This window comes from Terrapene carolina, unplaced genomic scaffold, assembly GCF_002925995.2.
Source record: "Terrapene carolina triunguis isolate 2854851 unplaced genomic scaffold, T_m_triunguis-2.0 Scaffold95, whole genome shotgun sequence".
Lineage (NCBI taxonomy): Eukaryota > Metazoa > Chordata > Testudines > Emydidae > Terrapene > Terrapene triunguis.
This window is the reverse complement of record NW_020664446.1, coordinates 31,228,923-31,301,011: the sequence shown is the minus strand read 5'-3', so window position 1 is coordinate 31,301,011 and position 72,089 is coordinate 31,228,923. Positions and strand designations below refer to the sequence as shown.

The following is a 72,089-nucleotide window of genomic DNA, read 5'->3' as shown; positions in this document are numbered from 1 at the left end:
CTGGCAACATTTCAGCCCCCACAACACGTCCCACCACAAACCCATGAACCCCTGCAGTGACCCTCATTAGCAGCCAGTTTGGCTGTGTCCGCCAGCCACCCACGCGTGCTAACTAGGGCTCCGTCGGCTTGAGGAACCAGCAGGATGCCCAGTCCTTAGCAACCCTTCTTCACAAACCTGTTTCCACGAGTTCTTTTGGATCCTCCTGCTCAGGGTCACTTGCTGAGGAGAAACCCCCGAGGCCTGACCCAGGGGCTTACCGCAGACTTTTGTCTGTAGAGCAGGGGTAGAGATCGATCCTACTCCAGATCCTCGGAATAGAATGGAGATAATAATAGGAGCAATAACACATCACTTAATATAGAGGAGGCACAAAGCTGTAGAGTTTGGTGTAAGAAAGACACCGGCTGGGGAATGCGTGACTCTCTCAAATGTGGCAGGCATTATTATATTATATTGACGATTATCATTATTGTCCTTGAGCCTAACCCTCTCCCATCCTCGTTTCCTCCCGGCAGCTTACTGTCTTCTCTCCCCTTTATTCCCTGGGGCTCCTGTTCCCAGAAGACTCTGATTTCGGAGAATGGCGGCTAGGATAAATAACCATTATTGACTCAGGCAGGTCAACGGCAGCCAGAGCTGGGCAGCGCCAGGGAAATCAATACCCCCGTCCCCAGGGAGCCACAAAGGTTTTCATTTTTAATCCACCCCACGTCCACTTTGATTTAAGTTTCCCTTTTTCTTTCTCTCTCCAAATACTTGGATCACTTAAGAGCTCCCTGTAAAACTTTACAACAGGACTGACACTTCAAAACCGCCCCCTTCTCTCGGTGGCTAATATTCCACCTCGCTCTGTATTCCGATGGGCAGGGGGCATGGTATTTTTTACAGACTGTATCAAACACGAGGGCGGAGCTGCAGGCTGTAAGAGAAAAGCAATCCCAAATTCAACCGAGAAGTTCTGAGCATGGAGCTGCTCAGAATCCTCTAAAGCCATGAAGTCAGTTTCACGACCCATCCCACCAATAAACTCAGAAGGAAACTTGCTCCCCCCCCCCCCCAGTTGTATGATAGGCTGGAAATGGAGTTGGTTAAAGGCTTTTTGGAAAAGACATAAATTCTATTGCAAACATGCATGTTTCAAAGAAGTGACTGTCCAATATCTCGGGTGGTCCAGAGTTCAGTTTTATTTCACAGACAAGTTCTTCAACAAAAATTTAAATACCAGTTTGGGGCTTTTTTTTAAACAATAAACAAATATGTACAAAATACGAACAATTTGAGGTATAAAACCGCAAGATTTGTAAAGCAAAGGAATATATACAGAGACAGATATGTATACAATAGGCATTAACTTCTCATGCCTACCTTACCATCCAGCAGCTGGTGTCAGTTTTTCTCCTGCAGTAGGGCCCTATCATTTGTCACATTTTCTTGTGAAACAGAGGAAGTAAACTATAAATCAGGCAAAACCAGCTTGATAGATTTTAATCAAAAATATTTCTCCTACAAATAGAATCAGACAGATTGCAAGGCAACATCTCCAGGGACCCCGCATTCAAAAGGGCACTGTATATGAATTGTGTGTAATATAAAAGTAAAAATCAGCTTTTACAAATGACCTGTAGCATAAATAGAATAATGTCTTGAAGAAAAGCACCATATGCGTCATGAGAGGGAAGGTATAAGGCACTTGATGAGAATTATCAAATCCCTCTCCATTTCATTAAATATATTCCTTTGATAGGAATGGAGACTTTTGAAAGACAGTCTATTCTTTTAAGCTACATTTTGTATATACATAAAAGGTCATAGCCCTGCAGTTCACTCTCACTTCCCAGTTGAAGTTGAAATAAATGGGAGTTCTGCCTGACTGCAAAAAGATGGCTGGATCAGACCCAAGTCAGTAAAGACAGGACATAGTATTATTATATTTCAGTTAGAACATTAATCAATGTACAAGTATATCTTACAAATTAAATACAAAACATGGACCTGTTCCTTTATCCAAAATAAAGATCTGCCCATGAATCAACTGTCTGCACAAAATAGTTTGGTTTTAGATTTACAAAACTAGGTGAAGTGGTTGTCTCTGACAAATGGTGGAAGTTTTCTTCTGTAGCAAAACATTCTTTACAAGCCAGCTCCTATTAAAGTGCAAGCTGAATTAGGGTCCATTCTTAAAAGTGGATCCATTAGTGGGTAGAATTATAATAGCCTTTATCACCTTCAATGTCCACTTCTTGATCGGAATCATCTGAGATTTCTGACTCAAGGTCCTCCTGAGAGACTGGTGAGGGGGTGTACTGAGACCCATCCAGAGAGACTTCTTTATTCTTCTGCTCAGGGGTCAGACAGCTCTCTTGCCTTTTATCACAGTGGCTATCCACACTTTCAGTTTCTTCTTTTTTGCTGCCTTGAGGGTTCTCCTAAAATTAATCAGTAAACAACTAGCTTGACACTGAAATATAGCCAACACAATCAGAACACCCGTGAGTCAAGGCAATGTTGTGAGGCAAAGTGAATTGTTTGAGGGGGTTAGTTCTAAGCCTACGATTCTGGGGCATTTTCAGGCGGTCTGGGCTGTTTCATTCAATGCGCTGCTCTGCTTGTTAAATGCTTATGGAAATGGATGTGTACAGCTGTGAGCACTTCTTCCTTATAAAAGTGTCCCACTGAGCAGATGGGATTAAAGAACCATTAAGAAAGGAGGAACTGTGCTTGCACCAAAATGAGACGGGACAGGACAGCTAAGAGGCATCACAAACATAAGGGATCCATATGGGCTTGTTCCCGCTCCCACTGAAGTCACTGGCAGTTTTGTCATGGGCTCAGTAGCACCAGGCTCCCAGGCAATATCATCATCATCTCAAATACCTCCCAGCAAGAACCTTGATCCAAGAGCATTTTGAAAGTGATTTTGTTCTCAGAAAATAAACCGCAAAAACTGACCAGCTGCTTCTTTCTGGACCGGATCATCCTTTCATTGAAACCAATGCCAAAACTGCCTTTGGCTTCAATGGGAGGCAGAACCAAGGCCCTTCATGTCATAGGAAAGAAATGAGAAAATTACCAACCATCAAGTTGTCCTAAGCCTAAAACCAGACATTAAAAATGCTAATTTCGAAATGATTCAGGAGGCATGAAGCTTTCTAGAGCAAAGAGAAGGCATAGGTGGAAATGTACCTGGGATATGGACCTGACTGACTAAAAAGGAGGCAGTGACTTAAAATGTCCCAGATTCCAAGCCATGTCTCAGGATATTTTAGAGCAGGAATCAGCCCATTGTATGTTTCTCAGGGGAAACGACTCCCTTGAAAGTAATTATTTCTATAGCAATAAGTACAGCTCTACATAAACCTAGAGTTATTAATAAAAGTAGACTGAGGAACAGGTGAAACCGGAAAATGTTCATATAGTAAACATAGTCAACAACTTCACACTGCTGTTAATCTTTGTTTTTCATTAACATATAATCCCCCCCGCGAATTACTGATGAAAAATAGTAAGATTTAAAACAAATCTTCACTTTGTGTTTATTGGAGGATTAGACTGAACACGATGTTGGAATTTTTAATTTTTTTCATTTCTACATAATTTTTAAAGCCCTTTATCAGGTACCTCGATGGGAGCTTAACCAGATAAAAAAACCAGTACGATCAGGTAAATAATGATTTACTGATATGTATACACTTTATTTGAGGGAAAGTATTATAATTTCCAGTCTAATGGGCTGTAAGTGACTGACCCTAAACTAAATGAACTCACAAGCTAATTATTTTTCCCTAGGGCTCAAAACAATAAACAGGCTTTTGTATATTTATTTTCCAGCCTTTATATAATAAATCTGCCTGTACTTGCTATAAATGTGTAATTAAAAGGACTAGTAAATATTCTCCCAAAGACAACTGCCTAAGCAATTTACTGACAATTACTTATCTTCTCTGCGTTAATTAGATAAACAACATATGGGTTTACAAAACAATTAGTGTGGAGTTTTAATAGGCAGTGTGTGAAAACCCAGGCATAATTGATAGAGGAACTACATTAGGAGCTTTTAACATTAGTGCTGCCTGAACGAGCCATCCTGGATTCCAGCATGACTATTTGCCTTTTTAATCAAGGTGAAGAGGTTAAACAGCCTTTCAAATGACTTTTGCATACAAGCTGGAATAGGCGATCACGTTCTACGATAAGATTATTAAAATACTTATTTCTATAGAAACAGAAACATCCCAGTACCTGCTTTAGGCGCCTCCATTTAGCTCTGCGATTCTGAAACCAAGTTTTGACCTAAAAAGAACAGAAAAGGGCACAACGTTGTCCCCCATTCGGTATATCCCGGGCTCAGCTTAAAACAAAGTCCATTTGCTCGGGTGGGATGAAAAAAGAGGAAAAAGAAAAAATAAGCAGCAAAAAGCGGGCTGCTCAGCGACCCCAGTGTAAACGCGGAGAACGTCTGAGTCACTCCTGATTTCAACCCCGGCCACTGAGAGCCGAATTTAGCCCCAGGAGAAACTCAAACCCGCGGAACATGCAGGGATTTACACGCACCTGTCTGGTTGACAGAGCGGTCAAGGAGAGCGCTCGTTCGGGAGTCATGGGGAGTTATGGCCTTGGCTCCCCAAGGCGCAGGACACCCCATGTGTATCCTGTGGGGCCTACGCGCGTCAGCCCTGTACTGTGCTCCCACGTGGGCGGGGGGATTTGCTTGGCCTCACCTGCCTCTCGCTCAGCTGGAGCATCTTGGCCAGTCGCTTTCTTTCCGGCGGCGAGAGATACTTTTGGGTCTCAAACTTCTTCTCCAGCTCGATGGTCTGGTCATTGGAGAAGCGAACTTGGCCCCCTTTCCTCTTGTGCAGCGGCCGCTGGATGAAGGGACTCCAGAGCAAGGGCTTCCCTTCAAAAGAGACACAATCCCGGCACGTTAGTGGCAGACAGTAGCTGTGGCGCTGGGGCTTGTCTCTCACGCGGCTTGGGGCTGGGCTCCAGTCCCGGGGCTTACGCCCGCCCTGCAGAGAAACTTGGCCCTAGGAGCAGCTGCACCGGAGGGTCCTAGGGTAACAGAGGGGGAGGCGTTCGCTGTGGGTGCCGCACACACATTGCTGCTTCTTTGTGATACCCCGGGGCCCTTTACTGTAATAGAAACACTCGCTTCCCAAATGGGAAGTCGGTGCGTTTCCCCACTGGTCAGAACTTATTGCACAGCGTGTGTACCCTCCCTCGCCAGAAGGACCACAAGCGCTGGGCGCAGTGTGGCTCTGAGGCGCTTTGCTTTCAGTGCACGCTGACTTTTCAGCCTTAGCTTGATCTTTCGCCTCTGATTTTTACATCAGTCGAGCAGAGGAGACCAGTTAAAGCCACCCTAAGGGCTATGGCAACATTTCCGTCAATGTGTTTCCTGTTGGTCTATCTCGCAAAGAAAAGAGAGAGAGAGAAAAAAAACTTTGCTTCCTTCTGCTCTTTCACTGTAATAACCCAAAGAAACTACCTTGCCTTCTTTGTGCAAATGTTTGCCCGCATGCTGAGCGCATGCCTTACTGAAGTACTCACTATCTCGAGTCTGTCAATGGTTTGTGCTAGAAAGTACTGTCATTATCTGTGTACTTCACCTTCCACACGGGTTGGCAGCATTTCTTTGGAAATACCTAACGTGGAATCTATCACTGAATCTGTATTTTGTATATCCATATTAATCACACAGACTATGCTGTAGCTAAATACCAAATGCTAGTAGGTGAGTTGTTGGAGACCCCCAAGGGGCATAGGCAATTGGTGGTTAATTACTTAACATTAGCAATCGAAATGTAGCTATTGGGTCTGATGGTCGTATGCAATGTATATGGAAGGAGGTGCAGGAATCCACACTTAATTACATCAAACCAAATAAAACAAGTTGCAGTGGCCTCTGGTCCAGCAACTCTCCAGTTAGAGCCTTTGAGTCACTGTTTGCTTTTCTGTCTGTACCCTTTGAAATGCAGCATTGTTTTTCAAGATTTTGCTTGCGTCAGGCTTTAGTAATTCTGGTGCAAAACAGACTCAAAAAATAGGAAGCAACTGGTTATTTTAGCTGTCATAAAGTCACATCCCACACAGAGGAAATGAACAATATCAGAAAAACGGATCCCGGCTATCAGAAGTCGAGTGTTTCCTGAATTTGTCTGTATTGAGGATGTCGATAAAATAATCAGCAGTGTGCACGACTCCCGGGGAAGAGCCTGCTTCAGGCAGCCAGGAAAACACTTAACAGCTTCTGAAACCAGATTTACTCCTATCGAGAGCTCAAGATTTCCTGTATGAACGGAAAGGGTCAGCCTCCTTCACTGCACAAATTTGGTGAGTCAGGTCCAGTTTTGCAATCACTAAGAACAAGTGCTGCCGCTATCAGCGCGCTGAGCCGGCTGAGGCTGGGCTCAGCCCCCAAGGGATTGAAGATCTCAGCCTTGCTGAGCGGGGTAGAGCAGGGACCGTCCTGGGGGTTGCAATAGAAGAGTGACGGGGCCTGATTCTGATCTGACTTATTGAGGGGGTGCACTAGTGCGCCTGAGTTACTCGGGTCCCAGTGAGATCAGAATCAGCAGCCAAGCGTTTTAAGTCATCTGCAGGCAAAGACTCAGATCTGAAATACGATTTTTCACTACAATTAAAACTCTCCACTAAAACCACACGCGACATTACTAAGGACACTCAGAGTCACTTGGTTGAAGGAAAACAAATCTGAGTCACCAGCGGGCGGGCGCTGCGGTCTGGTTCCAAACGCGAGAGCTCAGCGCTTCTCAGTTTACTGTAAATCAAACTGAGGCCAGAGAGAGTTTCAATGACTTTCAATTGCAGCCCCCAGCAGCAGAAATGCAGAAGCACCGCCAGCCCTGCTGGGACCCAACCGCGCGGGGACCCAGTGCAGGGCGAGGCGAGGAGCCAGAAGGGGAGAGAAGCTGGGGGAGGAGGGAGAGGGGAGCGGCGTTGCTTACCCAGGGGGTCGTGCCGGATCAGAGCGTGCGTGTAGTCGTTCACGGTCCGGGGGAAAGGATACAGGGGGCCGGCGTAGGTGCTGCCGCCGTAGGTAGCAGCCAGGGCAGGATGGTGGGAGAAGGCCGGGTGGATCGGGGTCGGCTCGTAGATGGGGGTCCTGTAGGTGGACACCAGGCTGGTGAAGGAGGAGTTGGGAGACGGCAGAGTCGGCGGCGCCGGCGAGGGCAGGGGGTGCGGCGCGGGGGGCGCGCCAGCCCCTCTGCCCAGGATGTCCTCGATGTAGAAGGGCGTGGGGTGCACGGGCTGCAGCAGCGGGGTGGGCGCGTAGAGCGGCACGCTCACCCCCATGGCCGCGGCGGCCGGGGCAGAGGCCGGGTGCTGGTACTGCATGGCTCCGCCGCGCTCGGCGCTCCCCTCCCTTCCCCCTCAGGCTGCGCTGCCTGGCCCGGCGCAGAGACACGCGCCCCCCAGCAGCAACCCGCCCGAAAGCAGCCCCAGCCTCAGGGCTGATGCCTGCACCGCAGCAGCGAATTTCTCCGGGCTCAGATTACCCTTCAATAGGTTTCTATTGGCGCTGGGCGGGGCCGCCCGGGCTCTGTCCCCTTCCTGCCAGTGCTGTGTCTAGCCAATGAGCCTGTCCAGGGAGGGGAAAGCCAAACCCCCCATTGGCAAACACTCCCCCTGAGCAAACTCCCCACGGCGCCAATCAACAAGCGCTGGAGCCCATTGATCACTGGAGCAAGTGGGAGCAGAAAGCGGAGCGGAATCCCCACCAAAGTATAACCGGGTTTAAAAAGAATTAGCTAAAATCAGGGAGGGTAGGTCCTTCAGTGGCTATTAGCCAAGATGGGCTGGGAGGCAACCCCAGCCTCTGGGTGTCCCTAAACCTCAGGCTGCCAGAAGCTGGCACTGGGACAACGGGGCTGGATCACTCAATGATTGCCCTGTTCTGTTCATTCCCTGGGAAGCATCTGCCATTGGCACTGAGCTAGATGGGCCATTGGTCTGACCCAGTATTGCTGTTCTGGCCCTCCCTTATGGTACTGTTGGGGGGCATTTATTGCCCTGCTGCACACACATTCCCCGGGTCCTAGTGACCGACAGGCTCCTGCTCCTTTCTTTGGATGTGGATGGCGTTTTTGTCTCTGATGCAGTGACCATCCTGGCTGTGCAGGGAGCAGCTGCGAGCTATACCAGGGCAGGACACACCCCTGGCCCAGCACAGCTCCAGCCACAGCTAGGGGGAGGGAGGGCAGTCGGCTACTAGTACTAGCTCTCCAGCCCGCTCATTGTGCTCAAAGGTAGGGTTTATGCTGGGCAAACATCCCTGGTAGCAGAGTTAAGTGGGAGACATCCCTCCCTGTAGGATTTTCCAGGAGCCACGGTCACTCCCGCCACTAGTGTCCTTCGCCCTGAAGGGGTCCGGACTCACCACCTCAGTGTGGGTGTCACTGGCTGCTTGGTTAGGACAGGTGATTGGGGCCGCCTGTAGCAGGACCAGAAGGAGGTGAGCGCTGGAGGTGAGCACCCAGCGCTGACACGCCCTCTCCGTCCTCTGGGCTCGCTGTAGGGCAGAGCCGCGCCGCGCCGGTCTGGCTCTCCCGTGAGTAGTGAGAACACAGCTCAAACCTGGCTTGCTTGACACGTATTGATTGAATCGCCCAACCCGCGAGCCCACAGTGTATCCGAAGGAGCTGCTGATGTATTTAAAGAGCAGCTACGGAGACTCCTTAATCTCCTGTATCTCCGTTTATCAGGACCGCTCCCCGGGCCCTAACTGAGCTGTTGACAGTCCCTGGGCCCCCCGGCCCGGGCTGGGTCACGGGCAGGGAATTAGGTATGCAGGCATTATTTCCTGCTGCACTTCTCATCACCTCGTCAGACACGGAATCCTCAGGCACAAAGCTTCCAGCTAGCGGCGACCCCGACAGTAAACAAAGGTGATGGTTGGTGTCCAGCAGCTGGACTGAGCCGCCGAAGGCCAGGCGCCAGACGCACCGGATCTGAAGGGGATTTCAGGCGCTGGGGTCCACCTTCCTACACACTAGCAGCAGAGAACAAGCACAGCTGCCCCTGCCTTGCAGTACCGCAGCCTCCGATGGCTTTCCTCTTTAATAGCGCCACCTGGATCCCATGATCGATTTCATATTTAAAACTGTGTGCATAGTTTGCTGATCGGTCCCCAGTTTGTGTATTCACGACGTGGAGGAAAGCAATGCTCAAGCCCACGGGCTGCGCTCGCCTTCCTTACTGAAGCAGCCCAGCTGCTGAAGTAAATGACTGCTACCCCCTCTCTAGTTAGTAGTTATGTGCTAGAAGGAATACTCCTCCAAGCCCGCCTCCCCTACAGAAAACTGTTCACAAAATGTTCTCCAATGAAATGCCTTTCTTTGAAAGTGAACTTATTCCCGAGGAGTCAGTGCGGAGTTTTTTTCTATCTGAATATTTGGAAAATAGATTGATGAATGCATGTCTATATGGGAGAATTTTCCATTGATCGATTTTTCCGTGTACACTCTCTCGCTTTGTTAGTCTCAAGGTGCCACAAGTACTTCTCGTTGTTTTTGCTGATCCAGACTAACAGGGCTACCACTCTGAAACAATTCACCAGTGGTGACACCGAACACAGATGACTAAAATGGTTAAGGAATAACAGGTGCTGGTAAAGAAAAAAATGGTCTCCGGTTAAAACCTACAAAGATCTTAATAACTAAGGCTCAGAACAGGAGGAAGGGGTGTTGGTGAAATGGAAATATATTTTTTAATAATACAGGATTTTTACATTGTTAACAAATGCCAAAACTCACCTTTAAAGTGTATGCCTGTGTCTTGTAAATTTCAGGTACCCGTAAATTAAACTGACAATTCTGATTATTTTTTCTCTGTATTAAGTCTCCCAGGCATTGCTTTTTCCATGGGATTTAGCTAATATTTTCAAGTGGAAGTGTTGGATTTGCAGCGTTATTTATTTAATAAACGTACAATAAACTGATGACCCGTTGCCCTTTAGAATAACGATGTGCACGATATGAAGCAACAATATATTGGGCCCCACAATATTTTACAAGCTGTTGATTCAAAACCCTGAGAACAAGTTTAAGCCGAGAAACCTCCATGTTTTGCTGTATTATTGGAAAACAAATAGAGGAAGAGATTACTCTTTTCTGACTTTTATACAAGCAATAGGCCTTGTTAAAAGGAAGTTTTAATGGCACAGTTATTACATTCCACTACCACTGCATAATCCCTAACAAGGAAAATGAAGCACTTAATTTTGCGCTTCTACAACACCGCCCCTTTCAAATCCAATTGTTAGACCTTTGCCTTCTCTTTTCTGTCGGCTGAAAACTATTAAATCCACATTCATGAAATGTCACATTTATTGAACTACATAATTTTTTAATATCACTAGTGTAGGTTTTATAGTTGATTTTATTGTTTTTATAGCCATTCGGGGCTCTAAACCCCAGGTTTTTTCAATGTTGCCCTTATAATTTTTTTCACACAGTCAGAACTAATAAAATAGAACAGTTGTGACTTTTTAATGCAAGAGGTCTCGGAGTTTCAATATTTTCACTCTGCTGGATACTAAAACCAATAAAAATACATGAGATTTTAATTTATTTTCTGGATTAAATAAGACTTTTCCTCCTTTTCTTTTTTCTTTTGGAGCATACATTTTGTTTGCCGTTTCTGAAAGAGGTACTTCTTAACCTACACGTTTTTAATGCAGCATGAGATTTTTAAAAATTAAGGATATAGAATGTTATTACTAATACTATTGCTATAAACATGCATTCTGGTTGGAATTTACAGAGCAACACGCATTTAAAATAAGAGATTGTAACGGTATTGTAGACGCTACTAGATCAATACAAGCAATATAGCTCTTTGAAACTTGGAGCATTGTTCTATGTTCTTGCTACAATTCTCCTTATTTTATCTGAAAGAGCACGGGGGAAATTATGCTCTTTGGGTCAGTCCAAGCAAAGTTAGTTCATAGTTAACCTTTCTTATTAGCTCATAACTGATTTGACTAGCGAGCTTTGAAATATATGCAATATATTTTAAACACCTACAAGTTTACTTGCTGATCTAAAGGTTCTTATTTGTCCTTAGTTATGTATCTCTCACCTGCACCACTATAAAGTCACCCCAAAGGGCACATGATCGACTGTGGAACCCATTATTTTGTTTAATAATTTTAAGGCTGTATCCTCCCACCTAATTTTTCTAAAATTGCCCTTATCTTTGAGAAGTTCTGCATAAAAATGGGGATTATGTGCACCTTACTTTAAGGATATCAGCCATTTAGGCACTGACTGTATGATGGAGCATAAAGGACCCAGTTCTCATCCAACCCTACAGCCCCTGGGTGAAATCAGCTGTTACTCATAAGAACATAAGAACTGGCATACTGGCTCAGACCAAAGGTCCATCTAGCCCAGTAACCTGTCTTCTGACAGTGGCCAATGCCAGGTTCCCCAGAGGGAATGAACAGAACAGGTAATCATCAAGTGATCCATCCCCTGTTGCCCATTCCCAGCTTCTGGCAAACAGAGGCTAGGGACACCATCCCTGCCCATCCTGGCTAATAGCCATTGATGGACCTATCCTCCATAAACTTATCTAGTTCTTTTTTGAACCCTGTTATAGTCTTGGACTTCACAATATCCTCTGGCAAGGAGTTCCACAGGTTGACTGTGCGCTGTGTGAAAAAATACTTCCTTTTTTTTTGTTTTAAACCTGCTGCCTATTAATTTCATTTGGGGACCAATAGTTCTTCTGTTATGAGAAGGAGTAAATAACACTTCCTTATTTACTTTCTCCACACCAGTTATAATTTTATAGACCACTATCATATCCCCCCTTAGTCATCTCTTTTCCATGATGAAAAGTCCCAGTCTTATTAATCGCTCCTCATATGGAAGCTGTTCTATACCACTAATTATTTTTGTTGCCCTACTCTGAACCTTTTTCAATTCCAATATATCTTTTTTGAGATGGGGCGACCACATTTGCACACAGTATTCAAGATACAGGCGTACTATGGATTTATATAGCGGCAATAGGATATTTTCTGTCTTTTTGTCAATCCCTTTCTTAATGATTCCCAACATTCTGTTCACTTTTTTGACTGCTGCTGCACATTGAGTGGATGTTTTCAGAGAACTGTCCACAATGACTCCAAGATCTCTTTCTTGAGCGGCAACAGCTAATTTAAACCCCACCATTTTATATGTATAGTTGGGATTGTGCTTTCCAGTGTGCATTAATCAACATTGAATTTCATCTGCCATTTTGTTGCCCATTCACCCAGTTTTGTGAGATCCTTTTGTAGTTCTTCACAGTCTGCTTTGGACTTACTATCTTGAGTAATTTTGTATCATCTGCAAATTTTGCCACCTCATTGTTTAACCCTTTTCCCAGATCATTTATGAATATGTTGAATAGGACTGGTACCAGAATAGACCTCTGGGGGACACCACTATTTACCTCTCTCCATTCTGAAAACTGACCATTTATTTCTACCCTTTGGTTCCTATCCTTTAACCTTACCCCATGACTTTGCTTAAGAGCCTTTGGTGAGGGGCCTTGTCAAAGGCTTTCTGAAAATCTAAGTACACTGTATCCACTGGATCCCCCTTGTCCACATGCTTGTTGACTCGGTCATGGAATTCTAGTAGATTGGTGAGGCATGATTTCCCTTTACAAAAACCATGTTGACTGTTTCCCAACAAATCATGTTTATCTATGTGTCTGACAATTTTGTTTTTTACTACAGTTTCAATCAGTTTGCTGGGTACTGAAGTCAGGCTTACTGACCTGTAATTGCCAGGATCACCTCTGGAGCTCTTTTTTAAAATTGGTGTCACATTAGCTATCCTCCAGTCATTTGGTACAGAAACGGATTTAAATGAGAGGTTACAAACTACAGTTAGTAGTTCTGCAATTTCACATTTGAGTTCCTTCAGAACTCTTGGGTGAATACCATCTGGTCCTGCTCTTTAGTTTATCAATTTGGAATGCAACCTGCCTCCTCATATTGGCACCATTCAGAAGATAATTGGGGTGGGCAAGAGGCGTAGGATGCAGAGAAGACAAGTATTCACGCAGTGCTTTGGGGTGTACGATATGGAGAGCTGGTTTTCGATTAAAGCAGCAAAGCGGAGGTTGCATACGGTGGGGTGTCTTGAAAAGCGGTTGTGGCTTTTCAGCTGAACTCGATGTTGAAATGATGTCCCTGTAGCAGCAGGCAAACGCCACTGATGCACCCAGAAGGGGATTGAACAGCTCTGGAGGTCACATGCTGCCCGTTAGAGGATCTATCCGTGTAAGCGCTAAATTAGTGAATGTTAGCCTGGCACAAGGGAGGGCAGTTTATTAGATACGCTGAAATGGCCGGGCTTCTACAGACACTCACTCTAGTCGATCTAGCAATGAGCATCATACACCGTAAAACAACTTTTTCATGTTTTCGACCAAACTTCTGGCTTTATGCGGCTTTACTTGCATATTTGTAACGTGCCTCATTCTGGCTTTTAAAACGGAATGCACTTTCTGTGATTTTGGCAATAATCCTGGCCACAGTTTTATGATTACAGTAGCACCCAGAGGTCTCTACTGAGATTGGGCCCCACAATGCAAGGCGCTGGACAAACCGTTTGTGGGTAGTATTATTTTAAGAGCGAGCTAACTTATTTCTCCCCATACCTTACCTGTTAGGAGCCCAAAATAAACACACCGCACCTGCCCTATATTTATTGCGATAGTCTCCGTTGTCATTCTGACATGTTCTCTCACCTAGCGGGCTCGGTCATGCATTTGTCTGAAATGTTGGGGCTTACTACCATGTGCAGAGGGCAAAGATCACAACTGAAGACATGACCCTGCACCTGGGACTGGATAGATAAAATCAGATTTACAAGTAGGGACCTGGGGATGGGAGGGGCAATATAGGGCAGTGCGGAGTCTTCAGAGACCAAAGAAGATGCATATTTCCCCTGCTCATAGCGCATTTTGCATTAGTCATCGACCCTACCAGTGGCTGGGATAAAAGGAGAGCACATGAATAGGGAGAGGGCTACATTTTCCGGCTTTACCCGGGAGAAAAGGATCTTTGCCAGAAAGGGTCAGAAATTCATTTGTAATAAAATCGAATGGCATTTTTCATTCCTCTGTCTTTTCTCTAAGGTGAATCCCACCAGCATGGATTTCTTGCTTAGGATATATTTACTTCTTTAATGGAGACTCTTCTTTAATGGAGACTCTAATACAGGTTACGCAGCTAGGTGACACAAAACAGTCTTTCAAACTAACAAGTATGGAATTGTCAAGTTTCTTCCTAATCCAGATTTTATATCTTTAAAATTCAGCTTTCATGTTTATGCTGTTTCTCTTATATCTGGTGCATTTATGAGTAAGTTATATAATTTTTACACCAATAGGAGTACTGAAACCCAAGCCGTGGTAGATACATAATCATAACCATATAAAAACAGAATATCTAACCATACATTCTAAATTAAAGCAAGGTTTCTCTCTATCGCCACCTAGTGACGGTGAGAGGTACACATTGTGACTATGCTTCCAGACCTTCAACAATAACTCCTACACTAGCCTTTGATAAACATCCAATTAATTACTGTAAAGTAAGTGCATAACTGCTTGAAAGACTTAATTCAAAGAGTAGTTATCAATGGTTTGCTGTCAAACTGGGAGGGCGTATTGAGTAGGTTCCCACAGGGGTCTGTCCTGGGTCCACTACTATTCAATATTTTCATTAATTACATTGATAGTAGTGTGAAGAGTGTGCTTATACAATTTGAAGATGAAACCAAGATGGGAGGGGGGTCTAAGCACTTTGGAGAACAGGATTAGAATTAAAAAAATACTTTGACAAATTGGAGAACTGGTCTGAAATCAACAAGATGAAATTCAATGAAGACAAGTGCAAAGTATTTCATGTAGGAAGGAAAAATCAAAACCACAGATACAAAATGGGGAATAACTGGCTAGGTGGTAGCACTGCAGAAAGGGATCTGGAATTTATAGTGGATTACAAATTAAATATGAGCCTGTAATGTGATGCAGGTAGTGAAAAAGACCAATATTCTGGGGTATATTAACAGGTGTGTCCTATCTAAGATATGTCCTATCTAATTGTCTCACTCTACTAAGCTCTGGTGAGGCCTCAGCTGGAGTACTGTGTCCAGTTCTGGGCATCACACTTTAAGAAGGACAAATTGGCGAATCCAGAGGAGAGAAACAAAAATGATAAAAGGCTTAGAAAACCTGTACTACAAGGAAAGGTTTTTTTTAAAAAAAAAGGTATGTTTAGTTTTGAGAAGAAACGATTGAGAGGGGACCTGATGGCAGACTTCAAATATGTCAGGGCTATTACAAAAAGGACAGTGATCAATTATTCTTCATGTCCATGGAAGATAGGACAAGAAGTAATGGGCTTAATCTGCAGCAAGGGAAATTTAGATTAGATATTAGGAAAAGCTGCCAAACTATAAGGATAGTCTTCCAAGGAAGTTGTGGAATCCCCATCATTGGAGGTTTTTAAGAACAGATTGGACAAACATCTGTCTGGCATGGTCCAGGTATACAAGTCCTGCCTCAGTTCAGTGGGATGGAGTATGTGACTTCTCAAGGTCTCTTCCAGCCCTACATTTCTATGATTCTATGATAAGAGGACTTGAAAGAGAACTGTTCAGCAGCATATCAGAGTCACCAGAGGAGTACAACAGTTATAAATTAAATTAAAATATCTTTGTTATAAAATGGTTGAAAACTTAAAGTTGTGTTAATGTTAAAATTAAAACTCAGAAAGTTTATAGTTAAACTTCCAATAACAATCTTACCTCTGATCCAGTATTCCCACCACACATTCCCCTATTAACTGTGTGATAAATGAGTCATATAAGAAGGGTGCTAACGTGGGGTAGATATTTTGGAGTGTGGATGAGTTATATCAGGCTCTCCAATTTATTAGTGAATTTGTGGAAGAGGTGTGGGACATACACATGAAACTCCCACTGATAAATCTATCTAAGGTATTTCTAAGGTGCAAGTCATGCTAGTATCTATGCCATCCCATTGATGTAAATGGGAGTTATAAAAGCAGATCAAAGGCACTATATGACACAACTCAATGACAATATAGTTATGTGTCATCTTTGACAAGTTTGATTATGACAGAGTGACTGATTTGCTGGACTGAAAAATAATGAATAAATAATATGGCAGTTTCACAAAATACTCATATTTAATATTGGCTGATACTTTAAACCTCTAACTCCCATAGCCAAACCAATTCTCTGAACACTATGATATGTAAAAAGAACAAGAGAGTCATGTTTGAACAGATACAGACATCTTTCAGTTTTAATTACACTTTTGAAAAGACTCTCCCGTAAAACAATTTTTTAGAAACAACTATTTGCTACTAACCAACACTATGTACCTGATGTGCTAGCTCGTACATATGCATTGAAGTCAATGGGAGTTTTGAGGGCACAACAATCATAAGGCTGGACACATGTGAAGGCCTATATTTAAAAAGTTGATACTGTCCATGTATTTCTACCACATGGATGCTCTTCTGTCTGTGAGGTATTCCAGCCTCTGATCTTCCTGAACTAACAGTTGTGAACTAGCACATAGAGGTATGGGAGTTTTGAGTACAAATGGATCACAGGACCAATAGTCAATATTAATACCTGGTGTAACTCTATTAAATTCAGAAGAGCTACACCAGAAATGAGCAGCTCCTAGCTGAAATCAATGGAATTACATCAGTGGTGAACTTGGCCCTACGAGACTTACGGGAGGTGGAGTGAACTTCCATCTTGTAACACCAGGAATAGGTTAGCAGCAAAAAATATCTCTTAATTGATTCCTGAAGTGTGTGTAGCTTTCCAAGATGCTCTATAATGTGTACAGCCATTTCACTTCTTCCCACTGCAGGAAAGATCTCCAAACTCTTCCAAAAGAGGTGACCCTGCAAGCCCTGAAAACCCTCCAAGGAGGAAACAGTACAGGATGGAACATTTCATTCTCCTAACACCCCAGAAACCAAACTGTGCTGCAGTCAGTGGCATTATGTATCACAGAAAGTGATGTCACACAACACTGAGGTGTTCCAGATATCTTGGCTGTTAGGCACTTTCCTCTAAAAATCATCCTCCCCACCACTTTGATTCAATTTAAATGAACTGGAAACAGAATACACTGAAAACTTTCATTTCCATACAGTTCTAAATTGGTACATGTAATGTAACACAGAACATGGTGAATCTGTTTAGAAAAGAACTGAAATTAATTAGTTAATTAATTGTTGTTCCAGGCAGAGCTGGCAGTGACATCCATAGCTAAGGTTGCTTATCATTTTCCAACACAAGATTTTACATTCAACTGCTTTTAGTTTTACTCGACTTAAACCATTCAGCCTGAAATTTTGCATGCTAGAGGTCTGCCTCAAGCTAAATATTTTTGGAAAGTTTAAACAAAAATGGTTCAGCGGTTTCCAAGAAGGTTAGGGGAAATACATTTTTCTGCCAAGCTTGTACTCATCTTACAATCATTGTATTGAGAAGCTCTAGTGTCCCTTAAATGAGAAAACTCGTGCGAGGGAAACAGAGCCCACTGCAAAATCTGCAAAGTTCTCTTCTTGGAGTTTCCTTTGTATTCTCTCCTCCTGGGGGAGTGGTCTGCAGTCAGACAGAATAGAGACCTAGACTGTAAACTCCACAAATCCAAAGATCTGCAAGGAAAATAGAGCACAACCACACAAATCTTGGGCCATCCTTGGGGTTGGCCTGACACTCCATGATGATTAGAAAGCACCTTCTTCCATGGCACTAGGTTACCAGGCTGTAGGAACTAGGCTGCTATTGGCTGAATGCCCATTAGCTGTGTATTATCTCCAGCTCTGATAAAATAGAAGCTGCAGAGGGGAGTTAATGCTGCTGTTAGAACTGATTTTAGAAATATTATAGCAGATATTTATTAGCTTCCTAGGAGAAAACACTGTTGGGGTGCGGCTGCTTCCTGCCTCCACCTCTTCTAACTCACAAGATTCTCATAATTAACTCCCATTCTGGGGCATCATTTATCTAAAGATTCACATAATTCATTGGAGTTTCTGTCTGAAGCTCAAAGGGGGCATCTCCTAGATTATTTTGTGCTTTAATGTGTTTTAGAATATTTATCCTTTTCTATTCCTCCCATGTCTTAAATTGTTTTTTATCTGACCTCTACATTTATGAGAATATGGTGAACAATGTTACAAGAAACAAAACTAATTTAGATTTTCAGAAAAATCTATTTATGTTATTACTGCCTGTATGATATTTCCTCTCTGTCTCCTACCACATAAGGTGGGCTAATACAGATCCTTTCTTGGCTAATTTTTATTTACTTTGAGAGATTGACTGCAACATGTTCAAACTTCTCTCTATCTTTATGTAAAGGCTACATTCATAAAAGTTACCCCCAAAAAATGCTTATAAATCCCCACGGCCAGATTCTTCTTTGCCCTACATCTTGCAGAAAGCAATAGAGAATCTGGCCCCCAAACTACAGCAATGACAAAATACTTCTTTATATATAGTGTAGTCAATATTCAAAATACTATGAATTTCAAAGTGGACTTGCACAGCAAGAGTTTCATTATTAACAGTTCAGTTGGTTCCAAAGTACACAGATCTAATTTGATGTCAATAGAAATTTCACATCAGGTATGAATTGAAAGTGTAACTCAGTTATATTTTGTTAATGTTTTCAAGAGCCTTGAATGTTCCCCTTACATATCTTAACACGTTTGATCATTTTGGTATCATAAAATCAATTCCTAGGTGTGCTTATTTTTATTTTGGGTCGATATGAACATACGGTAGCTGTTAATCGTCAAATACAGAAGATTAAAGTAACAATTAAGCCAAGTACCAAAGGTATTCAACAATGGAGTCATGAGGAGAATTAGATATTAGTCCTTGTGTGAAAAATATAAGGTTAGAAATAAGGCCCAGATCCACAAAGGTATTTAGGCTCCTAACTTCCATTGATTTAGGAACCTAAATACCTTTGTAGATCTGGGCCTAAAAGACTAATTAAGGCTTCAGGAATGAATGTTTAGAAACATTTCAGAAATTGAGTAAAAGGCTGCAGTTCCAGTGATGTCAATGATTTCCTCAGAGAAAGGGAGTTTTGCTTGTGTCAGAACTGCAGATTGGGCCTTGAGTGTATGTTTTAAAATATCTTGTAAGGTAAAATTTTATGTGGCTGAAGTAAAGAAAGTATCAGTTTCCCCTAAGGCCGATACCACCTCTGTCTCTTTCTCCTGCCCACAATCACAATCCCTCCAATGGATGAGAACTGCATTTCAGGGTCTACTGTATGAAACACAGTAACATTATTAATAGCACATAACAGGAAAATACCAAATAATAGAGAGAAGAGTCATTTTTGTATTTGCTATTTTTGTATTTACATGTAATAAACAACAAAGAAATACCTTAGAAACAATGCTATTAAAGACCAATCACTGGAAGAGATTTTTCCTTTACAAAGACAACAGATTTCCTTTCAAATGGATGTGTTCAAGGAAAAGACAGTCTGACAGAGATGCTATCATTAAAGAGAAAATGGCATCTTGTCAAATGCTTCAGTTGCAGATGATTCAACATGGAGCTTTGACTCTGAACACTTGATTTTTTTGCTAAGTGGGAGTGGGAAGAAAGAGAGAGAAGAGAGGTGTTATGAGCATGTGCACAAATACACTCAGAAATAAAAAGATCACAGGATGATGAGATTAGGGAATAGAACCCATTTCTTGGTCTGAGCGCAGGCCCTATTTGTTCCACCTTTATTCAGGTTGAGCACCTTATGCCACAAATTGTACTACTCAGCCTGTGTAGGGAAGGAAAATAAGGCCTTTAATCTTGGTGTCTTTCTTATTCCTTTTGTCCACTTATTCTGTCAGTTTGTCTGTGATTATAAGAAAATGCATTGAATGATCTTATTTGCATTTCCAGTTATGTTTAAGTTTCTTTTGAAATCATCTAGAACAACAGAATCTTTCACTGTTTTGTTTGCTCTTATTATTCCTACATTACTATGGACCATGCACTAAATGCTTTATTTAATGTAGGTGAATTCATTCAGAAAGTCGTAACGAATGAGAACGGAAAGTGCTGCCTTTTTAGCGTGCAAAGAATATTGTGTGGTTTTATCTACCCTGTATTACAATACACATGGTTAAATGCCGGTGAACAATCTGTATGTTGGCAAAGGGCCCACCTCACTGGAAAGTTAAGAAATGTGATAAGAGGCTGAAAACTCAGCTTCTCAGAAGAAAGGAATGAAAAGAACTGACTAAAAAAAAAATACTGATTAAATGTTCCTGGGCAGCCAAAACCCCCAGAGAAAAGGGTATTTCCCAGAAATCCAATGACTATTAAGATCATCTAGCTGCTGTAAAGACCAGGCCTGCATTGCCTTTGCACAGGGTGGCTGTATCAGCTAGCTATCACATACGATGTGATTAGCATACTAGCCCCATCGTGCAGTACACTGGATACGGGCTCTTAAAACTAATATTATAAACATATTTTTTCTATAGTCTTGTCTTCTATGATGGTAGCCTCTGTTAGAGGAGATCCTCCATACAAATCAAGAGCAACCAGTAGCTATGGACGCAGGGGTGCATGAGAGGGTCTTGTCTCCTCCCTATTTGCAGGGGTGCATGAAAGGGTCTTGTTTCCTCCCTATTCTCCCATTTGCACACCTACATGCACACACACTGCTAGAAGAGAGAATATCTTTCCAAAGAGAAAGATCCCCAACAGTTAACACAGCAGGGTTTTATTGTCAGACAAAGGAAGGAGCGATGATGTCTTGGTGAGGTAGCATAGTCCAATGGCACTGAACTAGGAGTTCTGTTCCAAGCTTTGCCATTGACCTGTTGTGTGAGATAAGACAAGCCACTTCGTCTCTCCATGCCTCAGTTTCCCCTCGCACCTTTGTCTGTCTTGCCTATTCAGATTATAAACTCTTCAAAGCACGGACTATCTGTAGTGACCTGCACAATGGTTGGTTGAGGCCTCTAGGTGCTACCATAATATAAATAATGATGATGATGATGCAGAAGCTGTTACTCAAGCTTTCAGGTCATAGTTCCAAGTGGGGATATCTAAGGCTATGTTGATTATTTCCTTGTGCTAATTAGGAAGGGAAGTGATTTTAGGGAGCCCTATTAATAGCTGATTAGTCTTTCTCTTGAAGCTCAGTTATCAACAGATTGGCCCTCAATTTTTCCAGTGCCACTGATGCTTTTGGGTCTTTAGAATGCAGTTCACTGTGCAAAGTGTTCCCTAAAAATAATCAGCTGAAACAAAACATCCCGCCCAGACCCAGAGGCTGAAAGACTAGTCCTGGACACTGGGCAAGATAATGAGAGAATAACTAACATAGATAATCAGCAAATCATTGAAATGAATTGATTCAACTCTGGCTGGCGTCCTTATTTCTGCCTAAAAGCTTCTGTGAAATCTGAATAAGTGGCCAGTTATCTGACTGTCTCTTCCTGTTATCTGGCTCTAATGACAGAAGTGGGAGAGAGGGAAATGATGTCTTTGAACAGGATCATGGCCTTTCATTTAAAGTAAATACCAAATAAAAATGGAATAATAATATCTGAAGAAGGAGTCTGACCTGGGTTAGTCCTGAACAGATTAAGTAAGCCATTAAAGACATCAGACAATATAAGATTGTTGCAGTAGGTGCTGCACCTCTAGTCCACATACACCACAGGGAGAATCAGAAAGTGATTATTTGTAATGGTCTAAACATTCTAACAATGCAGCACAATGTTGCTGCTAAAAGAGACAAAATGCAGCCAAGACATTTCACACCTCAGGGAATATTTGTTATATGTACTTTTTTAAATGACTGAACTGCAAAGTCCAGGAGATTCAAAGTAAGGGCTTGTTCTCCATCATTAACTCACTACTGTGAGTTGTACTAACAGGAGGACGACACAAGCTCCACTCATAGACCAACAACTAGGCACAAGGAGATTTGTTAAGAATAGATTGATCATCTTGGCTCCAGATTGCCTTACTCTTCTTGCTGTAACTCAGACTATGGGCTGTTTTACGATAGATTTTCATTACTGTTACGTTACAAATACTAGTTATTCCCCATTTTGTATATGTTCATTTGATTTTTCCTTACTAGGCGTAACACTTTGCACTCATCTTCATTGAATTTTATCCTGTTTATTTCAGACCAATTCTCCAATTTGTCAAGGTCATTTTGAATTCTATTCCTCTCCTTGCAACATCTCCCAGCTTGGTGTCATCTGCAAATTTTATATTTTATAATTTTATTTACTAACATTTATTAGTTGTAATTTTCCATTCTTTCCAAAGAGCCTGTACAGTTGTACTCACAGTATTAAAGCTTTACAGGTAGACAGAGATAGAACCAGTACAACTTCCAAAAAATCTAAAACATTTCTACATGTTTCTCCCTCAAAGTAATCGGTCCCTCATTTTCACAAGCATCAAATTCACTTACTCTAAAACAAACCAACCGACACTCCAAGGCCTAGTGCATATTGTAGACTAAGTGTCCGCAAAAAATATAGTATTTTGAAAAACTAAGTTACAATACTGAGATCATAGAGAAATCTCTATTGGATAGTGCCTTTTTTAATGATTTATTTTTTATTTTACTCCTATAATTTAGAAAAACGCCCATCTGATTTTGCTTTATTAGAGAGAAAAAATCCGGAAACTAGGCTTCATTCTAAAACAAGTTTTAATAGCCTAGACATAAACTGTGCAAAACAGGGTTCAGAGTAGATATGCTCAGAAACTATTAAATGTAATGGAAAGAAAGCACCTACCAGTGACTGAATTTACACAGTTAAAGCAGTTTTATGCTTGCTATTCACAGGTACTACTCACATTTATGATAGCAACCTTTACAAAGTCAATTTAATTATCTTTATCTTATTACAAATAATAAATGTAGTTGCCCTACAATGAAAATCAATTGTCAACATAAGCTATGGATAACATCTAATAAAACTGCCCTTTGTAAATCTATGATTAATAAGACTGGTTTCTGCATTAACTAACAGACATCATAAAATTTCCTTTCTGGCATTGAAATCCATCTATGCAAGGAAATTCAATCCGACATGATGAACCTAAAACAAACTGCCAGAGCATATGAGCAAAAGTTTGGCGCCAATCGTTATTATATGGTGACCATTTGAATATGTATATCTATCTGACAGATTGGTTTTGAAATGAAGGTAGCGTGTATTGCTTTAATTAAGTCATACGAGACACTGGATATAACAAGTGATAAACGATCCACTTTTCCTTTATTTCCAGAGCACACTGATAATGCTATAGCCATGCAGCTATGTAACGTTCTATCAGTAGTAGCAGAAGTTATACGAAAGTTGAGCAATCATTTTCCCAAAACAATTTTTACACAGAACAGTGGTTATTTCAGTCATTACACAGAATGAGATTCCCCTTATGATAAAGATGTCAAGGGGTTTCCATTTATCACAATGAAAGCTATGATACTTGAGTTCAGTATGAAGTTATGTTCCTGAAGTTAGTTTGCCCAGTGCATGAATTACTGTGTGGTCTTATTGTAGACTTGAGAGTTTATTCTTTCTTTGATGCAAAAAGGATCCATGCTGATTACTCCCAAAGACACTTATTTAATTGTATTTTTGTTAAAGGCCCATTTAAGTCAATGAGAGTCTATCACATTATTTTAATGGGCCTTTAACAAAAGTACAATAAAATAATGATATTTATCTTAAAGGGTCCCAAAGGCACTTTACAAACTACAGCACAGGGATACCACTGAAAAGCAGTCACCTCTGGGGTGAAGGGTGGCAGCACAAGAGCACATTACACAGCACTGGGGAAAAAGAGAGCCAAGAACACTAAGACAAGTCCTCCTAAGTGCCGTAGGATCTTTAATGTCCATATAAAACAGACAGGATCCTAGTTTCTTTAGGTTCCTTACATTGGAATAAAACATAAGTGATAAATTTGTAAAACACTTTGAAGAAATGTGGCCTAACCTTCCAATCTATTACACTGGTATGAGTCAATTGACTTCAGTGGAGTTATTCCAGCATAAAACCAGAGTAATAACACAGTGGGGAAGTCAGCCCTATGAAGTGCTACTTCTTATTATTATTATGAGTGGAAAGTGAGGTGTCATAGTAATTTCTATAGCATACGCATTTATTTTTATTATTTGTGATAAACTCCTAGAAACATGAACAGAATATTTCCTTCCTAATTTTATTTTCTATTTTGCAAAATTGCAGATTTTTTTCTTATGTAGAATTGAGCTGAAAAACAACAGATATTTTTGTTTGAACTTAAACTACTGTAAATAAAAGTACAATTCTGACCATATAAATATGATTTTTTTTTTAATATACCAGCATCACCTATGCTACAGGGACATGGCCAGGTTAAAATTAAATAACTATTTATTTGCATGGGTTACTGAAACATCTTAAATGGTTACATCTGTAAGGATTTTAAAAATCTAATTGATATTTTTACCATGTATGATATTTAATTTTTACATTTCTCTCAGTTTGAACAATGAATTAACCACTGGAATTATTTATCAAGGGTCATGGTGGATTCACCATCACTGACAATTTTAAAATCAAGATTGGATGTATTTATAAAAGACATGATCTAAGAATTATTTTGGGGAATTTCTATGGTCTGTGTTATACAGGTCAAACTAGATGATAACAATGGTCCCTTCTGGCCTTAGAATCTATGAATCAGTGAAAAGAGACTAGACAATTTCTATTTGTTTCTAGTCAATTTCCCTTTCAGGTTCTCATGAACTAACACAATTTTGCAATGTTTGGGTTGTAAACAGGACAGGAGAATTCTTAGCTGCTTAAAAAATGTTTTCATTGAAATTAAAGAAAACAAGGAAACAAAAACTTAATTTTACAAATTACGCTGATGGTCTCCTGTTAAAGAGCTTTGGAAATCATGTTTCCTTGTTAGCATCTGCTGCCGAGCCAGCACAAGACATTTTTGTGGACCCCACCAAAAATGGCAATTTATTTCTAACTTAATCTGCTATGGCAGGGTAGTTTGTGTATTAAAGATTTTCTCCATTGTAACCGTCCTAAGTAGGGTTGGCAACTTTCTAATTCCAGAAAAACAAACACCTTTGCCCGCTCACTGCCCTGCCCTTTCCCTGAGGCCCTGTCCCGCCCCTCTCAGAGGCCCCACTCCCGCTCACTCCATCCCCTCTAGCTGCAGAACACTTCCCATCCCCACAGGCCCCTCGCCAGGGGGCTGCAGCGCTGTCGTGCCCAGTGTGAAGGTTGGGCCCCAGAGCGAAGAGGCCGGAGGCTGGCTGTCTGGCACTGAGGGGGCTCTGCTCTGCCTAGGCCCCAGGCTGCTGGCTGAGTTTTATTGTCTGGTTTTATTGCCTTTTTATTTTCTCTCTCTGATTATGATGGTGTCCAGGAGGACTCTACTCTTCCAGGGGCTGCCTAAATCACCCAGCTGGGAAGGGAGGAGGGCGGGCTGGAGGCGAAAAGATGCATTAGGGGGGTGGAGGAGAGGATGGAGAGGAAAAGAGACCAAGGCTGAGAGCAGGGTTGGGTTCAGAGGGGGCAGTGAAGGAGAGAGGAGGGAGTATGGGGGGGTATGTGGGGTGGATGGGGATGCAGGGGGAGGCAGAAGGCTACAGGTGCATGAGGAGGGGGGGCAGAGGGTGTATAGGGACATAATGGGAGTGCAGCAGTGGAGGTGAATGGGGTGCAGGACTGTGGGGGGTGAGGGACATGGGGGTGGTGGCTCTGGGAGGTGGAGAGGATGGGTGGGAGAGCACTGTAAGGGGTACAGGGCTGGGATGGGTAGGTGTGGGGGGCAGGGCGAGATGGGACAGAGGAGGGATGCAGTGAGGGGGATAGGGGAGTGTGGGGGTTGGGACAGCAGAATGCAATGAGGTGGATGGGGAGAGATGCAAGGCTGGGGGGGAGGAGTTGCCCAGAGTCCAGGGCTCCTGGAGCCAGCAGCAGACTGGCCACTCCAGACTCCCCGAGGTGGCCGGGCCATGCTGGGTTTGTCTCATTCTCCTTCCATCCCCTCCAGCAGCCCCATTCCCCGCACTCTGAGACAGGGATACATACCTCGAACTCCTGGTGCTAGTGCGACAGACTGTGGGGTTGCCGCAGGAGCAAGCGCCACAGCTCGAGCCCAGCCACAGGAGGAGCATGAGGAGAAGAGGGCCGGCAGCAGTGGGAGAGGCGTGTGCCATGACCCCTCAAAAGCCGCCTGCTGAGCATTGGCGAGTCCTGCTAGTTTGTCCCCTGCCCTGCCCTGGCCAATGAGAGCTGCGGCTGTGGGTGGGGGGCAGGGCAGCACGCAGACCCTTGTGGCTGCCCCAAAGCCTAGGAGCTGGACATGCCGGCTGTTTCCCGGGAGCTGCATGGCGCAGCAGCTAGCAGGGAGCCTGCCAGCCCCGCTGCGTGGCGCCGCCAACTGGATAGTCAACGGCCCTGTCAGCAGTGCTAACCAGAGCTGCCAGGATCCCTGTGATGGGGTGTTCCGATTGAAAACTGGACACCTGGTCACCCTAAAATGAAATTATGGGCTTCCACTGCTTGACAGGGAAATTTTAAATTATATTGTGCCCTACTTTTTGTGGCCAACCTCTTTAGCAAGACCTACTGGAATGAGGTGCATTCCAGAATTGCTAGAGATTTAAATGTTGACCTCAGCTGCAGCTGGGTGCATGCTGACCAGAGGCCTTTTGAGCCTTGTAGGATTTAGTGTATGTGGAATTTGAGCTTGAGTTTAACTAACAAGCATGTACTACTCTGCTGGCTGATCCACATCTCATTTATAATAAGGTAACATGTGTAACTGACTAATGCACACCCTAGCATGGTTGATTACTATTTAACTATAAAATAACTATGGGGATGGACAGTTCATACAACAGATCCTTCCACCATGAAAAACAGTTTCTAATAAGAGAAGAAAAAATAGTTGGAAAAAGGTTGTATGCACCTTTGTCCAACTGCTCCAAGTATATTTTTTGTTAATCTTTTCCAACCTTGTGTCTTTATTTTTATGGTGCCCTAGACCATTTGTATTCCCTTTTCCATGTCTTTTTGAGGGAAAGAGCATTTTAATGTTTTAAATTGCCACTCCTCCTCCTACATCTCTTCTCCTGCCCCAGTCGTTATAGGCTTCCTCTCATTTCCCCCTACCCATTTAACATAAAAGCGTTGGATGGCACCCAACATAACTGGGAAAGCTGGGGTTGGCAGATAATTGTCCCTGTCCCCCCCACCCCGTCATCATTTCTGATCTGTCAGATAAAATCAAACCACCAATTTAAGACTCTTTCCTTTCCCCCAATAAATAAACCTTGCTTCAATAGCTCCTCTGCTGCAACTCCCACCACTTCAAAACGTGAGCAAGTAGCCTCTCCCACCTGCTCTGCTCCCGATCTCCTCCTGGGTTAGCCCCCAATTTACACAAAACCTGCAGCTCCCATTTCACCTCATGAGGTCCCAGGTACCTATCTGTCACCTCCTTGAAATCATACACTGGCCAGATCCTTCATCCTTCCAATTTGGGTTCCTGAATGTTGCTCTTGTAGTAGGGTAGTGGAGCTCTCACTGGCAATGGGAATCTGAGGCTACTTTGATTTAGAGGACTGGAAAGAGGCTACAAACACATGCTGATCACAGCATTGCTCTATATTTTCAACAAAGAATGGTTTCTAGCCCCACACCATCCTGAGTGCACTCTATGGTGCTGCTGTGCTAGATACAACCAGCCCCCTGCAGCATTCTCCAGTGCATTGCTGGAGAAAAGTGGGGAAGTCATCTACCACAAAGGGTTTTTGTTTAAAGAAGAAAGAAAAAAAAACAGGAGAGCAGATTTAATTGGTGGAGCATGGCCCTTCTTATCCCCTCATTACCAGTCACCAGTGGGTGTAGGAATTCATTTTAATCATAGATAAGATCCCAGCTGTTGGTATATGGCCATCATTAAAGGCCAAATTGGTCAACCAGAGCATGTATTTTTAAAACATCCCCAGCTCCACTGATATTCTCTATCATGCCCAATAGGACTCCTCAAGGAAGGGTTATTAGCTTGCTGTTATTTTATTGGAAAAGACTATACTCCCCTTCTTGTTAGTCCCATCATGAAGCCAATGGCTGTTGCCTATATTTCACTTCCCATCTTGACATATTCCCCATGAAAGTAAGAGTACTCTTTCCTTTTATTGATATGTTATTACCTTGCATCATGTACAGAGAATAGCAGTGTTCATTTTTATTATTGGGAATGTACATATGGTAGGGGAAAGAGGTCAGGATTTTTTTTTTAAGTTTTCTAGTGCCACTTCAGCAGAGTCCAAGAAGATCTAGGCTTTACATAATCGGTATTGTTTTCTTGAATGGTGGGCTCTTTTAAACTACCTCTGCCCCTTACACTAGTTTGAATATGGAAATAGCCTCACTGAAGTATTGTTTTGATACTAAAGCTTTTTAAAACTACTGCAGCTATTGCTAGTGAAAAGCTATAATGCCTATTTTTTAAGTATTGTTTTCTCTCTCCTACGTTTGACCTCTGTAAAGTGTTTTATGCCTATGGTAACATAAGTCCTTGTTTGTATACCAGCAGCAATCTCAGTAAAGGCAGAAGTAGCAATCACAAGCATGTGAATGAATGTTAGTGGTGCAGCACAGGCCTGAGAAAGCAATTTGTATGTAGACCCCTACAACATTAAGTGTTGATTTTTAGGAGAATCTATAGGGTCGAGTTCCACATGATTGGTGATCAAATTCAGTCCCCAAAACTGAGTTTCTAGTTATGCAATCACTGAAAGCAGCTAGAACTGAGTCCAAATCCAGAAGTTAAATTGTAAATAGTAATTGCCACTGCATTGACATACATGATCAGAGCTATGACTGGTGCTCCATCCTAATAACTTTGCTGTAGTTAATGGAAACAGCAGCTCCATCCTCTCCTTTCCACTAGATAAGTAGTGGAAGACATCTAGTGGAAGGAGATACAATTACATAAAGATCAAAATAGCCAGGGCCCACTAGTCCATGGAATCTGCTGTAAGATCCATTCTATGCTTCCAGACCTCATAGCTGAGGAAACCTTGGAAATATGGCCTAAGTGTAAATCAGGGCAGCGACTTCCAAAGTCTGTCGATAGCTTAAAGCAATAGCTTTGAGGTGTGTACTGACTCATTCTTAATTCTGAGATTAATGTGGACTTGAAAATTATTCCTGATTTTTAAAGCAGTCACATCTGGCTAATGTGCTTATTGCAATGCACACTTCATGCCTCTCCAGGTCCCAAGAACACCAGCTATCTCCTCCACTGCCACCGGTCCTCCAGTTTCCACTCCAACTTCTATGATGCTGCTCTGCATTGTCAATACAAAAGACTGTGGCATAATGACAACTGCCAATTATGGGAACAAGTTGACTATAGGAAGGGGGACTATGGTATTGGTTTTACATTTAAGTCATTAAAATCATTTTTACATGTAAATTAAGCTACTGCATAATTTTCACTCTGTTACACCAGAGTTGTGCAGAATCCAGGGACCTTATCACAAGTTCCAGTTTGCCTCAGTACACAGCACCTTGTTTCTATAGCTTTTAGCAGATATCTTCTGACAGCCACTGTGTAGCTGTGACAGTTGGGCACAAAGACCATGTCTGCAGACAGTTCTCTCTCAGCCAAGAAGAGTGTAATGCAAAACTTTGGCAGAGAGAGGCAAATAAGTTTCAAACAGGAATCCTGGCCCCTAGAATAGATGTCAGCCTGTTACCCACTAGCTCCTAATCTAGGACACATGGATCATTCACCTCAGACTGATACTTGAGATTTGGGGGATGGGTCATGGTTTACATGGGTGAAAAGCCAAGAAGAGAGTATCCTGGAAATCAGCCTCCATTTATAAGCACCCTCCAACTGATCAGTGCAACAGAGCAGCCCACTTTCATAATTCCATTCCTCACTCCCCACCCATTCCCATACATCCTTCACTTGTCTCATGCTTAGCAGCACATGAACGTCCTCCACTAACTGGAGAACACACCAAGCCCCAAAAACATCAATGGGTCCTACTCCCAAGAGTAAAAATGTGTAACCAAAATGGTGGTCGTAACATTAGGGGGCCAGGCTGCAGCAGGAAAAGCATCTATAGCTCAGGAGAGTTTGGATATTTGATTTTGGCACAGTATTGTCTGAAACATGCATTATACCTGTCAATTAGTGTTGTTGACCATAAAAACTAATAAGCCATGCCCAGTACACTGTGCCATTTTGCTTCATATTTAAGGATGAACAATCCTGCACTGACAGAAGATCTCTTATAGTGTGTTTTCCAGTACTTTGGCTAGACCACTGTATTAGTTTTGGCTTTTTGATCTGGTAATCTTTTAAATTTTCCAAGTTTGTTAATATGGGGAATGCTTATTTGTAGCAGTGCTGCAGATTCTGATGGGCTTCTTTGAAGTAATCCACTTACATAATAAAGACAGTACTTTGACACCAGTCTACTACATAGCAACAGGAGACAGACTGAGGCAGGCATAAAAGCAGAATGCCAATATTTACAGTCAATTAAAATAAAATCAAAAATGTAGAAGTGACCTATTTAGAAAGCTTGCCCCCATCTGCCCATGCTGTTTTAAATCTGTTGGTTGTATTGGTTTATAAGAAAGGAAAAATGGCTACAGAAAGGCTAATTAGCATTATAAGCTTTAGATTTTAAAAGTCTTTATTTAACATACAGAGCCATAATTTGAAGTTTTAAAAGTCTGTAAATGCCATGTAACTAAATTACAGCATATGCTATGTAACTAAGTTACAGTGTATAAAAACAATTCAGACAAATAGGCAGGACAACTTCTTAGAAAATTTGATTTTGCAACAATATATCACTATATACAGCACCTGAAAATGGTTGAGAAAACAGACTGAACGGAAGATCAGAGGTAAGTTTTACAAATGCAGTGGTCTGCATTAAATATCTTAGTTCAGTGCTTTTAAAGGAAGCTTAGACTTGGGAAGAGATTGTTCTGTTGTATCCTCCATCTTGGACCTCTCCAAGATACTTGTAGATTTGTTCTCTTTATCCTTTTTTACACTCTTTTTGTGCTGCAGGGTTTAAAAAAGTTCCCAGTTAGTATTACACCTTTACACACAATGCTAAAGAATGCAACATTACTCTCCATTTTCTGGTTGCCACATAATTCTGCACATAATACTCAAAGCGTAAAAAATTATACAGGGCAATTTTCTGAAGACATTTGCTAAGGAGATTTATTCTTTAGGACACAAGAGTCTTATGAGCCTAAGGCATTAAGATTTTCTCCTCAAGACCAAAAATAAGATACCTCTAGGAATTCCTGTATGTGCCTAAGAACTAATTTGTTGGAAGCTATTTCTTTTAAAGATAGTTCTTGCCATAATTAATGAGAGGGCACCCTTAGCTGCAGTGAGACAAGTTTATAAACAGCACACTTTTATTGCTAATGAAAGCAAACCAACAATTATTATTCCATCAGAAAGAAGTAAGTCTGAAAGGTTGTGCAGTTAGATTGAATTCTGATTCTTGTATGCAAGTTTAGGTGTACCCTTTAGGCTTCTGATAAGTTACCAGTTATCCCTGAGGGAATTCTGTGTCACTGCGTATGCACAGAATTCATGTCCCCCGCAGATTTTTTTTCCTCTGCAGAAAATACGTTCTGCCGCAGAGGCACTGAAGTTATGCTGTTTGTCCACCAGGGGCTGCTGTGGTGCCAGAACAGCGAGCAGTCACCCATAGCAGCCAGTAGCAGATAGGGAGGAGGAGAGGCTGCATTCCTCACAGCGCCCTGCCTGTGGGGCCAGGTGAGGAGACACAGGATATGGGGGGGAGGAGGGAAGAGAGTGAAGTGGCACAGAGAGTGGGGCACACGGTGCTGCTAGGGGTCACAGACTGGGGTTCAGAAGGACTAGTGGGGGAGACAGACTGGGGTGGGGGTTGAATGGGAGGGAGGGTACAGTGCCACATGGGGATGGGGGGGGGGGAAACTGAGTGGAGATGCAAGGTCACCTGGAGATAAGGAAAGGGAGGTGCAGGGACACACGGGGACAGAGGCAGATGTGCCTGACTGAATGGGAGAGGCTAGGAGTCAGCCCAGATCTGCATTGGGAAGGCCCCCCAACTCCCTGATCCTTCCCCACAAAAAACACTTCTTCCACCCATACCCAACAACCCTCTAGGTTCACTCCCAGACTCCTTCCCACCAATTACTTCCCATCCCCTCAGCTCCTCCATTACCCCGGATTCCCCAAAGCTTTTGCACGGCTTCTGAGGGATGCGGGAAATACGTTTCTGTATTTAGTTTAAATGAATTATTCAAAAGTTCTGTATTAATATGCCCAGTAAGGAATTTGTCAAAAAAACATTTCCTGAATCTTTTTTGTTGTCTGGATTGTTACAGACATACTTGCAGACAAGTATTTTGAAATAAATTACCAAAATAATTGAAAGTAGTGATTGTTTTGTGTTATTTTGACAAAATATGCAGAATTGTAAAGTATTTTGTGCAGAATTTTTAATTTTTTGGTGCAGAATTCCCCCAGGAGTAACCAGGTTTAACCCTTTGTGTTTCATATAGGCCCAAACAAGGTGAAGTATACATGTACTATTAGGTGTTTAAGGATACACCAAACAAATCCTCAGAACATTTGATCTCCCTCATTGAAACGAATATTTATATAGTAGTCCACATGGTCAGCCTTGAAGATTGCCTGTTTAATTTCCAAGTCACATTGGGAAGGTTATGTTCAGCAGGGCAAGTATTTATTTAATCCCTGGAGTGCTGCAGTGATTCATGGCCAGATACTTCTTTTGCTAGAGACAGTTAAGAGGTTTTGCAACTCTCACCCTCACCCTCCTCCAAGGACCTCAACATCTTAAAAGAGATCCTACAACTAGACAGAACAAAGCCTTTGAAAGCAGTCCACCCCTTAGCTATCCAAAAGGGATCATGGGTGAAATTACAGCAGCTCTGAATACTTTACCAAGAAGAGCCCATAGGCTAACACTAGTCAATAAATAAAAATAAAAAACAAAACAAAGTTTACCAGTTCCTTCCCCAATGGAGTTGGGAGTACTAATCTGTTGCAAAGCCATTATGGTAGATGTTCTACATCTAAACTAATGCTGAGAAGTCTTATGTTAAAATACATGAGTTGATGTTCCCCTGTGGTAGCTGCAGTTTTAAGAAAAACTTACTTTCAGCTCAGTTTGCTGGAAAAAAACTCTCAATTTAAGGGGGGAATTTATTGGCTGCTTCTTTAAATTAAGATATATGAAGTCTCAAATTGATATTCTGAAGGACTAAGTCTGGTCACGAACCTACACTGACAATGTTACACAAATGCTGTTAAAAGGCATGTCATTTAACTACTTCTGACCCTATTATAGCAGAGGCACCACGCTTCCTGGTCAAATTCAAAACTGTCTGCAATATTTGTAGAAATTACCTGGAAAAAGGGAACACCACTATTTGTTTGACAGCACACACTTGTGTCCAGGGAAGATTTATCACTGAAGATACTTTCATTAAATTCCTGCACCACCTCTTCTTCCTCCAGCGAGTCCTAAAAATAGAAGTTTCCAGTTTACATGAATGGCTAAATTCAGAGGGGATTTACAATCATTTGATCAAGTCCCTAAAATACGTGGCACAATCTTTTGAGAGATTTATAGATCTTTACATGCACAATTATCAAGCAAAAAAGACCTTTTAAACAGAAGACTTTGTTTTATCCCATCCTGTGCATTTTCTGAGCTTTGCATGGACACTCACATTGTAACAGACGAGTGCAGAATGTAAAAGCTTCCAGAACTCTGTGTTTACAGAGTTGAACTGAAACACCTTTAAAGTGTTGCACTAACTGTTCAATCCCATATCTTCTGGATGAGTGGTTACAAAATGGAGCCTTGTATTTATACCATCTCACATTTACCTGATCCACATGCTCTACCATCTTTGCTGCACTATTTAATGTAGCCATGAGTTCTGGTTGCTGTCGTCTCAATTGCTCAAGCAGCAGGTCACGAGGTTCTGTTCTCACAAGAGTCACTGGATACAAGTAGTCTTTTCTCTGTGGAGTTGTCCCTTTAATGAAGTTGATGTAAAAATGAATGGCATTATTAAACACTTCCAGATTTTATTAAATGAAATGTAGGAATCATTCTTGGTAGACATTCTTGTCCATATTAAAAAAATTCAAGACTATCAGTCACTTCATGTTCCCATTAGTTTTAGCTTATGAACTCGGTACTCAAGTAGCTTGCTGTGAGACCATTCCCCTTGCCATCCCCCACTGTGAATACCTGTTGGGATATCCACTTTAAGTTCCTCCTGCAGGAAGGCATTAACCTGAGTCAATCCATATTGTGCTTCCTCATGGAGGATCAGTTTCTGCTCCAGGAACAACATCTTATCATTTTTAATCTGGTCCAGGAGGCTATTCAGTGACCTCTCTTCATCAGCTTTCTGTCTATTAATCTGGTCTGTGACTTCAGCAACTGATGCATTACAGCTTTCATTTGCATTCTGAAAGACAGAATACCAAATTAACAATAAAATTAAGGCTAAGGTCTCTTGCCTAACTGGTGGAGCAAGATAAGTTACATTTCAGGTTGTGTGACTAAACTTAAATGTGACCTCAATTGAAGAGTTTGGCCATGCTGATTTATATTCATTTTGAGAGCTGTATTTAGAATAATCCATTTCTTGGAACGTACATGCTATCCTTTGGGAACAGATGCCAATAGCTAGTCATAGGAACACAGACATTGCTATGCTGGATCAGAGCACTGGTTTCTCAGATTCAGTATCAAATCTCCAACAGTAAATAGCACTAAATGCTTCAAAGTAAGATGCAAATAACTGCATATTGGACAATGCTAGGATAAAACACCTGCAAGGGGCTAAGAAGAAAGTTTACATTTTAGAAAGCATTTTTAGCCCGTAAGGCTGCAAAGAAAGTATTCCAGACATGAAGACATCTGGAATGAATAGATAGTGTTTTCTTCCAGAGTCTTCAAACATTTAGCTGTGCATTTTCCTCATTGGGGTGTTAACTCTGAAGTCTAGTGACACTTTAAATGTCAGTATTAAACTAGTTCATTATTTATTCTAGCAAAGGCGTGGGAAAGGATTGGGAGTGAAATCCATGGATGGGAGAGTTGTTACAGGGAAGGGAAAAACAGACAGGGAAAAGAAGAATGTGAAAGGAAGAAAAATAAAGGACCAGAAATAGCAGTAGCACCAAAGGAGAACATTTTCCCCACTGATTGATGCCAAACCTAACAATGATAATAATTAAAAGGTTAGCTACCACTTGAAAGCCATATTCTATACTTGATCACTATGCAAACCTTCCCACTGACAAATCTACTGTAGACTATGGGGGGCATGCAAGTTTTCAAAGGGAGTGTGCTAAAGTTTTACACCAGTCTACAGGTCAGGACTATGGACCAGATAAGTTGGATAATGTTTTTATGCTATTTGCACTTCAAATTCGAACTCTGTGCTCTTAACTTCAATTTTGCCTTCTTATTAGCTTCCACTTCGATTGAATTTCCATTTTCTGAAAAATGCCTGTTTGGCTCAGAAACCTCTTCTACTTTGCCATTTAACCATACTGGTTTTCTTGCCTTTCTGCTTTCTCCTTTAATCACAACATGTGATTATTCAATACTTCAGCAGACTATATAGAGGCTAAGATTTAGTTTTCTCACTTTTGACTTTAGGGCCTTTCAGAGATGTCCCTTTTCTAAAGTTGTATGTCTGTGCTAAGTTTGATTATTCTTCTACCAGGGATACTGATTTAATCAAATTGTGGTCCTTAGTGATATAATTCTTTTTTTGTTTTTTGTTTTAAACCAACTCCTGTGTTACTTCAACAGTGCTAGCTACCACAAAAAGAGAGGCTATTCTGTAAGACGTAATTATTTAGAGGCTTAGATTACTTCTCTAAACCTAAACTCATTTTGAAATTTGACAAGTTTATATATTGGTGGTTAAGTGTTCCCTCTAATTTTTCCCACCCACGTGCAGAATGCATTTTATTATGTGCACCAATTGGAGGTGATGTGACACACATCACCTTCAATTGGTGCACATAAAATTCATGTGGCGGGGTGTGGCCAAGGGGTTCGTAGTGTGGGAGGGGGGCTCAGGCTGGGGGTGCGGGCTTGGGGTGCAGTGGGGCTCCTCAGGGCTACAGTGGGGAGAGAGGACCACCTCTCCCCCCCAGCAGCACCTGGGCTGGGGGGGGGGGGGCATCTGTCCCCCAACATGGCGGGTCTGGGACTGGGCTGGGGCGCCGCGGCAGGCCCGGTGTTTAGGGAGAAGCATCTCTCCCTATCTCTGCCCTGAGCACCGCTTAATAGGCAGCTGCACGGCTGCGCAGCTTAGATGGTTAATATCTCATATCAAAAGATGGGTACATGATGTTACAGGAAACTAGAAGCAAGCCAACCTCTGTCCTGATCAGGCCTGTAGCATAACAATAGTACTGTAGAATGATATACAGATGACTTTGGATTTGTATCTACACATTCTACTTTCTGGTCCTCTCCACTGAGAACTTCATAGTCTAATGAAAAGTTATCAGTTACCCTCTGTAAACAATGAAGTCGTTCCAGCTCACTGCGGGAGGAGGAGATCTGTTGATCAGTAAGGCAGTCAATCTTAGTATTTGCAGATTCAACCCATTCATCTGTCTCCTGACACACTGTGGTGAGATTTCTGCGAAGCTGTTCACAGCATTCAGTGGACTCCTCCAGCAACTTTTTGTCTTCCTTGTTTAGACGCCTGATCTCTCGTGAGAAGTTATCCAAAGATGCAATGTATTTGTTGTGGTGGGAAGTTGTACAACTGACTAGGTCTGTAGTTTGCCTGCATGAACAACAGATTCATAATATAGATCAGAGTATTCGGAAATGCTGATTTAAAAACATCATGCATTTCATATGATTTGACAACAGCAGCAGTGACAGTCTAATTTCAAAGTAAGCCAGATCCAATCCTATTATAATAAGATGCCATTGGAATGCTTTCTATTTAAGCTATTTATGCAGTAAAGCTTTCCCCAACCACAATCTAGTACAGTGGTCGCCAATCGGTCAATCCTAGAGGATCTCCCAGTCGATCACAATCTTTGGTGGTGCAGTGGGGCTGCCGCTAAGACAGGCTCCCTGCCTGCCCTGGCCCCACACTGCTCCCAGAAGCGGCCAGCACGGCCCCGTGGGTGCAGGGGGTCTCCCTCCATGTGCTACTCCTGCCTGCAAGCACTGCCCTTGCAGGTCCCATTGTCCAGGAACGGGGAGCTATGGCCAAAGGGAGCTGCGGGGGCAGTGCTTGCAGAGAGGTGCAGCGCACGGAGCCACGTGCCCCCCCGTCCCGTCCCAGGAGCCGCAGGGGCTCATTGACCCCTTCCGGGAGTGGCGTGGGGCCGGGTTAGGCAGGGAGCCTGCCTTAGTGGCAGCCACGTTGTGCCGCCGACCAGGAGCCGCCAGAGGTAAGAGCTGCCCGGCGGGATGCCGCACCCCATACCCCCTCCTGCACACCAAAGCCCCAGCCCTGAGCCCCCTCCTGCACCCCAACACTCTGCCCCAGCCCTGACCCCACTCCCAGAGCTTGCACCCCTCACGTCCCTCCTGCACCCAATCCCCTGCCCCAGGCTCAGCCCAGAGCCCGCACCCTCTCCCCCCCCAACCCCAGCCCGGTGAGAGTGAGTGAGGGTGGGGGAGAGCAAGCGACGGGGGGGAGGGAGAAATAGAGTGAGCGGAACGGGGCGTTGGGGAAGGGGCAGGGTAGATCCTGGGTTGCCCTTAAATTCAAAAAGTGATCCTGGGCGTAAAAAGACTGGAGACAACTGATCTAGTATTACTGCGGGATTTAATAAGTTATTACATTAATTTTGGCCAAGGTTTTCAAAAGTGACTAATGACCATGGGTGTCCACTTGACAAGTCTTATAAAGACCTCAATTTTCAGAAGGTACCAAGTACCCACCCTAGGAAAATCAGATCTCTTCCAAGGGTCTCAAGTTGGGCCCCTACAAGTCATGAGCCACTTTTGGAAATCCTGGGCTCTAATGTTTAGTTCAGTCAGTGAGCCCATTTTACAAGTGATAGATAATTTACTACTGATATCAACTAATTTGCCTACAGAACTGAGTGTAAGCATGCAGCAGTAATCAGGGAGCCATGCCCAGCCATATTTGATAACCACTCACAAATGTATAGTTCCTGAAAAAATGGAACCTCTTGCTTGCAAGACACATAAAAGTCTCAACTTTGAGCAGAAATTAGGTCCAAATATGTTGGGGAAATCTGAATCAGGATCTGAATTTTGTGGCAGGACCCACCTCTAACAGGTGGGACTTGTCCAAAAGAATGTACTGCACGGTAATCTACATTCTTGGTAATCTATGTAAGCGAATGTTATAAGTATACGAAAAACAATATATTTCTTACAGATGGACGTTTTCCTGGACAACAGCAATAGTGGTCTTCAAGTTTCCACCCTTTTTAGATACACCACTTAAATTCTGCTGGGTTTCCTGAACCAACAAATTCAACTGGCTTTGAAGAGAAGCCATGAGTTGGGTTGTGCCCTATTAAGAAAAATGCAGAGTTATACACCGGACAGGAGTGTTACCTGCCTCAAAGCCATTAGCACTTTCCACATAAATTAAATTTAATTTAATAGACTCCTCATGGAAGGTATTATATAGCACACCAAAAAGTAGAATACATTTTAAAGCCATAACCACCAGTTGTGCTCAGGAAAGATGTAAGCAATGGATTCACTTAGATTTTGGAGTGTGTTGTGAGCAACAGTTTAGCAACAGCTATAGGCCACTCCAGGAGCAGACATGTAATATTTCCATCTCCCCCACAAAGCTAGAAAAAGCATCAAAATTGAGGCTGATTAAAAGAAATAGGACAAGCAAATTAAATGAATGGGAAACTATGGTCATAGTGCTGACTGATGAAGCAAGTATGAAGATCTATTACAGATGAGTTTAAGTCAAGCCAGGTGAAAAACACTAGGTACAACATGCTTAATTCCATCTTCTTGCTCTAAGAAAAAGATGATACCTTTGTAAGTGCCAGCTTTGCCAGCTCTGCTTCTTCCTTTAAACTCTCACAGTCATTCTGAAGTTGAGCCAGAACACTAGTTACATCTTCCTGTAATTTATTTAGAGCGAGACAGTGTTCTGTAAAGAACGTGCTTGTTTCCTCTTTATGTCCTTCCATCTTTAGAGGGAAATAAATTACATGAAGGTTAGATAAGGAAGCCATGAATTATGGTAGTTAAAGTGAAGGTTTTCATAATCCTAGTGCTATAACCATACACTGGTTATACATATACAGAATCTCTACACCTTAAAAAGCTTGCAGTTTAAAGGCACTACTGAATAAAGTATGGTGGACAAACATATGGCAGTTGTTGCAGGTAGGCTTTGCAGAAGTTTGAAGTTAAAGGGAGGTTGGTATATTAGGCAAGAGGCTGTTCTAAACATAAGGGATGGTGTGAAACAGAGTACAGTAGAATGAAGACAAAAGGGGAGATGCTTGGGCAGGACAACAGCACAATGCATTAGAATACTTCAAAAGTTAGAACAAACTACACACTGAGGAAGATAGCAAGCCAGTATAGATACTCTAGACAGGAGAGATGTGGTCAGAACAAATGAAGAGCATTTTGGAGGAACTGGAGGCAAAAGAAATGGGAGGGGGAAGTTTAAGCAGTGTTCCTTTCTTTTATCTAAAACCCTGAGGAGCCAAACTTTGACATTCGGACAGTTGAGATTGCACTGATGTGGGGAAATCATGAGGACACAAAGGAAGAGGTCACTCATGGAAAAGCAGATTTGGAAGTCAGAGAGGTAACAGATAAACCCCATGGGGCAGCATATGCAGGTGGGCAAGGCCAAACCAGAGATGGAGACTGAGATGAGAACCCTGGGAAGAGTCACTGAGAAAGTGACCAGTAAGCTAAGTGAACTAGAAGAGCACAGCAAGGGAAGTCCAAGAAGAAGTCTGTGTGAAAGCAAAATATCCATGCATTTACCTTTTCTGCCACAGCTGAACAGGTCTTGATGTTATTCTGAAACTGACTGTTTACTCCCAATACAAATTCTACCACAGGTACCAGACTACTTAATGCTCTTTCCATTCCAGATTTATGCTCTTCCTAGAAAAGATGGTGGGGGGGGGGAAATTAAATACCAGACAACTCCTCAATTCAAGTCTACAAGAGATTATTCAGATTCATTTGAATATATTCAGGGCCCTGTGTATTCTGCAATTGCAAAATTTGCTCCAGAATTTCCCTTGCTGTAGAATTGTGCTCCAGAATCTTAATCATTAGGGGGGGGGGAAAAAAAAGTTTCCAGACCTTCTGTTTGGGAAGATAGCCTTGAACATGTGAACAGAGTATAAACCCATAACAACCTACTTCTAAAAAGCCTGCAACAATGGCCCAGGTGTGACTGCCCCCATCTTACTTCAAGCCCTATAGATTCAGTAACCATGCAATTGAGGGCTCTGAGACAGCTCCTGAATTGAAAGTTATTTTTATTAAATTGACAAGACCAAGTTTATGGAAGCCTTTTAAAAGTCGGAAAGATCCATATTCCCAAAATAACTCAAGAGCATCTAGATTAACTAACCATCAATCTCTTCAACTCAGCTTTATGTTTTACTGACAGAGTCTCCTGTTCTAATATTTTTTCAGAAACCCAAGAAGTTTCAGCAGACAGCATTTCCACAACAGAGGCAAAAGATGAAGATACGGCTGATGCAATAACATTAGTGGTTGAAGAGCTGGCAGACAGAAGGTCACCTACAAAGGTAAACAGAACATTACAAACTTTGTAAAGAGTTTTCCCAACAGTCCTATGGCATAAGAGGATAAGGGTTCATGTTAGGATACGCTAATAATGTGGTACTAGGACAAGAACAAACAATTTGCCATAGCCAGAAACAGTGCCTCTCATCAGTCACAAGTGTTGCCTACAACACAGCAAATTGAAGTGGATGTTTGGGCATAACCTTTACTATATGGGTATGATTACCCAACTTGGACTATCATTGGTGTGAAAAAATTCAGCTCCGGTATTTTAGGTAAAGCCTGGTCTTTATGTCATGCCATATCAATTTTAGGAAAGTCTTTGGTATTTCTGCTGCATAGAATTCATGTAAGAAGTCAGAAGATAGACTGATATAAACTTGTTACACTTACCAACTAAATTAGTGTAAGATTCTATCATTTGTTGCTGTTTCAAACTGTTCTCATTAACAGAATCTTGTATTTTGCTAAACAGAGCATTCATTTGTCCTGCAAATCTGTGCTGGGCTTCTGCATTGTGTCGATCAACTACTTTTTTACGATCTAGTTTTGCATGGAGACCAGACACATCTTTTGTTGTTTCTTCAACCGTATTAAGCAACTAAAATAAAATTTAAAAAAAGTTACATTGTCAATCTTCAGATGAACCACTTCAGCCTCAAAACATAACTGAAGGGTGTACTATAGTCTTGTTTAACTTAGATGATGAAAACTTAAACATATTGTTTAAAGTAGGAGTTGCATCCCTAGAGAAGGGAAGCCAAGAGTTTGCATTAACATGCTTAGTATATCACTACAGTTAATTTCTTAATCCTCATGTAAACTACGATCAGGTGCTCAGGCATTCAGAAAGTTGCAGACAAGACATTGTTTACTCTTACCAACTTTGAGAAGAGACACAGCAAGGCTTTCACATCCCAGTAACCATTGTCCCAAAAATAGGACAGTAGGAAGCGAAGGAGCATGGTGGCATCCCCTTTCTGAAGTGTAAATACACGCTTCACTAGGACTCTGACATTTAGGTAGTTTCCCGCTACTTTTGTAGTGAATAATATAGAATTTCACAATGTAGTTTGCCTGCCAATTACTTCTGAGGGCACTCTGTGCCAAAAACGTTAAAATTCTGCACATATTTTAAAATTCTGCAAATTTTATTTGTCAAATGTGGAGGCTTCAGCATGGCATTCGGGAGCACAGGCAAATGGCTGCACAGAGGTGGGACACGGACTCATCAGTGAGGCTGCACCAAACCCTGACACAGCGCAAGGACCAGGCATTCCCCAGAAACATCCCAGGGCCCTGCCTCTCTGTGCCAGGTGGAGCAGGTGTGGGCAGGCAGGCTCAGCAAGGCAGCATTCATGTGTGGAGGGGATCCAGGTGTGGGTTGAGAGGGTTCTGTGTGGGGAAATCTGGATGCAGGCAGCTCAGTGGGGGATCTGGATGCACAGGGGCTTGTTGGGGGGTTCTGGGTGTAACGGTAATGAGACTGCAGGGGTGGGGGGGTCCAAGTGAAGGTGGTTGGGGCTCAGCAGAGTGGGGTCTGGGGGGGGGGGATAAAGCTCAGCAGGGGGGTCTGGGTGTAGGGGACTCGGTGGGGGGGTCCAGATGCTGTGGGAGTGGGGATCCAGGTGCAGCTGGTTGGGGCTCGGTGGGGTGGGGATCCAGGTGCAGGGGGAGTGGGGCTCATCGGGGGGGGGGGGGGGGGGGATTCCTGAGTGCAGGGGGATGAGGCTCAGTGGGAGGGTCTGAGTATGTGGGTGTCTGGATGCATGGGGGTTGGGCTGATGGGGGAGCAGCTTCCTGTACAGGAATCCCTCCCCCTGCAGCTGAGGTGTGATGGGTGCAGGAAGCAGGATTGGGGAGTTTGCAGAGCTTCCTGCAGCTGGGGGAGAAATCTGGGGGTGGGTCTGACCCGGCTCCGGATGCCAGGACTAGCAGAGTCTGGCACAGGGTAGGAACCACCAGCCAGGTCTTCCCAAGTCCCACCCCCTGCCCCACAGTGATTTACTTCTCTGCCAGCTGCCCTGGGCACCCAAAACATACTGCTAGGAGGGTTGCATGACCGCTCTTGTGGCTTCCCTTTGCTTCCCCGACAGAAAGTCATTTTTCTTCAGGGAAGCAAAGAAATCTGTGTGGGACAAATTCTGCGCATGCACCGTGGCGCAGAATTCCCCAGGAGTAGCCAATGCAAATAAACCATCTCCATTTGTTACAAGAAAGAACTCAGCAGGAATATAGGTATAGAAGAGTTATGCTGGGTAAATATAAATACAGGATTTACCACTTTGAAGAAAAAGCAAACTTTTCTACAGCAAGTCACTGCTGTAAGAATTAAGAGCAGTACTAAGCATGAAGTTATCAATATGCCCCAAAGTGTAACAGTGGCACGTAACACTATTTGGTGAGCAGTTCACTCAGTTAGTACAACAGGTTATAGGACTTTACTGCAGACCTCCTCTATGAAGTGTTTGCACCCTAGTTCTCCCCCATAATTTTATGGGACAGTTTATCCCATTTAGGGCTGGAGGTCATCTCTCGAGTTGCCATGTAGAATAAGCATTTGCTGGTTCACCGCACTCTGGGGTGATGCAGACTGGAAGACACTGGAGCTCAGAGCTTTTAGGGCAGGATGACTTTGAGGAAGGCAGCATGCTGATTAGTGAATAGTCAACCATCAAACTGTCACAAACAAACTTGCCATCCCAAGTGATGTCCCCTCCCCATCACTGTGGAGTGGGTCAGTTCATAAGTCTGTTCCAGTCTTCAGTTTTAAGATCAGTTTGCAAGATACTGTACCAGTACAGTTTTCTGAAGTCATTCCCTTAAAGATTAAGCATATTATCGATAGAATTGCTTATAGAGTATGGGAAGTTACACCTGCAATTAGTTATCAGAAATGCAATAACCTCACTAGCAGTGCCATGCAGCTTTTCTTCAGTGTTCTCCAAAGCTGAAGCCACATATTCCTCCTCCACAAGTTGAATCTTGGTTTCTTGCAAGTTTTTCTGAGTGTCTTCCAGTTCTCTTGCCCTGATCTGCAGATTCGTTTTGCATTGTTCAAGTTCATTTTTATTAGCCATGAACAGCTCAGTGACCTAAAGTGCAATTGAAATAATGCAGTTAATGAGGAGATATTGCTTTTCAGAAATCTGAAGACCAACTTAGTCATACTTCCAAATCATATATTCATTAGGAAGAATATCTTCTCCCGCCAAAATGTGACTTATGCCAAATTATCAGATGACTGGTTAATTACAAATGCAGTCTCAGTTTTAAGCAGTATGTTTGATATTTGAGATCTTGTACACTAAACTTGAATATGTCTCAAAACAAGTACCAATGACACTTCTCCAAAACAAGAAAACATAATTAATCACAAGGAAAAGTTCTGCAGAATAATTACATCCACTTAAGGTTCTCCCATTAAAATCAGCCTAGCCAAATACAAGGAGGAAAAAGATTAAATTAATATTACTTAATTTAGCTAAAGGCAAGACTTGTAACATCAACATTTGATAGCTTTGTAGTTCCAAATCTTGGAGAATAATGTTTCTTATTCTCAGATTTAGTTTATTGCACATGTGCAATGAAAAGTCACCTTTTCTCACACAAACCCTGAAAAGTAAATGCTAATCCATCCAGAAAAGAACATTTTAGAGTCCAATTTTTTGTTGGAAGTCCATCAGAGCAATTTTAAGCTAAGGCAAGCTTAAGATCCAAGTGTAATATTGCATTATGCTGTTACAAGTTACCAAAGTGCAAAGCCACACTTAGTAAGAAGTTAAGCATTGGGTTTCCCTTTCAAATAATTATTTTTGATTAGGAGGTTTGAAGTTTAGCTTCAGCTTCACAAAACTGACTAAGCACACTCTGACTAAGCTTCCTAAAGTACCATTGGTATACAAACAGCCTTTGTTTAGACCTGGTCACAAAATGCCAGTTTGCTGGAACCAAAGTGTATTACAAAAGTGAGGTTAGACAGACGGACTTTTGTTGAATCTCAGACAGTGCACCATCAGAAAGAACCTTGTTGGCCAGGCAGGTTTTCCTTAGGAAACTTGTCTGGTTCCCTTCCAACTCACCTGGGCTTCAAGGGTCCACAGCTATAGGGAAGCCTCACCTTGCCAGGGCTTCCAGAATCTAGGATCCCAGCTACACACCAGGGAGCCATAAGAAATCTGACTTGACTGGGGTTCTCAGGACTTCCAGGCTACAAAACATGGAGTCAGGAGTCTGGAGGTCCTGGGACAGGCTGCCAGGATATATGCTCCAGGGCAGCTGCAAAACTGACGAGAATGTCAATTTCATTCAGCAGCTGCTAGTCCATTCTGTTTCAGAAACACCATGCATCTGCTTCTGAAATAATTCCCCCTCCCCTCCTGCCCCCAAGGATTTCTGGTTTGTCAAAAGTATAGAAAAAAACTGGTTTAGGTCCAAATTGGAAACCAAGTTTTGAAATCTCAATTTCTTGCAAACAAGAAATCCTGAGTTTCAGGCAGCTCTACCTTTGTTCTTTTCTGACTGAACATATTAAATTATGCAAGAACTACAAACATCATCAGAAAGATTTAGATTTACAAGATGTAATCTCACAGAGATCAGTTTGGAGTTTCTAAAAGTATCACAACACCAAGCTCCTCCCTTTGATCTAGTTGTCGCCCCCCCCCCCAACTTCTTGTTTGCAGACGAGTATTGTTAAAAGACTTCACTTACTCTTTTCACTTCTTCCTCCATGGCACTAATTTTCTCAACATACTCTGCAATTTGTTCCTCTTGAACTGTCACTTTTCCATTAAGAGCTCTAAAACAATAAGTGTAACATGACTGATTTAATAGTTACCTAATGGCTCTCATGCTGCATGGTTATTTTAATGGTACTTTTATCCTGGTTTCCATATAAACTTTAGAATCATAGACTCGTACCACAGGGACCTCGAGAGGGCATCTAGTCCAGTCCACTGCACTCATGGCAGGGCTAAGTATTAAGACCATCCATGACAGCTGTTTGTCTAACCTGCTTTTAAAAATCTCCAATGATGGAGATTACACAGTCTTCCTAGGCGATTTATTCCAGTGCTTAACCACCCTGATAGTTAGGAAGTTTTTCCTAATGTCCGACCTAAACTGCCTTTGCTGCAGTTTAAGCCCATTGCTTCTTGTCCTCTCCTTAGATGTTAGGGAGAATAATTTTTCTCTCCCTCCTCCTTGTATCAACCTTTTATGTACTTGAAAACTGTTATGTCCCCTCTCAGTCTTCTCTTCTCTAGACTAAACAAACCCAATTTTTTCAATCTTCTCATAGGTCATATTTTCTAGACCTTTAATAATTTTTGTTGTTCTTCTCTGGACTTTCTCCAATTTGTCCACATCTTTCCTCAAATACGGCACCCAGAACTGGACACAATACTCCAGCTGAGGCCTAATCAGCGTGGAGTAGAGCAGAATTACTTCTCATGTCTTGTTTACAACACTCCTGCTAATACATCCATAATAAGTATTATTCATTCAAATGCAACAAGGATTGATGCCAGTTTGATTTAGACAGTATAATGTAAAAGAACAACCTTGTGTTTCTTCCTTCAGATGCATTATGTATTGACCAAAGCACTCACAGGTATGCAGATAATGATGCAAATAAGAATTTAGAGCAGAGGTCCCCAAACTGTGGGACATGCCCCCCTAGGTGGGCGCAGAGGAACATTTGAGGGCCTGGATGTATATAAATCTCTGCATTAAGCATTTTCACATAACTTTCATATGACTTTGTATTATGCCTCTATTTTCATACAACTTTGTATCAGATCCTTATATAAAAAACTTTGTATTGAGCCTTGGTATAATGTTAAAAAAATGTCTTTTTGCTAGGAGTAGAATAAGATCTCTCCCCCGCTCCCTTTTAATCAATTGCCCTGTTGAACGAATGAGGTGTGAATGAGGAAGGCATGGAAGGCAAGCACCTCCAGACAGCTGCAACCTTTGGAAAGGGGATGGAAGCCAGACCCAAGAACAATAAAACGTGTCAAGTGGGCTCACTAAAGAAGAGCAGACATATTGACGGCCTTGGGGGTTAGAAGCAAGCACCTTCTTTTGAAAACACCCTCTTTGAACAGCATTGGGAGAACACCCAGAAAAAAGCAGCACAAAGGACCAACGGACACAGATACAGATTTTAAATATAGTATAGATTTGCAAGGGAGGGAAGCTGCTATAAATGTGAGGTGTCTTGCAGAGGACCCTGGTTCTCGTCTTGTCAACATGGGAGCATCAATCCAGATCGGCAGAAGCCCGGCTCCACCCCTCCCCCATCTAACTCACCTGGCCAGTGAAGTTAAGGGGAGCAACTAATTGGTAACAACAAGACGGAGTGTCCTTGTGTGTGTATTTGAATGCATGAGTGTAACATATTATATGCATATGATACAGTGTTAATACATACATGTATTACCAATAAATGTGGCGCTTTGCCTTATTCCCCCTGAAAAGATCCTGTGCAGTACTTTAAGTACAACATGGGGCAGCCTCCACGGGGGGTGGGGAAGGAGCAGCACCCAGACGCCACCTGCCCGCAGCCGTGGGCCTGGCTCCACCCCCCTCCTCAGCTCCGCACCTGCCCCCAGCCTCAGCTCCTGGCCACAGCTCCATTCCCGAAGCCGAGGCTGGGACTGGGAGCAGAGCCACACCCCGGCCATGGGCCCAGCTGCTAGCCTCCACTGTGGCCCAGCTGCGGCTCTGCTTTGCTCCCAGCCCCAACCCCACCTGCGTCCCCAGTCTCAGCCCTCACACCCCGCTCCCAGAGCCTTGGGCCCTGCTCCTGGCCCTGGTGGGCACAGACAGGGGAAATGGGGGGGGGGGTGCTGCAATCCTGAAAATTTTTGGAACCCCTAGTTTAGAGAGACTGACTTTGTACTAGCCGCAGTTCTTACAGGTACAAATGCTCCTATAAATTATGTTACATTTGAGGATGTAGTTGCCATGCTTGACACACTGGGTTTTGCAATAGTCAAGGACTTACTCATAGTTTTCAGCAGAAATGTAGATTCCATTTTTCTCTCGTGCAGCAGCAAGATCTCGTTTCAGGCGTTCAATCTCCTCTGTATATTCCTGTAACAAAAATGATCTGTAAAAGCCCGAAGATTCCAGTTTGATAAATTACATTTCTCCTTTGATTTTGAGTTAGCAGGTGGCTGTTACGCTGTAAGATGTTACACATGCCCTTAAGAAAAATTTTATACGGAAGGTAAAATAATGTTTTAAGTGTTAGTACTGTTAGTTTCACATCTCGAAAGCAGTTACAGCATTGCAGAACCTCTCATTAAATACATTTGATTAGATGTAAAGCGATAGTGCTCAACAGTAAAATTTAACTAGGCAGTGTCTAACATCTTAAAATAACCACCTATAAAGTTCCCTTACTAAGGGTCAATTTTATCTGACATGCTGTGTTATTTGTCAAACCTTAATGACTGATCCACTGTATGAGAGACTGGGATGCTTGTGTCTGAGTTGAGGCACCCATTGTGTTAATATTTTGCCAAATTTTAGTTGCTACTATATGAACAGGTGTCCACCTCAAAAGCTGTAACCAGTACCCTGACTGGCAATTTCAGCAAAAGGGCCAAAAGCTGAATCAAGTAGGGAGATTCAATCCTTAAGACTGAACACCCCACTCATCACTAAAGTGGTGCCTACAGGACAGGGTGAAATAGTAACATTGCTAAGGCTCAGCAATTTGGCTGGCCTGACAGAAATAAATTTAACTAACCTTTAATTTGTGAAAGCATACTGGAAAGTTACCTTAATGAGAGCTTTTTTGGTCAGCTTCTGGTTAACTTCAGGCTTATTCATGATATTCTTTGCTCTATGTGCATATTCTAGAGTGCTCAAAGTCTCCTGTATAAAAGTACAAAGACAGACACATGACCTCTAGATGAAGGTTTAAGATTTCAGTACTTCATCTGAACTTTTGTATAATTTACAGACTGCTGGAATAAGTATCCCACTAACAACAACGTAGGATGGATCAGCTTGCACAAAGGTAGGCAGGGTCAAGTCTTTACCTCAAGATTTACAGATGCAGGAGAAACTGTGGCAATTATAGATGTTTTTGTACGCCCTCCAAGAGAATCCTGCAGGATTCTAGTGAGTTTAGATTCCCTGTATGGAATATGTGGGGTTCTTTCTACAAGAGCAGTAATAACTCTCCCCAGAGTAAGCAGAGACTGATTGATATTTCCAGCTTCACGAGCTCTTTTGTCAACTGCTCCAGAACGACCAATGTTTTCACTTCCTGCAAGATCAACCTGAAAGGAGAAAAAAATGCAATCTAGTACAACTCCTATCTTGTAAAGCTGAAGATAAAGAATAATTCCCAAAATATCAATATGCTACCATGTGTACAACCTAGCTTCCCTAAGACTTAGGAGTGTCTATTGTATATTCTTCTCAATGGCTTCATAAAAACATAAGAGCTGCCATACTGGGTCAGACCAATGGTCCATCTTTCTCCAACAGTGGCCTGTACCAGGGCTTTAGGGTGGCAATTATGAATAGGAAAATTATGGCATGATCCACCCCATCTTCCACTCCTGGCTTCTGGTAGTCAGAGGTTTAGGATGACCCCAAGTATGGAGTTGTGTCCCTGACCATCTTGGCTAATAGCCCTTGTTGGACCCATCCTCCAAAAAAGAACTGGATAATGCATGAACCCAGTTATATTTTTGGCAACCACAGCATCCATGGCAATGAGTTTCACAGGTGAGTTGTGCATTGTATTAAAAAAAAACAAAAAACAAAACACCTCTTCCTCTTGTTTGTATTAAACCTGCTGCCTATAAATTTAAACACGTAACCTGTTTTTTAATTGTATGAAATACACCTCAATCTGTTGCTTGGTTACAGGCCCATGCAGTCCAATCTGGTAAAGCTGGTTCCCCTAGGCTACAGCCAGCAGAGTGGTCCTATAGTGCTTCCATTTGAATAGAAGACCATCCAGATTAATGACTCCAGATTGCTCTCTATTGTTAGTCCTCTGCTGGGTGCAAGTATTTCTCCTGACACCTCCTGGAATACCAGTCCAAGATGAAGGCACAAAGATATTTACAGTCAAAATAGCATTCACAAAACAAAACTGAATTTGGTATAGTTACATACAGACATATACTAATCAGTCACACCCACCACTTATTTATGCAGGACACAAAAATGCATGGTCTAACATCATAGGGCCAGATTTTTAAGAAGGTACAAACTCACCTAGAAGGATTTTCAAAAGTATCTAAGGCTATGTCTAGACTGCCTACCTTGCAGCGGCACCACTGTGCTACTACAGCGGCGCCACTGTAAGGTATGCAGTGTAGCTACTCTTTGCAGGCAGGAGAGAGCTATCCTGCCAGCAAAATAAAACCACCCCCAACGAGGGGGAGTAGCTTTGTCAGTGGGAGATGGTGTCCCACTGACAAAGCAGTATCCACACTGGCCTTTTTTGTCTTTAAAACTTTTGTCAGTCAGAGGTTATTTTTTTTCTCTCCACACACCCCTGACCGACAAAAGTATTAACAACAAAAGTGCAGTGTAGACATAGCCTAAGTGCCTCTCCTATGAATTAATGTCAGTTGTTCAACTGAGACTGTTGAGACAATGAGGCAAAGCTTTATTTTCTTCAAGTTTGTTATTCTAGGATTGTCACCTTCATAGAACTCTAGAGTTTAATGCAGATACTTACCAAGTTTAGTTTCCCAATTTTAACAAGCTCTTCTCCGTCTATTGTAGTTTCTTTCATGTGTATGGTGACTGAAAACACAGAGTGTGAACGACTGCAAAATAAGTCAGTCAGTTTAAAACAGACATCCCAATAAAAACAACTTTTCTTCTTTTTGCAAGACAATCACTGATTAAGTGCTACTGATGTCAGTGGACTTATACCAGGGATAAGTTTGGCTCACTGATTTTTATAGATGGGCACTTTTCTAATACATCATCTTATTTTACTAGGCATGCTTCTAAATAGGTGCTTTAAAAATGAGATCCTCTGAAAGGCACTAATATATTAACAACATAGAAGGGTCAGTATCAGAAAATTCAGCCCAATGTTTAGGTTTCAGGAAAAAAAATTAAGACATAAAAGCAATAAACTCTACAAATATTTTTATACACAACTTATGGAAGCTTTAAAAAAAGAAAATGAACATGCCCTGTAGTGTTTGTAACCAATGCACTAGGTACACACAGGTACAGTATAAGAGAATCTGAAAAGTATTTTTATTGTCCAAGCTATGTAAATACAAGCAAGCAGTATTCAGTGATAAAAATTTAGAATTCAGTTTTTATCTAAGACATTAGTAGAGCTTAGGACTTATTTTTAACTTGACAGTATCCCATTTACAAGTCTCACCACCATTGTGACATTGGTAAGGGATATGCAATAAACACTGGAGACACCACTAATATGCAGATGCTTCTGATTGAGAACATATAGATTTCACTACGCATAGAAACAACACACAAGCAGAACAAAAATTATAATCCTATAACCAATTGAAACTATGGGAAATTTAGACAAAGTAATGATCCTGATGCCCTTATCTGAGTTAGAGCAGATTAATATTCTTACAAAGTAGCAGCAGTCAAACAAGATCAGAATATCTTACATCTCTTTGATAATGAGGTCTCTAGTGCCCCAACTTGCTATTACATTGAATCGCTATTGGCTCAGACATCCTCCCTTGCTGACAGAAGGGTGGTTAAGTGGGCTGTAGCCCACGAAAGCTTATGCTCTAATAAATTTGTTAGTCTCTAAGGTGCCACAAGTACTCCTGTTCTTTTTGCAGATACAGACTAACACGGCTGCTACTCTGAAACCTATCTTTCCAAGAAAGGCCTATCAGTTAAGTGACTACAGCACACCATAAGTATGTGATCTCTGTAGGTATATTTACACTACAAACACTGTATCTGCATAGCTACATTGCTGTAGCTATGTCAGCATAACCCTGCAGCATAGACACATTCTACATTGGTGGAAGGGGTTTCCCCCAATCGATGTAGGAACTCCACCTCTCCGAATGATGGCAGCTACATCAACTGAATTGTTCTTCCATTAGCATAGCTGTTTCAACACAGAGTTAGGTCAGAATAGCGAAGTAAGGTCAGGAGTATGGATTTTTCATGCCCCTGACCATCATAGCTATATCAACCAGCCCTATGTTCCAAAGGGAATTTGTTTCAGTTCATATTAGTACATATAACACTTTTCACTCACTTACTCCTAAGGCAATCAGGCTTTTTGTTTGTCTTTTGCCTAGCCAGGCATTTGTCACAAAGCTTCAAAAGCTAAACTTAGTACTTGAGTTACTATTAAGTGTTGTCATTCTAGGTACTATATTGAGGAATGTTCTTTTTCCCTTATGCATCTTGGCAGAGGTCTGGTAGCATTCTGGTGCTTGTGTTAACTGGACATCATGAGTGAGTGAGGAGGCCTAGGCTAGAAACAGCATGCTGGCCCTCAAAAAGAGCTGCCTATGCACATGACTCCACAGGCATTGCCTGCCTGTGTCTTCCAAAGGCAGAATACTTCCAGGTGTGCCTGTGTTGTGCTGCATTCTCCACACCCTGCAGGATTATAGAGATGTGATTTACAAAGCCACAGTAGAGCCCTAATCTTGAGAGCCTAAACTAATATGGGGACCACAAGCTCAAGCAGGGTTCAGTGTAATTTCAAAATCTTTGACTGTTTTGGTCACACCAGGTTTGTTACATCAAAAATATTACATCTTATAAGAGGAAAGTTTTGTACCTAGAGTATGCATTCATGTAAGTAGCTGCAGTTGTTCTTTTCGCTGCTCCTCTTTCCAAAATCTGATACACTTCATCCTTGTTGTGCACAGTTATTTCTTCCAATCCTTTGATAATCACACCCCTCTGTCAAGATGGGAGTTCGTTACACATCTTTTTTGTTACACATCTTTATTTAGTCATTCCAAGAGTCCCACTTAAGTTTTAGAATTCAGATTTGTACCTTGTTACGGGGGTCATCAAACATTTGCAGTCTCTCCCCTACATCAGGAGAGGGATTCAAAAGATCAAAAAGCTCCTCATTGTAGATTTCCAATAGGGATACTTTCACAGAAAATTCTGTACCGTTGTCTGAAAGTTTTTCAAATATTTGATGCAATGTACGGGGGATTATACCAGCTAGTGGATCCTATAATTAAAGCACAGATGAGTTTATGAAATACCAGTACCAAGAGAAGACCAAAGGGACAGTGAGCATAAAGAGGACAATTAAGTTTAGGGAAATCAACATAACTTGTTTTAAAGATGAGAGTCTGACACAAATAGACCATTTTTCATAGGATAATTTTCAGAGCTTGCAGACAGGTTTGAAACAAAATCAGGTTTATCTAAGAGCATATTCATGATTTTAAAAAAGATGTTTAATGGTAAACTCTTAATGTTAGAGTAGGTGAATCTGAAATGAGAGCTTCAGAGTACTTGCAAGAGACTAGTTCCAACCAAGTTTTAATTAGCTACAGCTAGCCTTCTGCAATATACTCACATTGAATTACAACTCAGCTAACGAGCTTTTAATAGGAGGTCAGATTTACCTCTTCCCATGTATATTCTTCATTAGGTGATCTCTCCCCTTCCATTGTGAAGGTTTTTCCTGTACCAGTTTGGCCATAGCTGTGTGGCAGAATTTGAAGATTAAAAGTATATACTTGAAACTGAAGTTACATGTTAAGAAAGTAGTTTGGGGCACTTACGCAAACACGGTACAGTTGTATCCCATAATAACTTCATCCAAAATAGGACAGACAACATTCCGGTAAACCTCAATTTGTTTTGCTTGAGCTCCGAAGACCTGTTGAGGCAAAGTCAGTAGATCACATTTAGCTACACTCTGATGTGTTTCATCACTTGAGATTAGCACATAGTACAACTCCATGACTGATTATTTAGAGGGAAAATTTTTCTAGCAGACATCTAGAAATCAGTGATTCAAAGAAGCGTTACCATATCAAACGTGTAAGTCTTCCTTGCCGTCTTATCGTTTACTCCTCCAGTACGGACGCTAACTTCCTTTCTTGTATGGTCACAATCTACAACGGCATGGGAGTTGGCTTTGCGCTCCGACACATTAAAGGGCCTAAAAGACAAGATTTAAGAATACATCTTTCTCATCAACAAGTATACGAATCAGGTTTGGCTAAGTGGTGCTTGTATTTTGGTTTAAAAATCCAAAAGCAGCATACCGCTTGCGCAGTATAAACAGCAAAATGTACTTGCTTAATCTAGATGAAGTTTCCTCCATTTAACTTCAAACCACTAAAGAGTGTACTGGATGGATATTTGGCATGTTTGCAGCTATTTTGCAATGTTCATGCATGCATTTTCAACAAGTTTATTGCATCTAGAACACAGGAGAAACACATACAATAACTAATGTGAACTAAAAAAGTGAAGTTTTATTTAGACTTGTCAGTTTGTCTAACAATATGCCAAATTATATTTCACTAGGGGTTAAATATACTGCATAATTCTTATTGTAAACATCTTTATAAGAAAATCTTGAATGTAGCGTGATCCACCACAGATCCCTAGCAATACATCTAGTCAGTCATTGTGACTTCTCAGCAGTGGTCATCATCCAGAGTTTGAAGAAAAAGCCCAACCTCCTACAAAGCACGTGCCCAACTGTGTTCTCACATGGAGCTGTGAAGGAAAGGATTTCTTCTTGAACAGGTTATACCCTAAAGCACACATTTTTATTAACCTTGTGAATACCCTTTCACTTAGACCAAAGACCGGGAAACAATTTGGTTAGCTAAAATGGCAATGGAAGAAGTTGCCCAACGTGGTTATACAGTAGCTAAACTTCTACTAAAGTTGGTTTGATATGGGGGATAGACTAAGTTTCTCATTGGACTGATTGCTTGAGTACAGTTGAGAAAAGAGGGATTCAACTTCATCCCATGTTGATGGCCTTGGGGCAAAGCTTATCTTACCCAATTTTTAAGGCACCATGTAAATTTACAATGCTTATAAATAGAGCAGTAGATATCACCAGAACCATTTGAATGCGGATACGTTACTGCTATTATGAAGACCTACTCACAAGCATTAACAAAAAAAACAAAGCAAAAGAGCTTTCCAGATATTTGAAGGAGAGGAGAGTTGTTTAAGGGATTTTTGGGAAGTTTGATAGAAAGATGATTTGTCATTTAATGAGTTGCTGTCTTCAAAGGACAGGAGCTACTATAAAGTCCTGGAATGGAGTTCAGTCCAAGGGACTAGGTTGCTATAGAGATGTCCAGAACTGTGTGAATAACCCTAATACTAGACTTATGGAGCCAGTTAATATTTGCAATATATACTGATGTTTAGCAAGAAGGAGGCAGAATGGAGTTTTTGTCTGTTAGTTTGTTGTGTGCTTGCTTGCCCTGTACCTGCTTGATTGAAGGTTACAGTGTAGTCTCTTTTGGGGGCTGTGTGCTGTGCCAAGCAGCCTGCTAGCTAGGCTGAGAGCTAACTAATGAGGTTCTAACCTGCTATCCTTTGATCCCTAGTCCCTTGACAAGGGGGCATGGCTAATTCAGGGCAGACAGGGGTTTAAAAAGACAGCTCCTAAGCAACCAGAGGAGCTAACAAACAGCAGAAGCAAACAGGATAGTTTTGAGAAGGAGCATGAGAGCCATATACACCTCACACACACACACACCACACACACAGACTTTAGGTTAATAATGCCCCCAAAAAACCAAACCAAACCCCTGAAAGAAGTCCAGTGGCAGAGTCCGGGCTATCCAGTTTATTACACTGAATGCAAGCATGTAAGATTAGCTGCCTTGTGGGCAGGTGCCATATGTATGCCTTTGGAGCAAGCAACTCATGCCCCTCAGAGACAGAGTATGGGCTCTTGAGACCAGAGTGGCTGAACTGGAGGAGCTAAGGGAAATAGAGGTACATAGATGAGACTTTCAGGGACACTGTAGAGTAGTCCCCCACCCCCGTGGCGTGAAAGCCTCTGCTGTTGAAGAGCATGAACATCTCAGAGAAGGCAAACATCAAGCTGGAGCAAAGGGAAACAATCCCATAGTTGGGACCTTCCTTCCAGATGTCATGGTATCCTCTCACAGTGATGAGAAGGAACCCCATTTATTAGGAAGAGACAGGCAATAGTAATAGAGGACTCAATTATTAGAAATCTAGATAGTTGGGTTTGAGAAGACCAGAAGAACCGCATGGTGAATTGCTAGTCAGGTGCAAAGGTTGGAGACCCCTCAAGATATCTAGATAGATGTATGTGCAATGCTGGGCAGGAGCCAGTGGTCATGGTACATGTAGGTACCAGAGACATAGCAAATGGTAGGAGAAAGGTCCTAGTGCAGGGTTCTCACAACAAATTTTTTGGTGGCCGCTCTGACAATTTTTCTTAAAATACTTTAACAACTTTGGAGAAAACAAGTCCAAATCATTGTAATTTATTTATGTAGGAATTTTGTGTCTCCGGGGGGGGGGGGGGGAGGGGAGAGACAGGGCCCAACCATTGTTGGTGGCCCTGGGGGAGGGGCTGCTACTCCCCTCCTCAATCACCTCCCAGGAGGCTGTGGCCAAATGTGGCCGCATTTGAGAAACTGTCCTAGTGGCCAAATTTAAGATACTAGTTAAAAAGATTGAGATCCAAGGCCTCCATGGTAACATTCTCTGAAATGCTTCCACTTCCATATGCAGGGCCAGTTAAGACAGGCAGAACTGCAGGGTTTCAACGTATGGAAGAGATGATGGTGTTGGGAGGAGGGATATAGGTTATTAGGAACTAGGGAACTTTTGGGGAAAGGAGGAGCCTATACAGGAAGGATGGGCTCCAACTAAACCAAAATGAACCAGACTGCTGGCATGTAAAAATAAAAAAGGTCAGAGGAATTTTTGAACTGAGGGATGGGGGAAAGCAGCACACAGTTCAGACAGACATTCCTGAGGGGAGGATTTATTAAAAGGGATACTCTATTCCCTGGAAAAGAGAAGAGGATAGAAGTTGATAAAGTGCCAGTGGGAACTGAAAAAGAAACAGTCAAATGAAAGAGTCCCATGTAGTCATCACAAAGACAGACAACTAAACATTGAGAATTTTTACAAGCATTTTTACTTGTTGCCAGGGGATGTCATGAAAGCCAAAAGAGTAAATGGGTTTAAAAAAGAATTGGATAAATTCATGGAGGACAGGCTCACTGTGGCTATTAGCCAAGATGGTCAAGGATGCAACCTCAGGCTCTGGATAGCCTTAAGCCTCTGACTGCCAGAAGTTGGTACTGGGTGACAGGGGATGGATCACTCATTAATTGCCCTGTTCTGTTCATTCTCTCTGAAGCATCTGGCAGTGGCCACTGTCAGAAGACAGGATATTGAGCTAGATGGACCATTGGTCTGACCTAATATGGCCATTTTTATATTACATTCTTAATAATCCAATGCTCACTGAAATCAGGAAGGGAAGTGGCACACTTGAATATTGCCCCAAAACAAGCAACTTCAAAAAAAGCTATACTCATGTTTTGGAATATCCTTGGTTTACATGACCCTCAAACCACCAGCAGCACCACATATAGTTTTAGGTCAAAATCTCATTGAGAGTCTCATTAAGTGTTTGTTTGCTAATCACAATCAGAAATTAATAAAAAACCTCTTCAAAAACATCCTCTGAACCCATTATTTCATAAAGTGAGAATACAAACACTAGTTTGGCCTTGCCTACACTCATAAATAGCCCCACTCCAATCAATGTTACTATACTGACTCTGAACCCTAAGCACAGACAAAGGCTGTGTTTACGCTGCCACTTTCAGCTCTAAAACTTTAGTCGTTCAGGGGTGTGAAAAAAACCACACCCCTGAGCGACAAACATTTTAGCACTGAAAAGCGCCAGTACAGACAGCGCTTGATAAAGCTACCACCCCTCTTTCGGGGTGTTTATTTTTTATCGCCGGGAGAGCTCTTCCCCGGCGATAAAGCGGGACTACACTGCCCATGTCACAATGCTATAACGTGGGCAGTGTAGACATACCCAAAGATATGCAGTGGTTGGCAATGACTACTAAAAGGTTTGCTTGGAGCATTTTTTTTTTTTTGTACTCTTAGGGGTCATCACCAGTACATTTGCACAGACTGCTGAATAATGTGTATTCCCAAGTGTATCTTAGTGGTTCTCTTCATTAGTTTATGCCAACACCTTATAAGAAATTAGACTGGAAGCTCTTCAAGGTGGAAAGATGTCTATTTTGTCTTGTATAGGACTAAGCACACCAGCTCTTTAATCCTCACCTATAACCCCACATTGAACCATTTGAACTAGATTATGCAAAGTGAGCCATTTTCTTCAACATCCTTTAGGTATTGAAGTGATACAAAGTTGAGCTGGCTATGAGGAATTTTGTAACATTGCACATCTCCAATGGAGTCTCATACAGTAACAACATATGGTACATTTATTAATACAATATGCAGCACACCCACATTTAAGGTCCAGAATAAAGTGCAATCTAAACATGACAACTCTGACATTACCCAGGGCATAATCTGGACTGATGAAGAGCTGTGTCCCCTAAATTTTCCAGCCTGGGGTGGGAAGCTGAAAGCCTGGTCTCTCAGCTCCGCTGGCAGCACCCTGGCAGGAGCCCAGCTGCCCCACAGGCTCTCAGTGGGCCACCTGGGGCTTCTGGCCTCCCCATTCCATGCAGGAAGATTGCGCCGGGAGGCGGGGGGGAGAGCCACCCAGGGAGCAGGGTCCAGCTGTCCTGGCTTCTTGGGCGCCCCCTTGCCAGGAGCCAGGCAGCCTTGTCTATTTCACAGCTCCAGAGCTTTGAAATTGACAAGACACCCACCATTCCCAGCCTAGAGCACTGGTGGAAGCCACCCGGGCATCTCACCGGGGCTTCCAGCTGGGAGCAGGATCCCAGTCGACCAGGTCTCCAGGGGAGTTGACAGCTAACAACTGATGTAAAGAACACAGGTCTACAGACACTGAGTCGCCCTAACCACACCAACATAAGCCCTACACCTCTCCTTGAGGTGGTTTTATTATGTCTGCATAGCAGGGGAGTTACATCACCGGGAGGAGCATTTCAGTGTGTACACCTCCACTGTTTTGTTGACAAAAGCTGACATTTGTTGACAAAACTGCAGTGCAGACAAGGCCTAAGACATACTCCAAATCTGGAGAGCAGCCACAAACTGGTTCTCCAGAGACAAAAGGCTAGCAAATGGGCCATCACCTGGTTAAGTGGCCATTCTTTGGCAGGAAAGAGGTTGAGGGTGAAAAATCTACATCTTGTATAGGAGCATGAGCTTTCGTGGGTGAATACCCACTTCTTCGAAAGAATGCATGCATTCACCCACGAAAGCTCATGTTCCTATACATCTGTTAGTCTATAAAGTGCCACAGGACTCTTTGCTGCTTTTACAGATCTAGACTAACACGGCTACCCCTCTGATACAATCTACATCTTGACAATGAAACAGGGTGGAGTTCCACGAAAGCTTATGCTCCAATACATCTGTTAGTCTATAAGGTGCCACAGAACTCTTTGTTGCCATCCACAAAGACTGTCTCCTGAACCCCAACCCGGAGATGATTCTCAAAGAAGAGAAAAAATTATAAAAAAGGAGAGTTTAAAAAATTCTACTACAAAGCTGTCATGTAAGGGTACTGTTAGGCTAATGTTAACTTGTCCAATTAGTCTTACTTTAATATAGTTCAGGCATTTATTTTCTTTGACGGGAGAAGCATACTTTGGTAAGACATGTATTTGCAAGTCTGAAGCTCATCATGCTTTGCAAACATATCAGGCCTGGGCCAAGACTAATGAGGAGATGTCCCAGACTTGAACTTCTGAGAACATACTGAAAAATGGGCGCTTTAGTTAAAATGTCCCCTCAGCCATAACTACCTCACCATTAAATCCATCCTTCTAATGCTTTACAGGGTTCTGACCACAGGCGTCTTTGGCAGCCTCCTCAGGAGGCCCGTATGGATGCTGTCCAGCACTAGTTATTTGCCTGTGGCAGTAACAGAGAAGCACACACCACCCAGGTAGGGTAACCAGATGTCCCAATTTTATAGGAACAGTGCTGATATTTGGGGCTTTGTCTTATATAGGCGCTTATTACCCCCCAACCCCGTCCTGATTTTTCACACTTGCGGTCTCATCACCCTACGCCCAGGAGGAGCGGTCACGGTCACGGGGGGCACCGCACCCGCTTACCTGCATCTCACAACCACCTGGATATTCTTGCCTTTCTCCTCTTTCTTAGCGCCGCCCTGGGAGCTCATGGCCGCCGTCGCCATTGTCACGGGGCGCGGGGAGCCTGCGGAGGGGAAGGATGCGGTGAGTGCAGACTGGCCGCTCCCCGATATGCGGACAGAGCTGAAGGGACAACAGACCGCCCCTCCCCCCCCCAGCGCTCTACAGCCCTGCCCGACAGCCCGGGCGGGGGAGCATCACCCCCCTCCCGCAGGGCACCGAGCGGCGCCTTGCCCTGTTCACACAGGGAACCCGGCGCCCAGCACAGCGGCAGCCGGCCACGGAGAGGGAGCACTGCCCAGCAAAGGAGCCCCGAGCTCAGGCGAGGTCCTTGGGAAAGGGAGGACCGACCCACCGACCGGAGCCCCCCCAGCGATTAGCGCGCAGCCTCTCTCCCCAACCCCGGACTCACCCTAGCCGACCGTCGCCACCCGCCAAGCTGCTCCGGCCGCTTCCCGTCGCTACGCGCCTAGCCAAGGGCGCCCCTTTCCCTCGACAACTTTGAACCGCGCGCCAGCACTTCCGCAGCCAATCAACGGAAAGCCGCGCGGCGCGTGGTGGAGCATGGGACTTATTTTAAATTTCGGGAACTTGGGGGCAGGGTTGTACTTTAACTGACGTCACACAGGCGTGCGGGCGGCGCGCTCTTCGGCCGTGAGCGTTCGGGACTCGAACCAGGTCGCTTGCGTTCCACGAAGCAATGGGTGCTGGGAATGGTGGTTCCCCTCCCCGAAGAACTGCATGCTGGGAGTGGTAGTGTGTGCCTGCAGGTGATCACTTGGTTCCAAGAAGGGATGTGTTGCGGTGCGTGCTACGGCGAATCTATCCCTCTGCAGTCGGATCGGGCACTGCGTGCTCTGGACTGTTGTCTCACGGCAGTTGTATAACTGCTGTCGGGGGAGGGTTTGGGGACATTATTACACCTGTATTCGGTGGCTGTAATTTACCCTGTAAAGACATTTGCATCACAGAAAGCCTATGCAATGTAACCCTCTGAAACCGTTCCCTGTTGTTTTTCTTTCCTTACAGCAAGAACAATGAACAGACGCTCCTATCATTCAGTGTCTCTCCCTACCCCTTGTTGTACTGCCGGAAGCGGAATAAGGGGGCTCTTCTACCTTTAAACAATGTTGTTTTCAGATCTATTACAGTATAAGGGTCTACTTTCTACACAATATAGTGGGAGCAGCTGTCTCTCGCTGAGGGAATTAGTCACTTCACTGACTTGCTTTCAGACAGCAGTTTCATTACTAAAAGTAATAGGTATGGCATCAGAGCCTGAATAAACTAGAACTGCACAATGACGAGTGTTGCTAGAATCCTGAAGAGCTGGAGCAATGGGCAATGAGGTGCAGTCCCTGGATCAGAGCTCCTTCATGGACCACACAGACAAGAAAGAATGGATTGGAATGTTGCAAGGATGCATTTTTATTTGGCAAATGGCGACATGAAACAGCTTCATCACTACCTGGTACCACCAATGTCTGCAAGAACCAAAGATATTGCAGTCTCATGCAAAGGCACTAAGAACAAGGCATAGGAATCATCCACATATGATATCTTTATATATAAAACGCCATTACTGTTGAGCTGCTAGTCCAATCCTAAACAAATGGTCCTGGCTCATTCTAAAAATAGGCTGAGGACCGCAAAGACCAAGACCAATAGAGACTTTACACTGATTAATACAAGGTTAATTTGCAGCATTTCTGAGGCAGCATTACCTATTGGCTTCCACATAACACTTGAGTGTAAGGGTGCCGCTAAAATGAGATACAATCTGCTTATACATTACATATTAAAAATACTACATTAAAAGAAAATTACTTAGCTTGCAAGTCAAAAGTTAGTAATGCCAGATTCACTTACCCTTGCAATCTTAATTCTTCCCCTTTGTCCATCAAACCTCTGCACTGAATGAGGCAGGGATCATGTAGAAAAAGCATGTAATCATGTCATTAAAAACAATATCATAACGTAAATGCAAAAGTGTGTCAAATTAGGCTGTACAGGAGACTATAGCTCTGGTATTTCCTAACTTCCTAGTTTTGTAAACCAAACTTTGCAACTAAAATAACTTTATTTTAATGTAGGTTTTTGGTATGTAATTTCCAAGGTATGTTGTGTTTAGTTTTTTAAGGAAAACTAAAATCTCAGAAACAAATTCTGGCTGGTTTACGGAAAGTGGCATCCAAATGGGAAAACTAATAGATACAAAAGCAACACTGATTGCAACTATATTCTGATTGAGTCCACCCTTATTCCCAGCCACTTTATGCATTCTGTATCCGCTAAGCATAAAAATAATTTGCACAGGGAAGTGTGTCAGGGCTATGGCCTGATCAAGGTATCGACAAGTATATGTACATAAACATGTAGATTATGTGTCATCACCTACACTTTAAAACAACCCCTTTGCAATATTCACTGTGGAGGAGAAGGCTGAATCTGAAAATTAACTTCTACCTTCTGCTCCAAGTTCTGGCTGCAGTTTCTTTTTTGGTATGCAAGTATGTACAGCTGTTATGGAATGACATAACAGCACCAGCCAGAATTTGGCTCATAATATAAAATAAGACAATTACTAGAAAAATACATGTTCTATAAACAGGTTAGAGACCATTCAAACTCCCATTTAAACCATAGGAATCTATTTTAATGGGAATTGGATCAGGCCTTTTGGTATTTAGGCCTTGTCTATGCTGGGAAAAATGATACTTTAGTCAATCAAGCTAGCTCAACATGATTGAAAAACCCAATTTAACACAAGTGTAGGTCCAGTTTAACACCTTTAGCTCTATTTTATAGGTCAGTTTATAATGTAAGCAGAACCTTTTTTCCTAGTCTAGCCAAGACAGAAGACACAAAATGAACAACAAGGAAATGGCATTTTGCAAATAAATAAGATACTTTTAAAATTGGGAAAGAGGTTCAAAAGTAGTTAGATAGTTGTTTAGGAAGCTGACCCTAAAAAATGTATGTCAACTATAACAAACATATTTCATTTATTAAAAAAACAGAAGTGACATTATAAAGTTATTCAGACCAGTTTAAAAAATATATTGATTTCTGTGGTGCTGAACATAAACATTTGTTAAGCAAACAGATAAATATTGACTGAACATAAGAATCGCCATATTAGTCAGATCAATGGTCCATCTAGCCCATTACCCAGTCTTCCAACAGTGGCCAGTGCCTGATGCTTCAGAAGGAATGAACAGAACAGGGCAATTACTGAGTGTTCCGTCCCCTGTTGTCCAGCTCCAGCAGCTGGCAGTCAGAGGTTTAGGGCTCCCAGAGCATGGGCTTGCATCCCTGACCATTTGGGCTAATAGCCATTAATGAACCTATTCTCCATTAACTTATCTAATTCTTTTTTGAACCCAGTTATACTTTTTGCCTTCACAACATCCCATGGCAATGAGTTCCACAGGTTGACTGTGCATTGTGTGAAGAAGTACTGGTACTTCCTTTTGTTGGTTTAAATCTGCTGCCTATTAATTTCATTGAGTGACCCCTGGTTCTTATGTTATATGAAGAGGTAAATAACACTTCCTTATTCACTTTCTCTACATCATTCATGATTTTATAGACCTCTGTCATAATCCCCCTTAGTTTTTTCAAAGATGAACAGTTCCAGTCTTTTTAATCTCCCCTCATATGGAAGCTGTTCCATACCCCTAATTCATTTTTGTTGCCCTTGTCTGTATCTTTTCCATTTCTAATATATATTTTTTGAGGTGGGGCTATCAGAACAGTATTCAAAGTGTGGGAATGCCATGAATTTATATAGTGGCATTATGATATTTATTTTCTTATTATCTATCTCTTTCCTAATGGTTCCTAACATTCTGTTGGCTTTTTTGACTGCTGCTGCACATTGAGCGGATGTTTTCAGAGAACTATCCACAATGACTCCGCAATCTCTTTCTTGAATGGTAACAGTTTATTTAGACCTCATAATTTTGTATGTATAATTGGGATTATGCTTTCCATTACTTTGCATTTATCGACACAATTTCATCTGCCATTTTGTTGCCTAGTCACCCAGTTTTGTGAGATCCCTTTGTAATTCTTTGCAGTCTGCTTTGGACTTAACTATCTTGAAGAGATGAAGAGAAGCCTTCATCAGTAGAACTTCACGTAATGAGAAGCCAGATAGGGTAAACAGCACTGCTACCAGGTTGATGTAATATATTTAGACTTCTGTCAGGCATTTGACTTGCTGCTACACAACAATTTGATTAACAAACTAAAATGATGCAAAATCAACATGATACACATTAAATTGATTAAAACTGCTTACTTAACCAATAGGTCTCTAAATGTAATTGTAAACAGGGAACTGTCATCGTGTGGGTGTGTTTCTAGTGGAATCCCAAACAAGGTAAATTCTGGCCCTATGCTATTTAACATTGAGTTTGAAGAAAACACAAAATAATTACCGATAAAATTTGTAGATGACACAAAGACTGGAGGTGTGACAAATAATGAAGTTCACTGATAGAGCAATTGGGGTCACTTGGCAAGCTGGGTGCAGGCTAAAAATATGTGTTTCAATAAAGCCAAATGTAAAATTATACATCTAGGAAAAAAGAATGTAGGCATACTTACAGAAAGGGGGACTCACTCTTCTGGGAAACAGTGACTCTGAAGATTTGTGAGTTATTGTGTATAATCAGCTGAACATTATTACACTACTGTTACACTCCAGCCAAAAGGGCTAATGCAATACTTGGATGTATAAACAGGAAATATCAAGAGTAGGAGTAGAAAGATTACATTACATTACCTCTGTATTTGGCACTTGTGCAACAACTACTGCAATACCTTGTCCAGTATGGAATCCAAAATTTAAGAAGGATGTTGAAAAAATTGAGATGGTTTAGAGAAGAGCCATGAGAATGATTAAAGGATTGGGGGAAAAAGGAGCTCAATCTATTTAGCTCACCAAAAGGGTTAAAGGGTGTTTTGATCACAGTGTATAAGTACCTACCTAGAACAAAATTTGATAATAGAAGGCTATGTAATTTAGCAGACAAAAGCATAACATGATCCAATGGCTGGAAGTTGAAGCTAGACAAATTCAGACTAGAAAGAAGGCATAACAGTGGTTAATTAACCACTGAAAACTTACCAAGGCCTGCAGTGCATTCTCCATCACTGGGAATTTTAAAATCAAGATTGGTGGTTTTTCTAAGAAACTCACTCTAATTCAAACAGGAATTAATTCAGGGAAGTCCTAGAGCCTGTGTTATACAGGAGGTCACACCAGAGGATCACAGTGGTCGCTTCTGGCCCTATAAGCTATGAATGGGCAGAAAAGTAATTTGTTTATTTTTAAATTAACATTGTAATGGGGTTGAATCTACAAATAAAAAAAATGTATTAATGATCTCAACACAACAATTTGTACACAGGATCTGACAATACAATGTAGCTGTCTGCAACTTGAGGGAAACTATTTCTGGCTTCTGAGGAGCCAATCCAATTGGGCAGCATTTTTCCAAACCACAAGTATTGTTGACCTAGTTGAAAAAGTAATAGAGAGGGCAGGTCTACACTAGAAATGCTACATTGGCAGAACTTCACTGAAGCAGCTGCGCCCCTGTAGTGCGTCTGGTGAAGATGCTTTATGCCAACGGGCGATGAAAACTATTTTATTAAGAAAGGATGCTCTTTAATGAAGTGCAAGTAAGCCCATTATAACATGAAAAAAAGAATTTGATTCAAATCTTCAAGGTTGAAACTGGTTAGGTTCTCTGTAAGCAGAATTAGTATCCCCCATGGAGCGTGTCAAGCATAATGTTATACCTACACACAGATTATGTACTGGTATAATTATCTCAGGGGTGTGGCTTTTTACCAGTATGGTTATAATCAATACAATTCCTAATCTGGTTGCAGTTATGCTGGTATAAAGGTGCCTTATACTCGTATAGTTTATTCTCCTTCCTGTATGGGAACATCTATACCACCATATGTAATCTTTAGACCTGTATGTTCACACTAGAGGAGATCATATCACTTTAACTACACCATAACAATTAACGTGGTACAACTTGTGTGTGTAGACAAGGCTTTAGAGAAAGAGAAAAGCAAAGATGTTTCTGTAGCAAGAACAGAAGTAAAATATTTCCCCTACATTTAGCCTACTTTCTGATAGTATACAACTGTTTAGCTAATCTAATTTGTACTAAGACTACTGTTTAACACCTTCTATTTTCTATATGGCTGTATCATAGTCTAGAAGCTAGTCTACATTTAAAATTTGGATTGACATAGCGACAGCACTCAGGGGTAAGTAGTAAAGGTACTACTTGATCCCTAGTTGCAGTTAGAGAATCATATTATAGTAATGACTATGAATGCTTTTCTTCACCTGCTCCTGCCCAGGAAATTGCTACCATTTCTCTTGGCTGTGAGCCTGATAAGGATTTGATTCATGGCTTTGTCACCTTAACACTGAATTACCGTAATGTGCTTTATATTGCACCACACTTTAACCCTGAAACTTGAGTTGACCAGAAGGTAATAGAAAGTGTCATGTTACTGGGATCATGTGACCTCTGTGTTCTACACTGGTTGTCTATTGGTTTTTCAGGTGGAATTTAAGGTATTGGTTTTAGCCTGTAAAATCCTAAATGACTTGAAATCTGCCTCCTTAAGGGATCACTTCTCCAGTGCTATACTGCTGCAGTTATGGTCAGCAAAGGTGATACAGTGGGAGTCTCCCTCAGTTAACAGACAGCTGGTGATACACCGTTCTCTATAAAGGGCACTAATTTTTTGAATAAGATTCCACACTTGGTCTGAAATAATTCAGAATTGTTGATGTTTAGGGCATACTGCAAGGCCCATCTTTTTATTCAGGGATTTGAAGAAGGTGGTAGGCGCATTTTGTATGAGGGATGAAAGTTTTAGTAGGAAAAGTCCTGCCTGCTAAGCTGTAGTAGGAGAGGATTTTTGCTGGAATTTCCCCCTCAAACTTTGCTCTTGATTTTATTTTGATTGCATTTTTTAATAGTGTCAAAAGTGCCTAGAATAGTAGATGAGAGCCATTTTATATCATTATAAATTAAAATAAATAAGATCTACATTGTGAGATAATGATCTACCCTGAATAAGTGCCAATGCCTTGTTGCACTGCACCAGTAGAATCCTGGAATGGAGACTGTGACTTAGTTCCGGGGTTCTCAACCTTTTTCTTTCTACCCCTTCCCCCGCAACCCCAGTGCTATAAGAACACCACGGCCCACCTGTGCCACAATGACTAGTTTTCTGCATATAAAAGCCAGCGCTGGCGTGAGGGGGTAGCAAGCAGGGCAGTTGTCTGGGGCCCCAGGCCTTAGGGGTCCCCACAAAGCTACATTGCTCAGGCTTTGGCTTCAGCCCCAGGGGGATAGGCTTAGGGCCCTTGGGCTTCAGCCCCATACAGTGGGGCTTTAGCTTTCTGCCCTGGGCCCCAGCAAGTGTAATGCTGGCCCTGCTTGGAGGATCCCCTGAAACCTGCTCACAGTCCCCCAAACCCCTGGTTGAGAACCACTTAGTTCACAGCAACACTACAGAATTCTGTTGGCATGGCAATGTTGGTCAGGGATGTGAAGAGGTGGGATCCCTGACTGACACAGCTGTGCTGGCAAAAGACCCTAGCATAGATGCAGTTATACTTTTGCCAGTACAGCTTATTTTGCTCAGTATGTGTGTGTATGGAATAAACTCTACCAGCAAAAGGACAGTTTTGCTAGTATATACATTGGCGCTGAGTTTCTAATCTGCTCCCCCCTGGCCATGCCCTCACTCCACCCCTTCCTCCAATGCCCCAACCCCACCCTGCTTTTTCCCACCCCCACTCTGCCCCCACGTCGCCTCTTCCCGCCCCTGCCTTCCTCTTTCCCAGCCAGTTCCGCCCCTTCCCTGAGCGCGCTGCACCCTCGCTCCTTCCCACCTCCCCCCCCAGCGCCTCCTCACGCCACAAAACAGCTGTTTGTGGCAGGCGGTAGGTGCTGGAAGGGAGGGTGAGGTGCTGATCGGCAGGGCCCACCGGGGGGACAGGAGGGGCTGAGGGGAGGGAGAGGCATTGATAAGGGGGCTGCCGGTGGGTGCTCAGCACCCACCACTTTTTTCCCATGGGTGCTCCAGCTCCGGAGTGCCCACGGAGTCGGTGCCTATGAGTATATGCTGTGTCTACAATAGGAGTGCTTTGACAGTATAGGATAACATACCAGTATACCTATACCGTCAAAATGCTCCTAGTGTAGACGTTGCATAAGAGCGTGACTCTAGGGCCTGGTCTACATTAAAAATACAGACTGACATAGCTACGGCGCTCAGGGGTGTGAAAAATTCTCGCCCCTGAGCACCACAGCTATGCCAATCTAACCTCTGGTTGAGACACAGTTAGGTTGATGGAAGAATGCTTCTGTTGACCTAGCTACCACTGCTCAGGAAGGTGGAGTTCCTACAGTGCTAGAAAATCTCTTTCTGTCACCGTAGGATGCATCTATGCTATAGGGTTACAGTGGTATAACTGCAGCGCTGCCTCTTTAGCCACCTCCATGTAGACAAGCCCTGGATCACAATCTCACTTCTTGTTCTCCTGCTGCTTCAAGGAGGGAGTAAACTGCACCAGATCTATATCCACCACTATGCTGCCTCGAGCACTGAAGACAGGGATTGAGCTGAGACTCTATATTCCACCTTCTGTCTTGACCCCTCCCAACCACCTGGGTCTTGTCTACACTCGGAAAAATAAGGTGTGTTCTTAACTCAAGGAAGTTAACTCAAAGTAAAATCCCCAAGACAAGGCAGTTTGTAGGTTTCACATGCGTTAGCGGCAGGTCAATTTGAAATCTAAGCTCCCTCATTGGAGCAGCACAGCAGATTCACATGGCTATGATGTAACCGTGGTGGCGCACAGAATTGACTTACATTTTGAGAAGTCCCTTGCAAGGCATCTTCTTTCAGCCAAAGTAGGCATGGGAGGATTTAGCCTTCCTAAATCACTCAAAATGCATCTTCCAGCCTCCTTTGTTGTTGGCCTTGTGCTCTACTTCCTTCAACCTGGGCTCTATAAACCTTTTGTATACTGTACCTTCTTCTGCACATTGGACATGACCCCACCATTGCAGCCATCTTGGTTTCAACTAGTGCAAGACTGCAACTTGCCAGGATTGTCTAAGTATCTCCTTGTTTGTGACAAAAATCATACAACGGAGGTTAAGAATATGCCTTAACTTTTGACACTGATAGTATTTAGTTTCCTCTTTTCAACTTTTTAACAGCCATGTTTCTGCTCTATATAGCTGAGTTGTCATCACTACCACGTTGAACATTCATATCTTCGTTGGCCTTTGAAGATGCTGAATGCCACTGACAAGACTGAACCAACACATGACTTCTTCAGTTACAGAACCTCCTATTGTCAACCAACTACCCAGACAGATAAAACTATTTACCCATGCAGCATTAGCAGATCATTGTTTCCATTTTGTAGGAGACATGAATAGTTTTGGTTTTATCACTATTGATATTGATCTTAAGTCCCATAAATTCTGCAGCTTTTGCAGCTCTTCCAGCACTAGCTGTAGTAGATCAGTAGTCTCTCCAAGTAAGGCAATATCATTCTCATATTCAAGATCTTCTAAAGACACCTTCTACTTTGGTCACTATCACTTTGTCATCAGATAGTCTATTAAAACATTAAATAACATAGGTGAGAGAATGCATCCCTAGCATACTTCTCATTCTACTGAAAACCTGTCTATATTGCAACCGTTGACCTTCACACAGCTAAATGTATCACAATACAGTTCCTCCATTAGGGTATGTCTACACTACCCGCCAGATTGGCGTCTAGTGTAAACGCGATAAATCGATCCCCAATTGCTCTGCTGTCGACTCCGGAACACCACCACGGCGAGAGGCGGAAGCGGAGTCGACGGGGGAGCGGTAGCCATCAATCCCGCGCCGCGAGGATACGAAGTAAGTGATTCTAAGTCGATCTAAGATACGTCGACTTCAGCTATGCTATTCACCTCATACTGGCATAGGAGTATTACCAGTGCTGATAACACCAGTGAGTTAAAAGCTCTGCAAAGTAGTAATTCTTCAGTAACAGTCTGCAAAGCATATATAACATGGATTATAGATTGACCTGTATGGAAACCACACTGGTTGTCTCTCATTTTGGGGTTGAGACAATATTTCTCTTGGTTTACTAGTATGATCGTAAATACCTTTCCTGGGAGCGACAGCAGTGTTATTCCCCTATAATTTGAGCACACTGATCACTCTCCTTGTTTGTAAAAAAGGATGATATAGCCCCTTTCCCAATCTTCTGGAATGTGACAGGTTTCCCAAACTTTTAAGTGAGGTCGTCGATTAATTGCAGTTAACTCATGTGATTAACTCAAAAAAATTGTGATTAAAAAAATTAATTGTGATTAATCGCAGTTTTCATTGCACTGTTAAGCAGTAGAATACCAACTGAAATGTATTAAATATTTTTGGATGTTTTTCTACATTTTCAAATATACTGATTTCAATTACAACACAGAATACAAAGTGTACACTGCTCACTTTATATTATTTTTTATTACAAATATTTGCACTGTAAAATGATAAACAAAAGAAACTGTTTTTCAGTTCACCCTCATACAAGTACTGTAGTGCAATCTCTTTATCATGAAAGTGCAACTTACAAGTGTAGATTTTTTTTTGTTACATAACTGCATTCAAAACCAAAACAATGCAAAAGTTCAGAACCTACAAGTCCACTCAGTTCTACTTCTCATTCAGCCAATCACTAAGACAAACAAGTTTGTTTACATTTACGGGAGATAATGTTGTCCACTTCTTATTTACGATGTTATGAGGAAGTGAGAACAGGCGTTCACACGGGACTTTTGTATCCCGCATTGCAAGGCATTTATGTGCTAAACATTTGTATGCCCCTTCATGCTTCGGCCACCATTCCAGAGGACATGCTTCCATGCTGATGATGCTCGTTTAAAAAATAATGTGTTAATTAAATTTGTGACTGAACTCCTTGGGGGAGAATTGTATGTCTCTGGCTCTCTTTTACCTGCATACTGCCCTATATTTCATGTTATAGTAGTCTCAGATGAAGACTCAGCACATGTTCATTTTAAGAACACTTTCACAGCAGATTTGACAAAACAAAAAGAAGGTACCAATGTGAGATTTCTAAAAATAGCTACAGCACTCGACGCAAGGTTTAAGAATCTGAAGTGCCTTCCAAAATCTAAGAGGGATGAGGTGTGGAGCATGCTTTTAGAAGTCTTAAAAGAGCAGCACTCTGATGCGGAAACTACAGAACCCGAACCACCAAAAAAGAAAATCAACCTTCTGCTGGTGGCATCTGATTCAGATGATGAAAATGAATATGCGTTGGTCCCCATGGCTTTGGACTGTTATCAAGCAGAACCCGTCGTCAGCATGGACGCATGTCCTTGGAATGGTGGTTGAAGCGTGAAAGGACATATGAATCTTTAGCTTAGCTGGCATGTAAATGTCTTGTGACGCCAGCTACAACAGTGCCATGTGAACACCTGTTCTCACTTTCAGGTGACACTGAACAAGAAGCAGGCAGCATTATCTCCTGCAAATGTAAGCAAACTTGTTTGTCTGAGTGATTGGCTGAACAAGAAATAGGACTGAGTGGACTTGTAGGCTCTAAAGTTTTATATTGTTTTATTTTTGAATGCAGTTTTTTTTTGTACATGATTCTACATTTATAAGTTCAACTTTCATGATAAAGAGATTGCACTACAGTAC

At 42.4% G+C, this 72,089-nt stretch overlaps 2 protein-coding genes across 2 annotated transcripts; both read right to left on the bottom strand.

Moving 5' to 3' along the window:
• Nucleotides 1–1,167: 1,167 nt before the first annotated feature.
• HHEX (hematopoietically expressed homeobox) lies at nt 1,168–7,518 on the bottom strand. The gene is made up of 4 exons (XM_024192623.3): nt 6,972–7,518; nt 4,722–4,900; nt 4,243–4,293; nt 1,168–2,429 (listed from the first exon to the last, which is right to left on the bottom strand). Exons 1-4 carry the CDS (start codon nt 7,360–7,362, stop codon nt 2,196–2,198), a joined length of 855 nt encoding a protein of 284 aa, XP_024048391.1. The 5' UTR covers nt 7,363–7,518; the 3' UTR covers nt 1,168–2,195.
• A 23,304-nt stretch (nt 7,519–30,822) lies between these two features.
• KIF11 (kinesin family member 11) lies at nt 30,823–60,787 on the bottom strand. Its single transcript, XM_024192621.2, has 23 exons — nt 60,703–60,787; nt 60,252–60,354; nt 54,007–54,139; nt 53,757–53,854; nt 53,598–53,676; nt 53,009–53,194; nt 52,787–52,911; nt 50,717–50,807; nt 49,053–49,295; nt 48,790–48,885; nt 48,008–48,096; nt 45,709–45,796; nt 43,902–44,090; nt 41,389–41,596; nt 40,817–40,989; nt 40,216–40,338; nt 39,240–39,398; nt 38,613–38,752; nt 36,751–37,030; nt 34,456–34,678; nt 34,086–34,237; nt 33,600–33,716; nt 30,823–31,220 (listed from the first exon to the last, which is right to left on the bottom strand). Exons 2-23 carry the CDS (start codon nt 60,332–60,334, stop codon nt 31,095–31,097), a joined length of 3,201 nt encoding a protein of 1,066 aa, XP_024048389.2. The 5' UTR covers nt 60,335–60,354; nt 60,703–60,787; the 3' UTR covers nt 30,823–31,094.
• Between the last annotated feature and the right edge of the window lie 11,302 nt (nt 60,788–72,089).

What these genes read in the sequence shown, in the direction of transcription:
- KIF11 (XM_024192621.2), bottom strand. Translation starts at nt 60,334, where the DNA reads ATGGCGACGGCGGCCATGAGCTCCCAGGGCGGCGCTAAGAAAGAGGAG. An exon ending in TAAAGTGGATATCCCAACAG is followed by an intron (nt 34,238 to 34,455) that starts GTATTCACAGTG and finishes ACTTCATTAAAG; the next exon opens with GGACAACTCCACAGAGAAAA. An exon ending in GTGGTGTTCCCTTTTTCCAG is followed by an intron (nt 31,221 to 33,599) that starts GTAATTTCTACA and finishes TAAACCCTGCAG; the next exon opens with CACAAAAAGAGTGTAAAAAA.
- HHEX (XM_024192623.3), bottom strand. Translation starts at nt 7,362, where the DNA reads ATGCAGTACCAGCACCCGGCCTCTGCCCCGGCCGCCGCGGCCATGGGG. An exon ending in GATCCGGCACGACCCCCTGG is followed by an intron (nt 4,901 to 6,971) that starts GTAAGCAACGCC and finishes TCTCTTTTGAAG; the next exon opens with GGAAGCCCTTGCTCTGGAGT. An exon ending in TCCAGCTGAGCGAGAGGCAG is followed by an intron (nt 4,294 to 4,721) that starts GTGAGGCCAAGC and finishes TGTTCTTTTTAG; the next exon opens with GTCAAAACTTGGTTTCAGAA.